The sequence below is a fragment of the Melanotaenia boesemani genome, chromosome 23, assembly GCF_017639745.1.
Source record: "Melanotaenia boesemani isolate fMelBoe1 chromosome 23, fMelBoe1.pri, whole genome shotgun sequence".
In the NCBI taxonomy this organism is placed as follows: Eukaryota; Metazoa; Chordata; class Actinopteri; order Atheriniformes; family Melanotaeniidae; genus Melanotaenia; species Melanotaenia boesemani.
In genome coordinates, this window is record NC_055704.1 from 177875 (window position 1) to 249963 (window position 72089).

General features: G+C 42.9%; 1 protein-coding gene across 2 annotated transcripts; it reads right to left on the reverse strand.

The window, feature by feature from the left end:
• Positions 1 to 21303: 21303 nt before the first annotated feature.
• Positions 21304 to 52363, reverse strand: syt10 (synaptotagmin X). 2 transcript variants are annotated; one of them, XM_041977893.1, is made up of 8 exons: positions 52213 to 52363; positions 51323 to 51719; positions 45792 to 46353; positions 30292 to 30412; positions 29903 to 30074; positions 27580 to 27709; positions 22813 to 22893; positions 21304 to 21337 (listed from the first exon to the last, which is right to left on the reverse strand). In XM_041977893.1, exons 1-7 carry the CDS (start codon positions 52343 to 52345, stop codon positions 22822 to 22824), a joined length of 1587 nt encoding a protein of 528 aa, XP_041833827.1. In that variant the 5' UTR covers positions 52346 to 52363; the 3' UTR covers positions 21304 to 21337; positions 22813 to 22821. The 2 variants fall into 2 exon arrangements, with proteins under 2 accessions (XP_041833827.1, XP_041833826.1); XM_041977892.1 differs by having other exon boundaries at positions 52198 to 52360.
• Between the last annotated feature and the right edge of the window lie 19726 nt (positions 52364 to 72089).

The following is a 72089-nucleotide window of genomic DNA, read 5'->3' on the forward strand; positions in this document are numbered from 1 at the left end:
GAAGCCTCTTCTACTACACTGTTAATGAGCTGATCCTTCACCCCCTGTATCCAATACATCTTTGAGTCTGCACTAGACAGCAGCAGAACTGTTGTGATATTTTCAGCAGGACAGAATAATTATTTTATCTGATGTAACAGTAAGAACAGAAAAATGGAAAACTGGAAGTATGCAGGTGCACTGTAAATGGGTGCGTCAACACAGAGAAGTGGCGTTAAATACCCAGCACAGATAACCATACAGGAAACAGCAGAGCTTTAATGATGTTGGGGGGGGCATTGCTGACTAAAGCTACAGAATAGCTCTGAAAGCTCTAAGTATCTAAGTATGGGTTTGGCATACAAAGAGTGTGCAGCTTTCATTGCCAAGGAAACTAATGCAGTCTCCCCCTTTTGTCTGTTAGTCCAGCACCGTGGATCAAAAGGAAGATGTGCTGCATGTCATGCTTTACCAGAGATCAAAATGTTCTTTTAACAACATACCAAAAAAAAAGAAGCAGAATAAAGGGAATTATAGCTGATGTATATATCTTTTTAACCCTTTAGGCACCTGAGTTTTTAAAGTCTTAAGACATAACCATAAATGAGAATTTTGGCGGTACGACAGCGGCCCATCATAGACAGCAGATACACGTGGTAGTAGTGGTAGTAGTGGTAGCAGTGGTAGACGTGGTAGCAGTGGTAGCAGTGGTAGCAGTGGTAGTAATGGTAGTAGTGGTAGTAGTGGTAGTAGTGGTAGTAATGGTAGCAGTGGTAGTAGTGGTAGTAATGGTAGCAGTGGTAGCAGTGGTAGCAGTGGTAGTAGTGGTAGTAATGGTAGTAGTGGTAGTAGTGGTAGTAGTGGTAGTAATGGTAGCAGTGGTAGCAGTGGTAGTAATGGTAGCAGTGGTAGTAGTGGTAGTAATGGTAGCAGTGGTAGTAGTGGTAGTAGTGGTAGTAATGGTAGCAGTGGTAGCAGTGGTAGTAATGGTAGCAGTGGTAGTAGTGGTAGTAATGGTAGCAGTGGTAGTAGTGGTAGTAATGGTAGTAGTGGTAGTAGTGGTAGTAATGTTAGCAGTGGTAGCAGTGGTAGCAGTGGTAGTAGTGGTAGTAGTGGTAGCAGCGGTAGCAGCGGTAGCAGCGGTAGCAACGGTAGCAGCGGTAGCAGCGGTAGCAGCGGTAGCAGGGGTAGTAATGGTAGTAGTGGTAGCGGCGGTAGCAGTGGTAGTGGTGGTAGTAGTGGTAGTAGTGGTAATGGGTTTAAGCTGTCTTTCTGGAGACACGGCCTGGTGCTTGTTGCAATCTTGTAATTTGGGCACTTACAGGGTTAATCTTATTTTACAAGTCTTAAAAGCACAAATATTCAGCAGCTCAGTGGAGTGGTTTACCTAGCATATATTATTTACTGGCTTGGGTCAAGGACACTGCACGATGCCAACTCTCTTCAGAGACCACAGAAAAACAAGAGTACAGATAAGATAACCCAAACACACCAAGAAGAAACAAAACAACAAATTACTGATGCTAAAAGACATCCTCTTTAAAATACACTGCCAATGTTTCCAACCTTAAAATTCTGAGGTTCTGAAATGTTTGTATGGAACACCGAAATTCATTATGCAAATTCCTGGGACCAGTTTCACAAAAGTAGAATTCATCCAGGATCAAAGAAATAGCTGGCTTGGCCAAGGCTTGTCTGAGCATCCTGGTTTAGTTGGTTTCACATAGACCAACCCAAGCTGGGGAGGAGCAAATAAATCAGTTCAGGAATCTGTAAACTGAAGTGTGTATTCATGACTGTCTTCTACAGACCGTTAGGTGGATCACAGATTAACTGGTGCTGACATGGAAAAGTTGCCGCTCCTACATCACTTCAAGCTAGCATCAACTAATAACGGAAGCTAACAAAGAGCGGATCAACTGAATAGACTAAAATAAGTTACATTTATTAAACCCTTAAAACTCCACTTGACCTCCAGCACCCCCAGAGTGTAACTCTGTTGGCAAAGTGTGACGGATAGCTTACCCTTAAGGTGATCTACAGAAGTCTATCAAAACGACAATAGGCAAGATATCTGTAACAACTTCAAACAATGGCCGCAATTGTTACAGAGATTTATAATTAGTGTGTATCACACCTTTTTAATGTGGACTGCCTGCTAGGTTGGCTCTGTAGTTCAATTGTCTTTTTTTTTTCAAATAAATGTTTGAAAGTGTCTGCAGAACTGACTGCATCTATTTATGAAAACAAAAGCAAAGCAAGATTTCACAACATGTTTTATTTTAGGACTAGGACATGAAACACAACATACCAGTGTTTTCCTCTCAGCTGTAAAGGACCACAGTCAGCTCTGCATATTTGGCAAGCATTCTGCAGAGAGTAGACATTTAGGCCAACAGGCTCCCCAGGATGTTCGACTATACAAGACTGGTCTTCATCGACCTCCTGTAGCCGTCTAGTGATCCACAGTGAACGACAAACAGAAAATGTTACTGGAATTTGTAAAGCAACCAGTAGCCTAATTTGACTAATTACTTTTCTGCTCAGCAGTGACATTGCTACCTGTGATATCGCCTAGAAGCAAATACACTCAGTTCCTGTGGGCATGGTTTCTACGGAAGAGCAGTTTCCAAAAAACAGTGAAAGTGTAAACATTACATAAAAAAAGATATAAACTAAGATAGTGTATGGTTCCGTAAGAGTTACCTTACAGGTAGCAGAAACTAGCATTAGCTACATGGTAGTAACTATTAGAACACACACAAACTAAGCAACATATTCAGACTAATTCTCAATCACCTCAGTTCTATACTTCAAACACTGTTTAAGGTACGCTGAAATTTCAGCAAAAGCTCACTGAAAGTACCCTGATGCTGCCCTAAACTCGGCCAAAAATCTAGTGCGAAATGATGGACACTACACATGCTAAACAGACGCTATGTTGCTGACGTAGCGGAAGGGGCGGGACTTTCAACGTGTTTTCCAGAGCTGAATAATGGCGGCCACTGACTCAGCGGTACCGATGCAGGCAGAGGCCATTTTGTATAGATGTATGAGGTATGAAGTTATTCGATCAGAATTCTAATATAAACTATCTCTTCTATCCCTGACAGCAGTGATGGATCTGATCATTTGTTGGAGGCTGCAGTTTTACCAACCAGTAGAGTTAGCACATGATGGGCTAACTACTGATGAATGCTAGAGGTTCCGTATGTTTATTCATGATTGTTGAACCTCCAGATTAAGCATTATGGTGTCTGCGGTGTAAATCGAAATGGTCCTTGACCTGAAAACTGTTAAGGAAACAGTTAGAGAACCGGTCCGTTTCCATGGTAACGCGGACTAAGCCATAGCTGATTGTACATCACTTTAGATAAGCGTCTGCAAAATACCCATAGAGTACATATAAACATAAACAATGATTGCTTTCATATGAACTTCCATTGTGTGTTCAGTGTGGCATCAAACCACCGAGCCAGCAGTGGCACTGAGGCATTTACCACCTGTGGGCCAGGACGCTGCTGTGGAGAAGAGGAGGCGGCAAGAGAGAAATGATTTAATAAAAAGTTTAAATAAAATGTTTTCTGCATCCCTGTTTTAGCGTCTTCATTACTGCATTTCATATTTTAAATGATGGTTTCTAGTAGAATCGGTTTCCTGTTGCAGACGTGAACGTATCAGTGTAAACACCAATAAAACACATGTATAATGTAACGTACTTTAATTCAGTTAAGATATCTTTGCTTATTTAAAAGCTGTTTTATTAGTGTTTTACACTTTATACTAACAGGTATGGGGGAGACATGCAAAGACACATGAGCGTGTGCTGATGGTTTCTATTGTTATCTACTGAGATAGATTAATACAGTGGAGGCCACTTTGTCATACAAATGAGAATTTTTAAAGCATAAATATGACGACGCGTGTTACAGGTATGTGCATGCTTTTATGTGTGCGCCTGTGCCTCGCCCTTCCCACCAGGTGATAAACAGCAGATGAGACTCACCTGGGCGGAGAGACAAGAGGAGAGAGAGACTGGCTCGTGGTTGGTGTGGCGTTTTCTTTGGGTGGATGTAGGTGACGGGGCAAACGGTGCGACAGACGACGGTCCGAGGGACTGCAAGCGAGACTGGACGAAACAAGAGGAAGAGGCTGTGGATGAACAACAGCAGAAACATGGAGCAGCCCCCTAGAGGGTGGGGAGCGGCGATGGGTAGAACCGGTGGAGGTGGGACGAGGCAGCAGCAGGGAGAAAACCGTACCAGGGAGGATATGAGCGAGGACGTTCGACTGGATGTATGGATACAGCTAATACCCTCTCTCTCTTACCTATACCATTACTCGATCTTCACACGACTATTTTCCTTTGCTTTCGGATTTTGTTTGGTTTTTACTTTTCCAGTTTGGATTTGTTGCTAGTTTTTTTTTTTTTTTTTTGTGCTTGTAGTGGATTGTGACCGGGGCAACAGGAGCCATTGGTCGTGAGGAGGACTGACTACTTCACCACCGCCAAGAATGATTGTCATGTCCATCACGCGAAAGCTCACAGATAAACTCGCGGAATCTGCCGTCATTGTGTTACAGCTCAGAATAGAGCCGGGTTTCTTCTTTGTGGGTTGGGTTACATATATTCCAGACCTGCGTAGTGTTGGATTTATTCATGCTTTTATGAAACCGGTTAGCCACCGCTGAACTTCTCCCGGCCAGAGCAGGTCACGTGACACAGACCTGGAACTGTAGAGATGTGACGTTCATGAACAAATCGATTCTTTTGAACGACTCTTTTAAATGAAAGATGGGAACCAATTCACAGCTGTGAGCCGTTCATTTGTGAGCCATTCTTTTTATATACAAATTTTTTGACACTGCCTTCATCAAATCAAATCAAATAAAACTTTATTTATAAAGCGCTTTTCATGCCATAGGCAACAAAAAGTTCTTTACATGATTAAAAACATTTATGCATATCTCAGTTCATGCATATGAAAAAACAAACAAAAAAACAAGCTTTTACATACATCAAAGTAGAATTACATTAGAATAAAAACATTTAATGAAATCTTTCACATAGTCTCACACACACACAAAGCCCCCCCCCCACCCCCAGCTAAAAATGACTGAATGAATAAATAAATGAATGAATAAGTAAATAAGAAGTAGTACAGGTGAGTAACATGAAAATAAAATAAATAACATTTGTGACATCATAGCAGGGCCGGAGACCTGGGCTGAAATCCTGGCTAGGAAGCAACTCCCTGAAAATTGCTGGCAGCCTGCCTCTTCATCGAGATCCTCCCTTCCATCATCATCACCTGCATCCTCCTCTTCCTCCACTAGAGCCTCCAACATGTCCTCTGCTGCCACACAGATGTTATGTAAAATGCAACAGGCTCCTACATCTTTTGGAGCAAAGAGGGGCCTGAAAGTTGGCCGAGCGGAGTTAGTTGTACAGAGCAATGTGAATCACAGTAATTAATAAAACAGTAACTAGTGAGTAACTGTAGGTAAGATGACCACTAACTAGCAACAGGCTGAGGGAACGGGGTGAATACACAGACAGGATGCTGCAGCAGAAAGAACCCAGATGGAGGATAACGGGCTGCTTGTTCCTGGACGATCATTGTAGGACAAGCGCGTCCTCACTGAGCCTGGGTTGCCAAAGAACTGTGGAAGAAATTTAGCTGCATTAGGTAATCACTCATATATGTATACACATATAATAATCACATGTATATTCAGTTTTCTTTATTAATTTAATATTGTTAATCCATTCACTGTTACATTTTCATATTGTGTGTTCTCATTCTACAGAATACTGTAGTTACAGTTTTCATTGTGTGTGTGTGTGTGTGTGTGTGTGTGTGTGAGGTCAGACTGACCACTTTCTTGTTTCCAGAGCTCTGATATGGCAGAGTTGAGACTGACCAAAAACAGCAGAGAGTGGTTGGGTTAAGCAACAAAAGGGAATTTAATAGAGTCTCTTGAACAGTATCCAAAGCGCAGTATAAGCCACAGGCAGGATCCAGGAATCACGATGGTTCACGGGAGGCAGAGTGAATGACAGGCTGAGCGCTTGTGTGGAGCTGGCTTGAGCTGGGGATGGATGAGAATCAATGCAACAGGAAAGCAATCCAGGAGGGAGGCGTAGCAGGCAGGGCTGACAGAATCCAACGAACCAGGAACCTGAACACAAGACAGCGTTAGAAGACACGAGTTGGGATTTTAAGCAGAGATCTAGAGAGGCCACGATATACCAGGAAGTAACTGGACGATCCGGCAAGGAATGAGGAAAGATCCGGTGTTTAAGTATGCAGTGGTTGATGGGATGAATGAGGTCCTGGTGTGAAGATCAGCCCAGGTGAGGCGATTGCTGCTGCTGACACTCTCCTGGCTGGGGACAGACATGACGCACAAGACAGACAGAGGGAGCCAGACGCACACACTAGGGCAATCCAGAAACATAAACACACATAGGGGGGACAGACAGGGACCCTAACTGTACCCCCCCCTCAACGGTCACCCCCTGGTGACCCACCGGGCTTCCCAGGGTGGTCCTGATGAAACCGGGAGACCATATCGCGGTCCAGAATGAGCCGCCGAGCAATCCAGGACCGCTCCTCCGGACCGTACCCCTCCCAATCCACCAGGTACTGGAGGCCCCGACCCCGACGCCGGACATCCAGGAGGCGACGAACCGTAAAGGCAGGAAGATCGTCAATGACCCCGGCGGGTGGAGGGGGTCCGGCCGGAGGGCACAAAGGACTGGAAGCAACAGGTTTCAGCTGGGAAACATGGAAAGTGGGGTGGACCCTCATGGAAGGAGGCAGTTTGAGGCGGACAGCCGAGGGATTAATTATCCGCTCGATGACAAAAGGACCCAGAAAACGGGGAGACAGCTTGCGGGATTCACATTTCAAAGGGATGTTCTTAGCAGACAACCAGACCGACTGACCTGGAGAGTACAGGGGAGCAGGTGACCGGTGCTTGTCCGCCGAGCGTCGGTTCCTTTGAGAAGTGCCCTCCAGAGCCGCCCGGGTACGCCGCCACACGGCCTTGCAGCGCTGCAGGTGATGCTGGATGGAGGGGACCGCCAATTCCCGTTCCTGACTGGGAAAAAGCGCGGGCTGATAGCCCAGGGAGGCCTCAAAAGGAGAGAGTCCAGTGGCTGAGCTGACCAGGGAATTGAGAGAGAACTCCACCCACGGCAGATACGTACTCCAGGAGGAGGGGTTGGCTGCAGTGACGCACCGCAGAGCTGACTCCAGATCTTGATTGGTCTTCTCCGCCTGTCCGTTCGTCTGTGGATGAAAGCCAGAGGAGAGACTTACAGACGCCCCCAACCCCTTACAGAAAGACCTCCAAACCTGGGAGATGAACTGTGGACCCCGGTCCGAGACAAAATCCACAGGGATCCCATGGAGGCGGACAACATGGGACGTGACCAGATCAGCTGTCTCTCTGGCAGAAGGCAATTTAGTGAGCGCAACAAAGTGCGCTGCCTTGGAGAAGCGGTCCACGATGGTGAGGATGACGGTGTTGCCATCGGATGGAGGAAGACCAGTAACGAAATCCAGAGCCACGTGGGACCAGGGCCTCCCAGGCACCGGAAGGGGCTGAAGAAGACCGGCTGGAGGTTTGTGGGAGCTCTTCCCTCGAGCACACACAACGCAGGCCCGGACGAAGTCCCTGACGTCCTCGTCCAGGGAGGGCCACCAGAAGTGACGCTTAATCAGGCTCATTGTGCGGTTGATACCGGGATGACAGGCGAACTTGGAGGCGTGGACCCACTGCAGGACCTGGGACCGAACCGAGTTCGGGACGTACAAGCAACCAGGAGGTCCACCACCAGGATCAGGGTCATGTTGCTGAGCCTGTCGGACCGTAGACTCAATCTCCCAGGTGAGCGCAGCAATGACCTTGGAAGACGGAAGGATGCACTCGTTCCCCTGTGGCTTATCCTCGACACAGAACTGTCTAGACAGGGCGTCGGGCTTGATGTTGCGGGAACCAGGGCGGTAGGTGAGGGTGAAATCAAAACGATCAAAGAACAGAGACCACCTGGCCTGTCTGGAGTTTAATCGTTTTGCTGTCTGGATGTAGGCCAGGTTCTTGTGGTCGGTCCATACCACAAAGGGCTGGGATGCGCCCTCTAGCCAGTGACGCCATTCCTCCAGAGCCATCTTTACCGCCAACAGCTCACGATTGCCGACATCGTAGTTGGCTTCGGCCGGCGAGAGTCGGCAGGAGAAGAAGGCGCAGGGGTGCAGCTTGGCGTCCGGACCCTGCCTCTGGGAAAGAACGGCTCCTACCCCCACATCTGAAGCATCCACCTCCACCACAAACTGCAGCCTGGGATCAGGCTGAACCAGAATCGGAGCCGAGGTGAACAGCGTCTTGAGTCGTCCAAAAGCCCCCTCAGCCTCCTCGGTCCAGAGGAACGGACGGGACGGAGATGTAAGCGCCGTCAGTGGTGCCGCCACCTGGCTGTAGTTGCGGATGAAACGACGGTAGAAGTTGGCAAAGCCAAGGAAACGCTGCAGTTGTTTCCTATTGGCTGGGGTGGGCCAGTCCACCACCGCCGTAATCTTCCGGGGGTCTGCTTGAAATTCACCACTTCTCAGAACGAACCCGAGGAACCCGACCTGCGAGGCATGGAACTCACATTTTTCCTTCTTGACATATAACCGATTCTCCAACAGCCTCTGCAGTACCTGGCGGACGTGGACCTGATGATCGGCCAGAGTCTTGGAGTAGATTAAGATGTCGTCTAGATAGACAAAGACAAACCGGTTAAGGAAGTCGCGTAACACATCATTAATCAATGCCTGGAAGACTGCGGGAGCGTTCGTCAGCCCGAAAGGCATCACCAGATACTCGAAGTGGCCCAAGTGAGTGTTGAATGCCGTCTTCCATTCGTCGCCCCCTCGGATCCGCACCAAGTGATAGGCATTGCGGAGGTCCAGCTTGGTAAAGATGGTGGCACCCTGTAGGGGGGTAAAAGCAGAGTCTAGCAACGGCAGGGGATACTTGTTTCTGACTGTTACCTTGTTGAGCCCCCGGTAGTCTATACAGGGCCTGAGAGAGGAGTCCTTCTTCTTAACAAAGAAAAACCCTGCTCCGACGGGGGACTTGGAGGGACGAATGACCTCAGCAGCCAAGGAGTCTTTGATGTATTTCTCCATCGCCTCCTGCTCGGGTTTGGTCAGGTTGTACAGACGACCAGAAGGAAGACAGGCCTCAGGAAGCAGGTCAATAGCACAATCATAGGGGCGATGTGGTGGTAGGGAGAGTGCTTTGTCCTTATTAAAAACCTCCTTTAAGTCGTGGTAGGCTGCAGGAATGTCAGACAGGTCTACTGGCTCCGCAGGAGGGCTCGAGGGCAGCGAGACCCCTTCCATGGGTGACAGTGCAGACCGCAGACAGTGTTCATGACAAAATAAACTCCAGTTAAGAACCTTGCCTGGAGACCAGTCTATCTGAGGGTTATGTTTAGCTAGCCAAGGATAGCCCATGATAAGAGGTGTATTGGGAGTAGGAATTACCAGAAATTGAATTGTTTCCACATGGTTACCGGAAAGGATGAGGGTTACTGGAACCGTGCGATGGGTGACCTGGGCTAACATACGCCCATCCACAGCGAGAGCGGTGCGGGGCTTATCCAGGGCTTCGAAGGGGATACCGATTCTTTCTGCCACCTGATCGTCCATAAAATTCCCCTCTGCTCCGGAGTCAATGAGGGCCTGGAGGGGAAACTGCTGCAGCTGAAAACAAACAGTGGCAGGAATCTGAAGGCGAGGCTGAGTTGTACTGGGATTCTGTATTTGGCTCGCCAGAAGCCCCAGTTTTATTGGCAACGGGGGCGGTTCGGCGCTCGCGCTGGCGAGTTTGCAGCCGGGAGTCAATGCTACAGGTCAACGTAATTAATTCCTCGAGACCCGCAGGCTCCTCTCGGTAAGCCAACTCGTCCTTCAGATACCCCCTCAGGCCATGGTAGAAGGCAGCAGACAAAGAATCCTCAGTCCAGTCGACCTCGGCTGCCAGAGTCCGAAACTCCAAAACATACTCCTCCACTGAGCGCCGGCCCTGAGTGATGGCGAAAAGGCGAGTGGATGCACAAAAGGGAACAGCTGGAGCAGCGAAAACCCGGCGGAACTCCTGGAGGAAAGCAGAAAAAGAGAGAACCGAAAAATTTCGTCCAGCGAACCTCGCCTCTGCCCAGGCGAGAGCTTTTCCTCGAAGGAGTCCTAACATAAAATGAATCTTAGAAACATCACTGGAGAAGGACACAGGTTTAAGTTGAAAGAATAATTCACACTGAAAGATAAATCCTCTGCACTGAGACAACAAACCTGAAAACGGTTCAGGAGTGACCGCCTGGAGATCCTGAGGTTGAGTGGTTCTGGAACCGGGCTGATTTGGCTGAGCGAGCGGAGCCGCTGCACCCTGTAATGAGGCCAGCTGAGCCGTGAGTGAGGAGACCTGCTGGGTGAGCGTCTGATTAGCGGAGATTAGTGTTCGGATGTTGGAGTCATGTTGGCCCAGCAGAATCCCTTGCTGAGAGACTGCTTGCTGAACTGAGGCGGTTCTGGAATCCAGGTCTGCGGGGTCCATGTTGGCCGGATCGTAATGTTACGGTGTGTCAGGCAGGAATGCTTTCTGGACCCCCAAGAGGCAGATGCTGAGAAACCAAAAACAGCAGAGAGTGGTTGGGTTAAGCAACAAAAGGGAATTTAATAGAGTCTCTTGAACAGTATCCAAAGCGCAGTATAAGCCACAGGCAGGATCCAGGAATCACGATGGTTCACGGGAGGCAGAGTGAATGACAGGCTGAGCGCTTGTGTGGAGCTGGCTTGAGCTGGGGATGGATGAGAATCAATGCAACAGGAAAGCAATCCAGGAGGGAGGCGTAGCAGGCAGGGCTGACAGAATCCAACGAACCAGGAACCTGAACACAAGACAGCGTTAGAAGACACGAGTTGGGATTTTAAGCAGAGATCTAGAGAGGCCACGATATACCAGGAAGTAACTGGACAATCCGGCAAGGAATGAGGAAAGATCTGGTGTTTAAGTATGCAGTGGTTGATGGGATGAATGAGGTCCTGGTGTGAAGATCAGCCCAGGTGAGGCGATTGCTGCTGCTGACACTCTCCTGGCTGGGGACAGACATGACGCACAAGACAGACAGAGGGAGCCAGACGCACACACTAGGGCAATCCAGAAACATAAACACACATAGGGGGGACAGACAGGGACCCTAACAGTATCATCTTGGAGACTGACCTTCAGCCGGGGACCAGCTCAATAAAACCGTTCTTCTAGTCAGGACGACCACTCTCTTTACTGCAAGTAATTCTTGAAGTTTTAAAATATTATTTGTTGGCTTTAAAAGATTTGTTCATCACCTGTAAATAAATCATCAGAAGGAAGAGTGTTCAAAAATCCACATTTTTAAAAGAAGGCAAAAACACCAGAGTTTGACTAGAATTGACAATTCTTTGTTAAGCCAGTAAGGTAAGAAAATAATCCATATCTCTGTCAGAGGAGGCCTGTTAGCTCAGCGTCTGGTCCACTAATACATGAAGTGTCGGGACCCTTCGGTTCAGCCAAAAGACCCGCCTACCTAAGTTGTCCTCCTCATTTATAGTGATACAAAGCATTGTGGCTATGTGTGTGCATGTAGTGCGCATTCATGTGAATGTGTATTTTGCAAGGTGGTCCTTCCTTCTTCCGGGAATTTTGATTCCTCCAGGTCCTTCGTCTGAGGTGCGTCAGAGCTGAAAGGAAAAAGATACTATGCTCTGCTTCACTATCTTTTTCTGCCTTTCTACTGACTCCCTTATACTTTTTCTCACAGTTTCACACAAAGGCTGCTCTTTTAATAATTTCTCTGAGTTACTGTGAATTCCGTTCTGCTTGAAGGGAATAGATAAGTAAGGAGATACAACAATATTTACAACCACTCCCTACTGGACATCCAGAACATTTTCATGGTCCCTGTTATTTTCTCAGTATTGAACTCAGTAACCCTGTATGAGTTTGTGTCCTGTTTGTGAATGCATTATCTGTAAGCTGCGAAGGAATAATAATAATTAAGCTGTTTTCACCTCAGCACCACTATATAATGTAGCTCTATTAATTAAAATCAGAGCCTAATGCATGTTACTAAAATCTAAGGATAATATGTAAATGAGTAAATGAATAATAATGTTTAAAAATATTTGCAACATTCTGTATTCAGTACTTCTGTAAATAAACCTTCTATACTTTTACTCGTTCCAGACTCTTGGTCATTTTTCTACAACAGTACACATCCAGGAAGGATCACACGCCCTCTGTTTTGATCGAGGGTAACATTTTTCTGTTGATGTAACTTTTCTTTTGTGGCTCTGCAGGAGGAGGAATTCGGATGTGACATCAAGCACGGCGGATCCCCTCATGGCCAGCAAGCCTGCAGATCCTGCTCCCACCTCCTCCAGCTCTGCTGCCTGGGACGATGAAGGACTCTGTGGAGGATGGTCATCATTTCTGGAACTCGGCTGTAGGAGAGATACTTAAACCAACTGTTGCTCAAGGTGAACTTTCCACTTTCCACTGCAGCAACGACAGTTATGTGATAAATTATATCCCAAATATTAAAGTGCAGAAGTTTGCACTTTATTTTCTTCAGATAATCAGTCCTCACTATTTCTATTTCTACAACTTTTCCTCCCCTACGCTGATTAATACACGAGGATCTGAATGATTTTAACTGGTCCCAGTTAGATCTCTTCGTGTTACACCATCCCAGACAAAGAAAAGCAGGCTGTAAATCTTCTTTATTTTTCTTTTATTTCTGTTGTTAAAATACATATGAAACAATTACAATAAATTATATCCCAAAGTTTACTTTAAATAGTTACAAAAGTTATCACAAACTGTACACATAAAGACGGCATAGATGCAGTTGTTGCTGATTTTAACCAAAAGGACGACAGGCTTAACGCTACACATGAAAGAATAGGCTTTGCCGGGTTTCCACTTTTACTAATTGTTCACAACTATTACAGAACGTGTATAAAGGTCACAAGTCTGAGCTTTCAGTGTCACCAAACAATAGAAATATATTGTGATGTCTATTTTTCCATAAAATCACACCAACGTCTTTGTACTTTTCAGTATTTACAGGATGCCACTGACACAGACAACCATGTTTCTAGAAGAGTCGGGCCGTGTGTGAAACACTTTGTACGTGCAAATTAAGAAAGAACATGTTTCTGTTCTAATAACTGCAGAGCAGAAAAACTATGATAAAATCAGACTGTACTACCTTGGAAATTATAACTAAGAAGTGAATATTTTGGGTTTGAGCCTCTAAATAGGAACCAGGTTCACCCTGTATCCTGATTTAATGTCTACTAAATCTTTCTTTTACATGATGTGAGCATTTTAAATCTTTGTCATTTAAAAGTCTGACTGAAATCAGAAGAAATTTACATTTGGATATTTTAATTGCTTTTTGTGAATTGATATGAAAGGAAGTAATTGTGTTAAATTAGCACGAGAAATAGTCTTGTATCAAACTTGGTATGAAGGGCAAACGTGACACTGACCAATACTGAATCCTCATCCACTAAATTAGGTCAGTCATGAATGAACTTGTACTAACCTCCTACTACCTGGTTTCCTCTTACATGGTGAAGCTTAAATCACCTTTTTGGGTGTCTGCACCATCATACTTAAATCAGAGGAAATGGAAATAAACTTTAAGCATCCTTAAACGCTTGATTATCTGTCATTAAGTGCAACTGACTGCACTGTTTTGCACAAAATTCTATATAAAATTTTATAGTAGTGTACTGTAAACTTTTATTAAAAATGTGACTATATGACCAGTGTTCAGGATTTATTAATCACCAGGCATGAAGACAGCAGGAGCAATTTCAAACTGTCCAGCAGTCCGAAATCAGGTGATATAATAATATAAGAGACAGAAGACGGTAAGAAATCAAGGCCACAGTCAGCTTTAGGCCTGGTACAAACACGTGAAGATCAAAACCAGGCATCTAACAGTGTTGATGGTACAGTGTGTGGTGGCTCCGATAATCTCATCGCAGAACAACACACACATAACGATGCTGTCCCGCAATCGATCTAGAACCTAGTCCTGCAAGCCGGACATCTCACATGACCAAATGTGATCTAACATAGAAGAAGATCCATGGCAACAACCGGAACACCCAGCAGTGAAGAGGACACACCAGACGAGGGAATGATGGTGCTGTCGGGACTAATGTTAACAGAAAAAGTGAAAGAATAACAAACTGGGGACGGCGTGAACAACGACTTTATTTACTTCCTTGTTCCCCAGTCAGCTTGCTCTCTGATTGGCTACATTTCGTACCACGTCACCATCCACACATTTGCCGGCGTTCCTCACACGTGAAGAACTTTGGTCGTAAGTATTGAATGATTATCACTGCAAAGGTGAAGCTAGTCCGAATCTAAAACTGCTGCTGGCTGAATGCAGGTTTTTCCAGCACCAGCTGCTGGTATGCTAAAAACATTTCATTCAAACCTTGGCTCAGTGTTGCCAGCTTAGCAACTTTCTCACTATTTTAGCGAGTTTTTAGATGCCTCTAGCAACTTTTATTTTTTACAAAAAACGACAAATCTGGCCACTTTTAGCACAGCCAATAGCTACTTTTCTTACTGAGGAGTTGGCGACAGTGCGCCAGCTAGAAGCCGCTCACTAAACAAGCCTGGACGTTGTGACTCGACACCGGGTGATGCCCCAGAGTGTTTACAAGCGATTAAAATTGATTCATTTGAAGAATTATGTGATGAACTCAAGCACAACGTTGAAACACCACTTGAAGTTTTTTGTGTGTGTTTTCTACCGTCTCAGCAAAGAGCACGTTGTTTAATCGTCTAACATTTGGGGAAGTGTTTTTTGTTTTTACATGATTTCATTCTTTTCTTCTACATGACAATCTGCTGCTCTGAAAGCCGTTTTATGTTTTATGATAATGTGTTGAGCAACACAGAGGTGAGTGTTTTATAAAATCTTCCCTCTAAATGGTGTCTTTTTCTTTGTGTCCTTACAGGGTGGTTCTGTGGAGAGAGGGAGGAAAGGAGACTGCTATTTATTTATTTATTTGAGTTCTTTACTGGTGAACCTCAAAGATGAGAAGGAGGCTCTCTTTAAAAAGCACTCGCTTAAAATCAGATGCACTGTTTTGTGGTTCACACTTTATTTTAAGAAGTAGTTGAAAACTGTTTTATTGGCACTTTGATAACCGCTGTGGAAAATGAGTGGCGGACTGGGAGGCGGAAGGGAATCAGTTTTACTCGGAATTTGTTGACCTAATAGACTAGTGATAGTATTTCAGTATGGAATTAAAAACGGTACTGTCCCAGAAAGTATACAATCTGTGGAAATTACCTGGTACATAAAAAAGGCATGTACAGCAGTGTGGATGTTATCACCCTGTGTTTGATAAACGTGATGCTAAAATATTAGCCAAGATATTAGCTACAAGGCTAGAAGCACACCTGCCCAGTCTTGTTCATCCAGATCTTGCTGGATTTTTAAAGGACAGTTTTCTGCATATAATGGCTACTCCATTTAATTTAGCAGAGAAATAGCCCTAAACCAGTTGTCACGTTCTCTCTTGATAGTGAAAAAGCATTTAATATGGTTGAGTAGGTACCCAGTAGGTAGTATATATATATATATATATATATATATAAATAACCCTGAAGAGAGTTACAGAATCTAGTGCAGAGCAACCAGGGGTCAGGCTCAGGGCATCTAAATACTCCGGTTTGATGCAGGCTGCTCTTTCAGACGGATCAAATGACCAGATATTCACACACATCCATTTTCTACACCATGATGAGTGATAAACCAGTGTGTTCTATCATGTTGTCCGCAGGACTTTTTGGTTCTAAATCGACAATAAAAAGGCAGAAAATGCAGAAAAAAATATCTTCATCAGAGCTTCACTGATGTAGCGAGGTACATGGTCCACTATGGAAGATTTGCTCTCTAATGAGGTTTTTTTTTTTGCATGTCATCAGATCATTTTGAATGAAATCTGACTTCTGACTCTTGAATAGTTTCATTTACATGATTAAAAAATAATTTTATTCTCATATTATCAATTCACCTCTAATATGGGTAACAAGAAGTATAGCAGGAGGCTGAACAACCAACTTGCTTTGAATGGGCTCCTGATTGACTTTCTCACTCGACTGAATCAGCATCATCAGTGGTCATCAGCCCATTCGTTTGGGGCAGTGAGCCGTTCTCATTTATCCACATCGCTGCTCAGCAGCTTTGAAACAGGAAGACTCCTGATCCTGTCCGACAGGAAGTCTGCTGCTTTTTCAGGAAAAACCTGAAACAAGAACATTTAAACAACAATGAAGAGGCTGCTTCTCATTTAAAAAGGACCATTAACTAAGCAGATTACTGAATAGAAAAGCTAAACAGTCTTTCTCAAAGATTTTCTAAGGTCTGGTGAGACTGTTGTTAAAGCGGAACTAAGAGTTACAGGCTGTGTCTACACCTAATTTCATGTATATTTCAGGAATATATCAACAGATTCTTTTTTTACAGATTGCAACCACATCCAGTAAAGCACTTGAATATTTGGGTCTGGTTTTTATGTCCTGACGTTAAGCTGAAATGACTCATACCCACAGCAACAGTTTAAAAACCATGTGTTTGCAGATAAAAACATGGGGATTACACAGGTAATCCCTCATTTAAACTCTGTTTTACTTTTGTTTATTTATTCAAACCAGACTTAGAGCATTGCTATAAAACCCCAGCGGAGCGTCAAACCATTACTTTCGCAAAAGCAAATACTGAAGTAGATGGAACTTAACACGAGCCATTTCATAAGCCTAACTGGTTTTCATAAAGAATTTATCTGAGTAACGGGGGACCTGTGCCCCAGGGGAGCCCTATGTTCAGCAACACCCCTGCTTTAAAGTAGATTTTTAACTACAACATGTCTGTAGCTCATTTAAAAGATATTTTTCCTTTCCATCCATATTTTTATGGTAGTTTTGGAAGGTTTCTATCTTGTTGCACTTCTTTCTTGAAGCGGTGGGAAATGGCAACAGACCTGCTCCTGCTGGGCGACTCCCACCCAGATGAACAGCAATCCCCTCAAATTAAACTTTTCTAACTAACATTGTTTCTCCACACATCTGCTGGCTTTTCTAGAAAGAGTCAGAAGCACTTGAACGGTAGATCCTGGGATAGATGGAGTATATTAGGGCACCAACCTGGAATCCGGATCAGTCGCCCACTGAGAATATTTAGAGCATTATTAAACAAAAAGTGTGAGAATAGTAATTCACAGCATTATATATATATATATATATATATATATATATATATATATATATATATATATATATATATATATATGAGATCACATCACCATCACTTCAGTTCACAAAGAGAAACATATTATTTAACAATTTTATACCTGAGCTCAATCAGACAATGAAAAACAATTTGTAAATGGTCCGTATTTATATAGCGCTTTACTGTACCTGGGATGATACCCAAAGCGCTTTACATTATACATCACATTCACCCATTCACACACTGATGGCGGAAGCTGCCATGCAAGGCACTCGACCACGACCCATCAGGAGCAATTAGGGGTTCGGTGTCTTGCCCAAGGACACCTCGACATGAACACGACTTGGACGAGGACCGAAGCGGCAACCCTCGGGTTACAAGACGACCGCTCTACCTTGCTGAGCCACGCCGCCCCAGTAGCTTTATAATTTTCACATGAAGTAAAATAAAATGGAAAGAACATTAAACTTCTATTTGTCCTCATTAAAGCAGATGTTTTGTAAACCTTAATCAGTAACCAGGGTAGTAAAGTCTTTTATCATAGTTAAAAAAGGAAAGGTAGAGGTACCAACTTCAATTGTGCCTGTAGGAGCCAAATTAGTTTAATGCTGCATAAGACAGGAAACGATGTGTGTAAGACAGGAAACGATGTGTGTAAGACAGGAAACGATGTGTGTAAGACAGGAAACGATGTGTTTGACAGGAAACGACGTGTGTAAGACAGGCAACGATGTGTGTAAGACAGGAAACGATGTGTAAGACAGGAAACGATGTGTAAGACAGGAAACGATGTGTGTAAGACAGGAAACGACGTGTGTAAGACAGGAAACGATGTGTGTAAGACAGGAAACGATGTGTGTAAGACAGGAAACGATGTGTAAGACAGGAAACGATGTGTGTAAGACAGGAAACGATGTGTAAGACAGGAAACGATATGTTTGACAGGAAACGACGTGTGTTTGACAGGAAACGATGTGTGTAAGACAGGCAACGACGTGTGTAAGACAGGAAACGATGTGTTTGACAGGAAACGACGTGTGTAAGACAGGAAACGACGCGTGTAAGACAGGAAACGACGCGTGTAAGACAGGAAACGACGAGTGTAAGACAGGAAACGACGCGTGTAAGACAGGAAACGACGCGTGTAAGACAGGAAACGACGCGTGTAAGACAGCAAACGACGTGTGTAAGACAGGAAACGACTTGTGTAAGACAGGAAACGATGCGTGTAAAACAGGAAACGATGTGTGTAAGACAGGAAACGACGTGTGTAAGACAGGAAACGACACGTGTAAGACAGGAAACGACGAGTGTAAGACAGGAAACGACGAGTGTAAGACAGGAAACGACGCGTGTAAGACAGGAAACGACGAGTGTAAGACAGGAAACGACGCGTGTAAGACGGGAAACGACACGTGTAAGACAGGAAACGACGTGTGTAAGACAGGAAACGACGCGTGTAAGACAGGAAACGACGCGTGTAAGACAGGAAACGACGCGTGTAAGACAGCAAACGACGTGTGTAAGACAGGAAACGACTTGTGTAAGACAGGAAACGACTTGTGTAAGACAGGAAACGACGCGTGTAAGACAGGAAACGATGTGTTTGACAGGAAACGACGTGTGTAAGACAGGAAACGATGTGTGTAAGACAGGAAACGACGTGTGTAAGACAGGAAACGATGTGTTTGACAGGAAACGATGTGTGTAAGACAGGAAACGACGCGTGTAAGACAGGAAACGACGAGTGTAAGACAGGAAACGACGCGTGTAAGACAGGAAACGACGCGTGTAAGACAGGAAACGATGTGTTTGACAGGAAACGACGTGTGTAAGACAGGAAACGACGTGTGTAAGACAGGAAACGATGTGTTTGACAGGAAACGACGTGTGTAAGACAGGAAACGATGTGTGTAAGACAGGAAACGACGTGTGTAAGACAGGAAACGATGTGTTTGACAGGAAACGATGTGTTTGACAGGAAACGACTTGTGTAAGACAGGAAACGATGTGTGTAAGACAGGAAACGACGCGTGTAAGACAGGAAACGACGCGTGTAAGACAGGAAACGATGTGTTTGACAGGAAACGATGCGTGTAAGACAGGAAACGATGTGTGTAAGACAGGAAACGACGCGTGTAAGACAGGAAACGACGTGTGTAAGACAGGAAACGACGTGTGTAAGACAGGAAACGATGTGTTTGACAGGAAACGACGTGTGTAAGACAGGAAACGACGCGTGTAAGACAGGAAACGACGCGTGTAAGACAGGAAACGACGTGTGTAAGACAGGAAACGATGTGTGTAAGACAGGAAACGACGTGTGTAAGACAGGAAACGACTTGTGTATGACAGGAAACGATGCGTTTGACAGGAAACGACGCGTGTAAGACAGGAAATGACGCGTGAAAGACAGGAAACGATGCGTGTAAGACAGGAAACGACGCGTGTAAGACAGGAAACGACTTGTGTATGACATGAAACGACGCGTGTAAGACAGGAAACGATGCGTGTAAGACAGGAAACGACGAGTGTAAGACAGGAAACGATGTGTGTAAGACAGGAAACGACGTGTGTAAGACAGGAAACAACGTGTGTAAGACAGGAAACGACGTGTGTAAGACAGGAAACTACGTGTGTAAGACAGGAAACGATGTGTTTGACAGGAAACGACGTGTGTATGACAGGAAACGACGCGTGTAAGACAGGAAACGACGCGTGTAAGACAGGAAACGACGCGTGTAAGACAGGAAACGACGCGTGTAAGACAGGAAACGACGTGTGTAAGACAGGAAACGACTTGTGTAAGACAGGAAACGACGTGTGTAAGACAGGAAAGGACGTGTGTAAGACAGGAAACGACTTGTGTAAGACAGGAAACGACGTGTGTAAGACAGGAAACGACGCGTGTAAGACAGGAAACGATGTGATTACAGGAAACGATGTGTGTATGGGTGTGTGTTAGACTGGAAAGGGAAATGGGTCTCGAACGCTTTGCCAGGAACAGGCTGTCATTGTGTAGCATGCGATTGAAAAGAAAGGAAAAGTAAAATAAATGGGCCTCTGGACATTTCTTCACACCATCTACACCAGAATCCCACATCTAAACATTCGCTTTAAGTTGCTTTAAGCAACGGCTCCGCCCAGTCTGTGCTTATAATAAATCAATAAAGTTTTCATTTTCAATATTTCATAATAACAACTCATCCATTTTGAGCAATCTTTATACAATTTTCTATTAAATAATAGTTTAAATTATTTCAAAATGTGGGTTTTATGTTTTAATTTTCACACACAGACCCAACTTTAACGAACCAGGGTTGCATATACAGGAATATACACAACTGTAAACACAAAGTACAAACTTTCAAATACTTAGATACAGAAGTTTTCCTTCAACAAGTCCTTTTTTAAATGGTGAGAGGCATAGTTTTTTTCTATAAAGAGCAGAAGAGAGGGAATGCATCTTTTACTGCATGTGCTAGTGTGATAACAGTACACAGCCTTCCTCTATTTGCTATGTGGGTTTCTTATTAGAGTTATTACTAACATGTGGAGAAGCTGAGGTAAGGAGCTGTTTGATGAACAAATTTTATTTCACATGACTTTATGTAAACTTGTTTAAATAAAAATGAGTGTGTGTAGAGTATTTGGATTTTAATTCCCTGAATAAAAATGTGGCGTATTTAAACTGAGATTCTGTTACAGTAGATACACCCACTGTCCACTTTATCAGGTCCAGCTTCTAGTACTGTGTTAGACGCCTTTCTCCCCCAGACCTGCTTTAATCCTGGTGTGATAGATGAAGCAGGTGGTGGAAACCTTCCTTAGAGGTTTTCTCCATATTGACATGACAGCATCACACAGTTGCTGCAGGTTTGTTGGCTGCATCCATGATGAGAATCTCCCGTTCCACCACATCCCAAAGCTGCTCTACTGGACTGAGATCTGGTGGCTGTGGAGGCCGTTGGAGTCCAGTGAACTCATCGTCATGTTCTAGAAAGCAGGTGGAGATGATCTGAGCTTTGTGACATGGTGCATTATCCTGCTGGAAGTAGCACCAGAAGCAGCTACTCGGGTAGGCTGCTGGTACTGACGTTATATTGAATATTTTCTCACCTTCTCTTTTCTTCCTTCCTCTGATAAAGTGGACGCTACTTTTTTTTTCTTTTGCAAACAAAACTATTTTGTGGCATACTCCTTTTCTGTTTTTATTTTACAATGTGCAAGACAAACTTGAAAAGACGGCTAAATCTGCTGATTTCGGTTAATTATTTCAAAAGTAGCTGTAAATTAATTAAGTGTGTCAATATCCTCTAATGAATGTAATAATATAGTTCAAATGTCTCACCACAACACTGACCAACAATAATTAGCATAATGTCGATAGCTCATTTTAAAATGAGTGACAGCTTTTATGTTTGTTCAGTTTGCATCTTATGTGTACAAAAATATAAACATGAAGTTTTTAAAATCATGTAAAGGCCCATTTATGCTGGATGCAGAAAATGGATTCAGTTCGTCCATCTTCTGCATCGGCTACACTCGTAATTTGGTCCGTTTGCAGGGAGCTTAGCGATGCATCGCTTGAAGACGGGGGCAGTGCTGAGAAGAACAGCCAACCAGTGAAAGAAACAGACCAGAGAAGAAAAGGATCAGGAAGAGAACAAAACAGGAGAAGAAGAATGAAGACGAGGACAACTGTAGAAATTGTGCAAGCTTTTGAAGAAAAACTGCATGTGAGTGTTTAGGCTGGGCGGGTGGAAACAACTTTATAGCAAAGCATTACTGCTGCTAAATGGTGTATGACACTGACGTCCACTCAGGAGAGCTGCACTGACCACTAGTAGAGGAACTGACTTCATAATCATGGCAACGAAAAACACACATGGACGTACGAGGACGGTGACGTAAGATGTTTGAAATGGAAGTCACTATTTACTTACGGAGCATAAATGGACCTTAAAGGTCCACCAGGCTCTTAAAAAAAGCACAAATCATCTCTTTACATTTGTTTGCTACATGTGTGGCCTGTTTGTCACCCTGGTGACAGAACTGATGGGTTTTCTGGGATTTGCTCAGCCCTTGTTGATGCTCAGCTACCTGCAGCCTTTAACCCGAAGTTAGATTTTGATTATTTGGATTTGTTTACTGGTAAATGTTTTCATGATGCTGAGCACAGTAGCCCTTTAACTTTGTGCCACATTAAAGTGAAACGATTGAATATTAAAGAGCTTTAGGGACAAAAAATAATCCTAAAAATATTGAAGATGTTAAAAGATGTAAAAAGATGTAAGAAGATGTTAAATTGTAAGTGAATGGTGAAGGACTCACATTCATGTGGTCTGCGTAAATGTCTGGTGAATAAAACCTTGTAACAGTCTGTGTGTGCAGTGCAATGACATCTTATAACAACCACAGAAGAAACACACTGATCTGGTTTCTCAGCGCAGGCCACATCTGGACTCTACCTGTGGTCGTCATGGTGTCTGGGGAGGTTTGGGCGAAGGACACGAACCTTGACTCTCAAAGCTTGCAGCTCTGCCAGGCCACTGCAAGGCAAAACATCAGAAAATGCACAACTTTACTGAGGCATGCCATCTGGCTTTAGAAGAAGGTAATTTCTCTAGTCCTGAGGGCACACTGTGATCATAGGCAAATGTAGCCTTGAAGTGACAGTTTGCTATAGAAACGGTTGTGTTTACACAGGTCTGTGGTCTTTCTGTCATAAAAAGGGAATTGTATTCATTTTTTGTTGCCCAAACAACAACAATCCTGAGTGATTCCAAGATGTATATTAATGTACCTATTTACATTTTATAGAATAACAAAACACTCAAAAAGAATTTATAATATATAATTTCCATGAACATACATATAAAGATAGAAAAGTTAAGTTTGTTTTGCAAGTCTAGCAACAACACAGAGGTACAGCTATGATGCTTCATAGTATGTCCACCCATCACAGTACGACACCTAAAACTGTCTTTTTAAAGGCAGAATGCCACAACAGTGTAAATGAATGTTTCTATTATTAGGCTTTATAATAATGAAAAAGTCTTTAAATATAGGCCTACAATTTCTATGAAAATAAATAGTGTTCTTAGTTTATTTCATAAGGTAAGCTGACCAAAGTCTCTCAACACAGAGTTGTTGTCTGTTGTCTGCAGGACTTTTCTGGTTCTAAAGCAAAAAACCAAAAAGGCAGAAATGCAGAAAAAATGTTTTTAATATCTTCATCATAATGTCACTGATTTAAGTAGATCTATAGAGCACTAAGTTTTGCTCTCTAATGTCTTTTTGTTAATATCATCAGATCATTTTCAATGTTTGACCACCAACTTCTGGATTGTTTCATTTATGTGATTGAAAAGATCATTTTATCCTCAAAACCCGGTTGTTTAAATATATATAAATAAATATATATGTATGTATATATTTATGTAAATATGTATATAGTAGGATATTGAACAACCAATGACTTAATTCCAGATTCAGAAACACTGATACAGGAAGACTCTAACCCAAGAATCGTACCAGGTTTCATTCAAAATGATCTGGTTAGGCTATGAAAACACGCACACACACACACACACACACAGGATCTATATCAAGATTTTCAAATTTATTGAGACTTTTTCACACGTGTTGTAGAATGAGGGGCTATCGTTTATATCGAGCTAGCTTGTTTTGAGTTAAAATTGCCGGTGTTTTCCTTGTAACTCCTTCTGCCTCTTACAAAACTTCATCCCTCCCACTCCGGCCTCCACCACCTGACGCTGCCACAGACACACATTAAAACATTAAAGCCCTGTTTCCTCCAACACGGTGGGTTGGGACGCATTGTTTTGTGTTACTACATGTAAAAACTGGGAACTTAATCCGACCTGACCTACTTTGTTGGGATCCTTCCATTGGGGTACCAATCTAATCCACTCGACCCAAAACAGTGGTGCTTGACACACTGCAATTTGTTGATTGGTTGAGAGAAAATTCACTTCCCATGCAACCTGGCTAAAAACAAAGCAGGAACAGCTCCTTGTTTAGAGCAACAGATTTCTTCTTCTTTTTGTTTAATCAGCAATAAGAAATCTCTGTTTAAAATGTCGTTACAAAGCACCACTAAGAAGAAAGAAACGGGCAAACTGGTGGATGACCTCCATCCTCCTCCTTTGTTTCCGAGTTGTGTTTTGATTCTACTTTAAGGTAGGCGCTGCGCTGTGATGGCGTCATGCTGTTACGTAACTGAGGCATCTATCTCTATCTGGCAGATACTCATAAACCAGATTACAGTTTACAAACCAGATCCGCACCCTAACCGTCCTGACCCGACCCGTTGGTGGAAACAAGGCCTTAAACCGCACAGAAAGACTCAGGCTCTGTTCACACTGCAGCTCACTTCTGAGTTTTTTGCCCTGGATATGTTGATCCATTGCAGTCCATCGCAGGACCAACCCGGAGAGAAAAAAACCCGCTCACACTCACTTCTAGGGAAAATTTAGAGAAACCAATTAACCTAACATCATGTCTTTGGACGGTGGAAGAAGCTGGAGAAACTGGAGAGAACCCACCCATATGTGGGAAGGACATGTAAACTCCACACAGAAAGGCCACTATTAAAGCCTCCCCCCAGCTGAGGCTCGAACCAGTGACCTTCTGGCTGTGAGGCTGCAGTGCTAACCGCCTCCATGCAGCCGTAACACCATAAAATCTGAAACTTAAAGAAAAGAACATCTCAGACATGTTACATTATAATACTGAAAATTTATAATTCTGGTTTAATTTAGAAAAATACATAAAAAAAAAAAAAAATCCCAATAAAATTCAAATTAATATAAACATTTGATACATTTTGTTTTATTGTGAATCTAATTATTTCTTTTTCAAAGTTCACATTAAAGACAGCTTACATTTTTTAATTTTCAAATATTTCTTTAAAATGAAAAAAAAAATTATGGCGCTGTTTAGCTCCATAAAGCTTGCCTGTTACTAAGCAGCAACCACTGTTGGTAAAATGTAAAGCCTATGTGGCGGTGCAAAAACCTGCAGTTCCCCCCTCGTCCACTAGGGGCTCCAAAACAGAGCAAATCCCCATAGACTCCCATGTTAAAAAGACCAACTTCACAGCAGAAATAAACATGTTTAAAGCCTGGTACAAAAATACATTTTAGGATTAAAATGTCAAATTTACCTTCATGACAACTGTGAGGGGGGTGAATTTTTTATTCAACTCATCCGTTTGGATGTTATTTAATCTTGAAATTCAGCATAATTAGGGGCGTGTCCTTTTGATTGACAGGTATCCAATATCTGCAGCAAGAAGGGAGAGTGCAGCACAGCCGTGGTTTTTAGCCAGCTAACAGTGTGCCTTAGCTTTTGCCCGCCTACCTCCGTTAGCTGGTTAGCTACTGTTGCTCGGGGTTAGCTCGGTTAGCTCTTTGCTACATGCAGCTCACAGTTTAATGGGTGTCAATCATTCACCCCCACCTTCACAGTCCCCCCTCTCAGCTCCTCTTTGACGATTTTTGGATTTTCCAGGAATGGCAACATGTGTGACGCTTCCAAGATGGCGATGGTGGGAACCGCCCAATGGGCTTCAGTTCAGCTCTTCAGAAACCTACGGATGACATCACGGAGGCTCCGCCCATCTTTTATATACAGTCTATGCCTGTTACTTTTGCTCCGAATCTTTCCTTGACGCATTTTACACAACTGCTTTTTTCTTATGGTAAAAGTATTTGTCATTCATTTTGTTTAAGGAGCATTTTAATTTAATATACAGCTACTTTAACTGCTGTATACATTGATCGTTAATAAAAGTGCATTTAGTACTCAAAGCTGTCTCTATGGTTACTTGACTAAAACAAATTTTATCGAGATATATAACGTTATTCAGGTAAAAACATATGGAGATATGAATTTTGGTTAATATCAGCCTACCTATACACACTAAAAATTACGGTGTTAGAGAGCAAATCTTTCAACGTGTACCACAGCTGATTTAGCGAAATTACAATAAAGACATTAAAAGCATTTTTTTACTGCATTAGAAAACTTAACTTGTGCTTTTATTTTGTTGTTCCAGAAACAGAAAAGTTGTGCAGACATCACGACAAAGCACCACTGACTGATTTCCGTGGTCACAGCGCGTCATTTTGGACAATTATCTGCTGTAAACTAGTGTTGAAATAACCTTGTGGTTAATTTACATATTTCAGTGAGATCAGGTTGATCTTTCATTTTCTTTTATCAGACATGAAAACAAATCTAAAAAACCAGCTGAAATACATGTTAATACTGTTGATGTGCTCTAAAAAATCCTATTTTGTAAAACATATGATCACTAATGTTTATCTGCACAGAAAATAGCCATCAAGCTAAATATTGCGTTTTAAGGCAAATCTGTCAATTTTCTGTATTTGTTATGGAAAGTAATGCTTACATGATGTTAGGTATCGGTTTTTTCTTTTTGCCTATGATCACAGTTTTTAAAAGAAACACTGAAAATAAGAAATCACCTGCATTTTCCTATTCATCAGATGGAGAGTTGGTGGTGCAAAAGAGGAAAAAATTGATAACATGTAAAATTGAATTACAGTAAACTTCATTAAAACAAATGGCCTCTAAGAAAATTAAAAGCCAACTACTATTTCAAACATGTTGTAGTCATGAAAGTCGCCTGGTTCTGTTTAAAGCAACAAGTTAACTGGAGTTAAATACAAGGAAAAAATGGAGGCCACTGGTCAAAGATGAAATCATTCTCCCTTTGATATCTATGTTTTCTTCTTTGTCTTTTTTAGACTCTTACAGAAAAGAAATATCCTAATATTTATTTAAGGAAAAATGTGTAATCATCCATCCCACGTTTATGTTTTCCCATGCATCAGCAAACGAAGGAAAACAGCAGCTCCTTCTGTACTTCTGGATGACTTTTTACCTCAAACTTTTAAATAATAAAAATATATGTTATACATGCAATGAACTATTTTAACAACCTATTTATTTGTTTACATGTACTTCTAGAAGTAAGAGCTCAGTAAGACCAGCTCTTTCAGCTAAGGGCTCTTTGACAGCCAGCCGACTATCATCTATGAGCCTTTTGTACTTCCTGCATGTTTGCTCCATAATCTGACATCATGCTGGCGACATAAGAAGACCCAGCAGGGTCTCATCTGGGCTGGTTTGTATGAACAACAGGCCTAAAGGAAAACTAAAATAATAAAATTACATTTGTGTACCTCTCCCAGAGCATGCCAGTGGGTGATGGGTTTCCGTGGGTAAGCCAACATTTCGTTCCAGTGATCTCGTCCAAGACCCACAGCATCTGGACTGGCCCGACACACACCGATCACTTCGTTGTGTCCAACCCTATTTCAAGGACACATTCACATTAAAGACCTACAGAATGAAGACCCTGAGAAAGCTAGAACATAAATATGTTTTTAAAAATTGGAAAAACTATCAAAGGATTAAGTGAGTCAGAACTAATGACCCAAACTGACCTCACAGAATGGTTTAGATAGGCAGTCTGTCCAGTTTTAGATTTAAAGACTCAGTACAATCCTTGGGGGGTTTTTTGACCGAGCTGGGTCCAGTGCTGGTTCGGGGCCTGAGCCTGCCTAAGCACTGGGTCTCTGACTTTCCACCACCCAAGCACCAGCTCCAGGCTCTCAAAACTAGTTCTAAGCTGGCACCAACTCCTTGCTGGGCCAGATCTAAGAACCGGTTCCTGTAGGTAACGTCAACAGTTGGGGGGCAGGATTACCTGGCCAAACACTGAACCACAGTGGGTTTATCTAAGTTTGGGTTAGATTGGGTCAAATGAGTAATTAGGTTGGTTTTAACTGAGCACCCAATGCAGTGCAATAGCCATTAAGAATCTCTTCTGGAACTAGCAGATCTGTGTGATGTTTATAGCTGAAGCTGGTAGCAAAATATTCACAGCTAAACAGGAAGTTTCTCCCAGTGACTTCCTCTGACACCCAGCCTCCGACGTTCCCCACTTCCCTCCTGACAGCTCATTTAACACAGCGCTATAAACACCACTGTGTCGCTGCACAAGTGAGACAAAACTCTTACGATCTGTGTTTGTTTTTTGCTTTTATAATTAATGTAATCTGGCGGGTCTGCTGTTAACTGATGCAGCATAATGCTGATGCCATGCAAGCTACAGTCAATTCAGGCAATATGATGTTTTCATAGAATATCCATCCATCCACCCATCCACCCATCCACCCATCCACCCATCCATCCACCCATCCACCCATCCATCCATCCATACATCCATCCATCCATCCATCCACCTATCCATACATCCATCCATCCATCCATCCATCCATCCATCCATCCATCCATCCATCCATCCACCCACCATCCATCCATCCATCAACCCACCCATCCACCCATCCACCCATCCATACATCCATCCATCCATCCACCCATCCACCCATCCACCCATCCATCCATCCATCCATCCACCCATCCACCCATCCATTCATCCACCCATCCACCCACCCATCCACCCATCCATCCATCCACACATCCACACATCCACCCATCCACCCATCCACCCACCCATCCACCCATCCATCCATCCACCCATCCACCCATCCATCCATCCATCCATCCACCCATCCACCCATCCATCCATCCACCCATCCTTACATCCATCCATCCACCCATCCACCCATCCATCCACCCATCCATCCATCCATCCATCCATCCACCCATCCACCCATCCACCCATCCATCCATCCATCCACCCATCCACCCACCCATCCACCCATCCACCCATCCATCCATCCATACATCCATCCATCCATCCACCTATCCATACATCCATCCACCCATCCACCCATCCACCCATCCATCCATCCATCCACCCATCCACCCACCCATCCACCCATCCACCCATCCATCCACCCATACATCCATCCATCCACCTATCCATCCATCCACCCATCCACCCATCCATCCACCCATCCACCCATCCACCCATCCATCCACCCATCCACCCACCCATCCACCCATCCACCCATCCATACATCCATCCATCCATCCATCCATCCACCTATCCATACATCCATCCATCCATCCACCCATCCATCCATCCATCCATCCACCCATCCATCCACCCACCCATCCACCCATCCATCCATCCACCTATCCATACATCCATCCATCCATCCATCCATCCATCCATTCACCCACCCACCCACCCATCCATCCATCCATCCATCCATCCACCCACCCATCCATCCATCCATCCATCCATCCAGGGCAGGGTGAGTGCAGGTTAGGCTGGGGTTCATCCCAGCGGCTGCTAGGTACAAGTCACCAGCTACTTGAAAACACCTGATTCTTATTTCATATTCAGATTTACTGCTATTCCAAAGTATGTATGCTTTAGAAACTCACAAATATTTCATCACTGCATCTAGTACATGGGCAAGCCTAATATTTCTTTATTTTTTAATTAAACAATTTCTTACAGAATTTGTGAAGTTTTTGCCAGCTTTCAGACATTGTTGTTGTACAGTGTGACGTTAGCATTTAACTTACCGATCATAATCCATCACCATGATGGACAGACTGACTTGTTCCACGTTTTCTGGAGGAATGTCAAAAATAATGGCCTCGTTGTACACAGGATTAAGTGTGCTTTTCTTGGTGGTCGTTTTTCGCTTTTTTAACCTCCGCCCATCACACACTAGGTACACCTTCACATATGGATCTAGGAGAGAAAAATTCACTGTTTCAATGTACTGAATCGGATTAAGTTAGCAAAAACAACAAAAAAACAATGGCTATTTCTTTTGTTGCCACAGTTCAAAGAGCAGCTAAGCTATCACCCGCCCTTCTATAAGGCTTCTAATTTCTATTCTGCCTCATTTCAGCTGAGTTTAATTTATGATTTGCTTTAGATGCAGCCTTATCTATTATGCGGTCACCTGAAGAGCCTGTGATGTCCATGGCTTTGAGGTTTCTGCATTTGATGACTGTCAGGGTCATTCTCCCCGCTGTGGGGAGGTAGCACAACGAGTACATAATCTCACCCAAGTCAATACTCTCCTGCAAGGACAAAGGAAATGCAACAGAATGCTTTTAACTCGTTTTCAAATGCTTCAGCCACAATATGTGAGCCAAAATGTCAAAGCAAAAGAATAAACATCAGTTATCCAGTGCAACATCTTACCATCTATTGGTCTTGTTTGTCACTGTTAATAATACAAAGAATTTGGTTTTTAGCCTTGATAATCTTTCAGTTGGTCTACAGTTTTGATTAAAAAAAACATCTCTCCAGCCAATCCTTCCTTCCTCAGATAAGCGTGCAGCTTGACTCCATCACGCTTGTGCCTACGTCTTCTACCAGGAATCTTGGTGTCATGGTAGACAACCAGCTGACCTTTAAGGACCATGTTGCCTCGGTTGCTCGATCTTGCCGATTTGCTCTCTACAACATCAGGAGGATCAGATCCTACCTGACTGAACACACGGCCCAGCTCCTGGTCCAGGGTCTGGTCATTTCACACACTGACTACTGCAACTCCTTACTGGCTGGCCTGCCTGCATGCTCAAACCTTTGCAGATGATCCAGAACGCAGCAGCACGTCTGGTCTTCAACCAGCCCAAAAGAGCTCATGTCACTCCGCTGCTAATCGCTCTCCACTGGCTTCCAGTTGCAGCGCATCAGATTCAAAGCTCTGCTTCTGGCTTACAAAACAATAACCCAAACGGCTCCGGTCTACCTCCACTCCTTAATCCAGAGCTACACTCCCTCTCCACAGTTATGCTCTGCCAGTGAAAGACGCCTAGTGCTCCCACCACAAGGTGGCGCCACATCAGTAGCTAGACTCTTCTCCTCTGTTGTTCCCCGGTGGTGGAACGATCTGCCAAACTCTGTCCGATCCACAGAGTCCTTATCCACTTTTAAAAACAAGCTAAAGACTCAGTTGTTTAAGGAGCATTTCTACACTTAGCTTCACTCTTCTACTCAGAATGAGGTAGAAAGATTTGTCCAGCTCTTTGGCTCAACCAAGTACTGAAGAAGCTGTGTGCACTTATGTCCAAGATGATATGTATGATGAATTCGTGATATTTGTATTTAAACAAAATAACTTAAAAAACTACAAAAAACTTAAAAAAAAAAAACTTAAAAAAAAAAAGAAAGATAAGCACTGCCTCTAGCACTACATGCAGCACCTGGTCCACCTGGACTCCAGCAGTCTGACTACCACTTAACTATGACGTCCATCTTGTTTGAATTCATGCTTGTGTTGTTTTTACTCTCAAATGTAAGTTGCTTTGGATAAAAGCGTCTGCTAAATGACTGTAGAATAGAATAGAATAGAATAGAATAGAATCTCAGCAACATTAAAATGGTTTACCATTGTCACCATATAGTGAATCGTTAAAATACTCCTGGATATATCTTCAGCATCGCAAGTCCACAAGAAACTCCACACGTGTGGTTTGAACCTCCCCCAGCCGGGAATCAAACCAGCGAGCTTCTTGCTGTGAGGCTGCGGTGCTGAGCACCACACCAACAAGTTATGTCAGTGACTTTTGTGGGTCTTTCTTTCATTAAGAGAGGGATGCTAACAATTTTGTCCATGTCTGTATACTACATTAAAAAAATACAGTTAACACAGAAATATAGGAAAAATATAAATAAAACAGAATAAACCTGAGCGACATCAGTGCAAATGTTAGTAAGCTTTGTGGATGGACTCACAGAATTTATCTCAATAATACACAACAATAGCTTCTGCCCATAGATGCATTCACGTAACTTAAGTGTGTTGGACAGGAGACTCCCATGAGAGCAGTACACATCACATGAAAGCAGCGTGGACAGTTTTATATTAAAAAGAATGCAAACGGCTTGCAACTCTGACTTGGTTCTTATTGTTAATTTAAACAGCAGTTCAAATGAATCAGTTCGTTTAGAACATCATATCTCGTCCCGGTGCTGATCTGGTCCGCCTGCAGTCCAGATCTTTAACCAATAGAAAGTATTTGGAGCATCATGAAAGTAGAAATCCAAGGGTTGAGTCCATTAGTTTTTTTTAAATACTGACACAAATAACATCTTAAATTCTCGCAGTAGCAGGGTCTTACAGAGACCTACCTGTAGGGCTGCAACTAATGACTATTCTGATAGTCGACTAGTCATCGACTATTAAAACGACCAATCAACTAATCTGATTATGTATCTTATAATTATTCAATGGCTCTTATTTCACTTTCAGCTTTTAAATCTTGCATGAGGTTGTTTAAAAATGTGCTAATTAAAAAGACGAGATGAACACTTCATTCAAAAATACATTTTTTTGAACTTATTAACCTAGTACTGATACCTTTGCTGCTGTAGTTTCCCCACTGTGGGACATATAAAAGGATTATCTTAACAGAAGAGGTAAATACAAACCAAATATCAATTTTAAAAAAAGATTACGCAAACTAGCAGCAAAAAAACAGCAAATAAGCTTGAAGTTTTATTTTTAAAAAAGGGCATTTGGTGCAGAACATTGACTGGTATATATGGTGCCTGTTAAAAGTAACTACAAGATGATATGTCAATCAGACAGTTCTTTCATTAAGGAATGTCAGCATCTCCACGTGGTCTTGGGTCAGCTCTCGACTTAGAGCAGATATTCCCGGCTGCAGAGTAGATTCGCTCAGATGGGGTAGACGTTGCAGGGATACACAGAAGAGATCTTGCCAGCTTTGGCAGTGTGGGCTCATTTTCCTTCCACCATTTTAGAGGGTCTTCCTTTTTGGATATTGCTGGCTCTGTGCAGAACATCTGAATTTCCCTTCTCTTCCTCACTCAGACTGTCCGTGTCAGACTTGAGCAGGTTATTCAGCGCTGAGGTTTCAGCTGGAACATTCACCTCTTCTCCTGCAGCTCAGGATTGCAGCCATCATGCATTCCAGTCTCCTGCTTTTGCTTCTTTGATAACAAGAACTTCAGCTGTTCCTTTCAACCTTGTGCCATCTTCAGCTGACATATAAACTTCAGCTTTCTGAATCTTGGGTCTACGGCAGCTGCCAGAACAAGTGGTCTGTCTGCTGAGAGGGTGTTCAGATCCCCCCCCATCTCTCCTTTACTCCTTTTCCTGCACCAGACAGAAAGGCTTTTTCTGGGCTCGTTTCTAAATGGATTTGCTCCATGGGCCGTTGCAGCCCTTTGACCAGATGTGGAAGACATGAAGCAGTAGCGTACTCCTGTCCTCTGAGGTAAATGGTAGCACATTCAAATGGATGCAATCCTTGCACCAGCTCCTCAAGCAGCTCCCACTGATCTGGCTTCAAGTCAAAGTAGTGCTTGCCTCTGTGAGTTACCTCAGGATCCGATAAAGTTGCAGTGATTGGCCAGTGCCGTTCCAGGAGCCTCGTTACCATGTAGTAGCTTCTGTTCCATCTTGTATTGACGTCCTGGATCAGCTTGTGCTCTGGAGTGTTCATTTGTTGTTGTTTCTTCTTTAATTTAGTATAAGCCAACTCACTTCTGAAGTGTTCCACAAGGTTTAAGCACTAACTGCTTTGCTGGTGATGGGATCTTTGACGGCACGATTACTATGAGCTGGAGGATGTGTCCAGTGCAGCGGATCGAAGCCCAACCATGTTTTTCTTCCAGCATTCGCATTGCTGCCACCATGTTGGACCCGTTGTCATGAACAACTGCTTTAATTTTGTTTCGTAATATGTCAAACTTCCCCATCACCTCCTCCATCCATGTCATGATGTTGGCAGCAGTATGCCTCTCCTCCAGAGGCGTGGTGAGGCTGAAAGTCTTCATTGGCCAATCTTTGGTGATGAAATGGCAGGACACTCGAGATAGGACTCTGTGGCATTGCTGGTCCACACATCAGCCAAGTCAATGTGAGGGAGCTGTCAAAAAACTCCTTTACCTGGAAAGACAAAGTGCACTTTTGTAAATAGTTTTTAGTAGTAAAAAGTTTTAGTAGAAACATTTATGTGTAGCTCTTTGAGTTTAATTAAATAATAATAATAATAATAATAATAATAATAAAAGCTTATATGAAATACAGTATGATTGGTGTGTCTGCACACTAAACATTTACCTTCAGGAGTATTTTTTTCTCCATCAGTTGGGTGAAATGGGTTCTGGATGGCAGAATGTGCTCCGAGTTGAACTGGCGAATCATTTCTTGGCACCCTTCACCATCAACCATGGAGATTGGCCTCATGTCATTAATGAGCATGTTTAGGACTGGGTTGGTGAGGGCAGTCGCCTGCTGCAGAGTGAGCGTCTGTTTCTTTTGCAGAAAGCCATCTATGGTACTTCGGCTTTTCTTTGGCCTGTATAAATTTGATTAAAGATGCTTTCGTCACACACAGGGTTAAACTTTCATCTTTTAAGCTAAAATATGACTTAACAATGTTCATGCATGCCAGTTTTTGTTATTCTAAAATCATGCATGGAGAGTACACTACCGTTCAAAAGTTTGGGGTCACTTTGCCATGGGATTCAATAGGGAAGTGACCCCAAACTTTTGAACACTAGTGTAGTTCCTGTCTGCTACAACCGATACTAGCTTACAAGTTAATATCTGACTGAAGTGAGTCCTCAAGTCCAACGTGCCTCCTCTTCAAGTGTTCATGCATTGCAGACGTAGTTCTGTGGTACGCAAGGTCAGTTTTACAAATCTTACATGTACATGATTTATTTTGTATGTTTAGTATGAAGTGGTTCCAAACTTTCAAGGTCGTCTGTTGCTGCGTTATTGCCTGGTCTTCGTCATATTTTTCCACTGGCGGACTTTCTTGTGCATGTGAATCTCTCAGCAGAAAAATGAGACAATGTTTGTTTGTTTGTTTGTTTGTTTTTTTGTTTTGTTTTGGTTTTTTTTCCGACAATAGTCGACAGGTAAATTAGTTGTAGACTATTTTTATTGTCGACTATAGTCGACAACGTCGACTAACCGTTGCAGCCCTACCTACCTGTGGCTAATCGGCTAATCTTTTGACAAATTCTTACCTGGAACCTCCGGCTCGCTTGTTTTCCTACCAGAAGCGATGTGGATTCTCCAGACCAAATGCTGGCTTGCAGTCAGCTGGCTTCTTGTGTCTCTTGTCCACCTGCAAGCAGGTACACTCCACCAGTATTCTGCTGCTAAACTATTAAAACTTCGGCGCCACATCTGCACTACACAGCCACCACCTGGTCTTGACATCCACCTGAACATCGCCTTTCAGCCCCGTCAGAGATACATTCACTATGGATCACACGGTAAGCTCCAGTACAATGACTCTTACTCCATAAAATCAACTTGGTCCACTATACACCATCATCCCCATAATGCTGGTTAATCACAGTGTCCTGGCCAGCCTACCTAGGTTGGCTAACTTTGCGGCCGAGAACAATTCCACCACTGTCAGCTTCGGCCTCCTTAACATCTGCTCTCTCAGTAGCAAAGGGCATCTGATCCAAAGTGTTCTTGTGGATGGAAAGCTAGACTTCTTGTGCCTAACTGAAACTTGGCAGCAGCCAAATAACTTCCATGCTCAATAGTCCGCTCTGCCGGGTTTGTTTACATCTGCCTGCCTTGGCGTGCAGCCGGGCGGTGGGCTTGCCACGTTGGAAAGTCGTACCTGCTGCTCTGCTCCCGTGTTCTCCTCCTTCCAGTACTCACTCTCACTCACTGCTGCAGGGCCTAACACAGAGCCCTGAGGGACACCACAGGTGACATTATGAGTATGAGACTTTGAATTTCCCAGGGCGACATGCTCAGTTCTGTTTGTGAGGTATAATATGAACCAGTTGAGGACATTTTCTGACAGACCAATAGTGTGTTGCAGACAGTGGAGGAGGATGTTGTGGTCAACTGTATCAAATGCAGCTGTTAGGTTCAGGAGGATGAGTAGGGATGGGGAGCCATTATCTGCTGCCATCAAGAGGTCATTGGTGACCCTGACCAATGCTGTTTCTGTGCTGTGGCCAGACTGAAACTTTTCAAACAGGTTATTGTGTTTGAGGTGAGCGACAAGCTGTGCTGCAACCATTTTTTTTAGAACTTTTGACAGAAATGGAAGATTAGAGACGGGCCTGTAGTTGGAGAGAACTTCTGGATCCAGAGTTGTTTTCTCAGTAGAGGTCTGATGACCACAGTTTTTAATACAGATGGGATATGGCCAGTCAAGTGGGAGTGGTTTATGATTTTGGTGATGAGTGGAGAAATGGCAGAAATGTTTGCAGTCAGCAAGGCTGAGGGGAACAGGTCCAGGGCACAGGTAGATGGCTTCATTTTCCTGATAATGTCCTTCACCTCATCCTGTGTGGCAACAGAGAATGAGGAAAAAGCCTGGTCAATGCCAGATGTTGGGTCAGCAGTATGGGGGGACAGAACAGCCGTGGTGGAGAGGTGTGAGAGGACTTCTATATGGTAGCATTAGCAAACAGCAGAGCACCTATCCTGGTGCACACATTTGGAGCTGTTCATGCTCCCTGCATACGCTCTCCTCAGGAAAGCTGCTCCCACCACCACAAAGACTGTTAAAACCTGGCCTGATGGTGCCTCCCAGCAGCTGCAGGACTGTTTCCAGGACAAAATGGGAAGTGTTTGAACATCAGGACCTGGATGTGTTTGCAGACGTGTACTGGGTTATATAAAACACTGCACTGACACAGTCACGGAGGATAACCAGGGTTTCCAAATCGGAAACCCCGGGAGGTCCAGCGGCTGCTCAGAGAAAGAGACATCGCCTTCAGGTCTGGTGATCGGGCTCGCTACAGCATGGCCCGAGTCAACCTGAGGAGAGGCATCAGGAAGGCCAAACAGGACTATAAGAGGAGGATCGAGGACCACCTGGACAACAAGGACAGCAGGCAGGCCAGCAGCTCACTAACTACAGGACCAGCACTGGCGCTGCTGAAGGAGATGCCACACTGGCAGAGGAGCACAACCACTTCTTTGCCCGTTTTGAGGTGAAGTCACCAGAGGCAGCCACACCACACCTCACAGCCCACAGCAGCTTAAGCCTCATTGTTGAAGAACGTGAGGTTAGGCGTACACTGAGGGCTGTCAACCCGAGGAAGACCACAGGACCTGACGATGTCCCGGGACGGGTGCTAAAGGACTGTGCAGATCAACTGGCTGGAATCTTCACCGGGATTTTCAACCAGTCCCTGGCCCAGGCCACAGTCCCTTCATGTTTGAAATCCTCCACGATAGTCTCCCTGCCAAAGAAACCTCACACTTCTAGCCCGAGTGACTACCGGCCAGTAGCACTCACACCAGTGGTGATGAAGTGTTTTGAGAAACTGGTTCGTAGTCGCATCACATCACTCCTGCCTCCAGACTTCGACTCCCACCAGTTTGCCTGCAGGGGGAACAGATCCACAGAGGACGCCGTGGCCACAGCCCTGCATGCCGCTCTGTCCCATCTGGAGCAGAAGGGGAGATATGTCCGGATGCTCTGTGTGGATTATAGTTCAGCGTTTAACACCATCCTCCCCTGCAGACTGGTGGACAAACTCTGGTACTTGGGGCTTCCGGACTCCACCTGTAGGTGTATAAACAGCTTTCTCCAAGGTCGCAGCCAGAGGGTCAGACTGGGTTGACACACATCTACAGCCTTCAGTCTTAGTACCGGCTCCCCACAGGGCTGTGTGCTGAGCCCCCTACTCTACACCCTCTACACCTATGACTGCACCCCCTCTCACCACCACAACACCATAGTGAAGTTTGCAGATGACACCGTAGTGGTGGGGCTTATCTCTGGAGGGGATGAGTTGTTGTAAAGGTGGAGCAGCTGTTGGTGTGGTGTAAGGAGAATAACCTGCTCCTTAACACCACAAAGACCAAGGAACTGGTTATTGACTACAGGAGGAATAAAACGGACATTTTACCACTTCACATTGGGGGGGACTGTGTAGAGAAGGTAGAGGACTTCCGGTTCCTGGGGGTCCACACTGAGGAGGCCCTGATCTGGAGCACGAACGCCCATGAGCTGCAGAAGACAGCTCAGAGGACTCTACTTCCTCTGGGCACTGAGGAAAAACAATGTCAACCAGAGTGTGCTGCTGTGGTTCTACTGGTGCACCATAGAAAGCATCTTAACATACTGCATGGGTGTTTGGTTCTTCAGCTGCACTGTGGCTCAGAGGACAGCGTTCCAGAGGGTCATAAACACGGCCCAGAAGATCATTGGATGCCCTCTCCCCACATTGGAAGAGCTACACAGTTCCCGCTGCATCAGGAAAGCACAGCATATCCTAAAAGACACATCACACCCTGGACACTCCCTGTTTGAACTGTTACCAACAGAAAGAAGGTACAGATCTATCAGAGCGAGAACAAACAGACTGAAAAAGAGTTTTTATCCTGTGGCCGTAACCACACTAAACAACCTCAAATAGTTTGCCATCTACTACCTCTGTTTTACCTACAATATGTGCAATATAAAAGAGTATAAGGTCGACTGCGTGGAAGACTTTTTAATTTTTTAACTGCTTTTATTCAGGTTCTTATGGTTCAATGTTAAATGTATGTGGCTGTTTGCACTTTGACTGTTGGCCACTTTTTAATTTCGTTGTATATGTCACATGTTACAATGACAATAAACATCTCTTCTATTCTATTCTATATGCTTTTGGTGTTCACTGTACACCTGTTTGTGCACAGTCAGTCAAGAGGCTTTGTGCCATCATTCAAGGACAAGCCCAGCCGTCTTCATTTTTCGCAGCTCACAGGTGTACCAGGGTGCTGAGAGCGTAAATGAGACAGATCTGGATGTTAGGGGGGCATGACAGTCCAGAAGACTGCTCAAGGACCGGTTGCAAAAATCCACAGTCAGCAACAGAGAGGGAGTCGGTAGGGTCAGAGGAGAGAAGTTGAAGATCCAGAGCTAGTGCATCTGAATTCTTCAGATTTCTGAAATGGATCTGTCGCTTTAATTTGATATGGGGGGGAAGGAAAAGGCAGCTCCATCGCCACTACCCTGTGATCTGAAACACCAAGATCATAAACCTGTAGATTGCTGATGGGGGTGGAGTTAGAGATGACCAAATTAAGCATGTGTCCCCTGGAATGTGTTGGGACATCAACACGTTGCTTTAAGTTGAGGGATTCAAGCAGCTGAAGGAAATCAGCAGGATAACAAGAGGGGGTGTCAACGTGAATATATCTCCTAGGATTATGATACTGGCAGAGGTAGTACAGAGTGTTGTGAGGAGATCAGAAAATTCTGAGATGAAAGCAGAATTGGATTTGGGGGTCGATAGATAAGGAGAACAGTCACTGGAAAAGGGGGCTTACATTTAAATGCAAGGCACTCGCAGCCAGATGTTGTAGGCAAGGAGATGGGCGACAACCCCAGATCCTGTCGGTAGATGACAGCTAAGCCACCACCACGGCTGGCACTGCGAGCTGCCTCCAGGTAACTGTAGTCGGGTGGACAGGCTTCATTGAGGGCAGTGTTTACCTCTGGCTGGTGCCAGGTTTCTGTCAAACACATGAGGTCAAGTCCCTTCTCTCTGATGTGTTCTTCAATCAGTGTAGACTTATTGCTGATAAACTGAGTGTTAAAAAGGTCTAAGTTCACCAATGACTGTGGGGTAAATCTCTGTACAGGTCGTAGAACAGTAAGATCCACTCCATGTGGTCTGGAATCCACTCCACAAAATATATCCACCCCAAAGTGTGGGGATCTCGCAATATTTCCCAGAGTCGAGTGTAGAGATCTTGTGATACTTCCAGTGTTGATGGTTGCTGGCGCAACAGTGCTCTGACGACACATCAGACGTGCGCCGGATGAACAGAGAGATGGGATGACGGTAGCAGAGCAGCTTGACTGATTGTGGAGGCTGAACTTTCGACCAGAGTCTCTGTGAATGTGGCGAGGGCGGCGAAGAAGCCCAAGTTCTTTAATAATGGAGATGTCAATTCCAGAAGTGGTTATGTGAGTCATTCAGCGGAGTTGTGAGCTGGAATAGCTGAACGCCATGCTAACCAGAAAGGGATGCTAGCCAGGCAGCAGTGGCGCCGACCAGAAACGGTGGTGTAGATGACTCGTTATCTGTCAGGATGATATGTTGGTCGGATCCGAGGAGCCCTTTTTCCAGTGAGACAAAGTTGACAGAATAGAAGAATAGAATAGAATAGCCTTTATTGTCATTGTACCAGTCGATGCGAGATTGAGTGCACATCTCTCTTGTCAAAAATAAAATAAGCAATAAACATACACATGTTAAAAAAAATGTCTATAAGATAAAGTTAAAAATATAAAGGAAGGCAATCGGTACGTAATGTTATTGCACTGGGGTTATATTGCACAGATAAAAACAAAGTGACTGAAGTGTAAAGTGCAGAGTGAAGTGGGTTTGTTATCCGGGTTTATTTTTCGTTCAGTGCTGCGACAGCTCTTGGATAGAAGCTGTCGAGTAGTCTGTTTGTCCTAGCTTTCAGTGACCTGTAGTGCCTCCCAGAAGGCAACAGATTGAAGAGGTGGAGGCCAGGGTGAGAAGTGTCAGCTGGAAGTCGTCTAGCAGGTAGGTGACTAGCTACCTAGCATCACCACTGGTGTAGTCTGGCCAGGAACCGAAGTCAAGAAAGACTAGAGCACAAGGCTCTTAAAAGTAACACAAGCGCAAATATCTAAAAAAAAAAAAACGCAAAAATAAGAATAAAAAGTAATCATACAAATAATAATAATAATAAAAGCACAAATAGCTGTCACCTATAAATGCGCATAAAAACATGGGCAGAGAAGCGGAGAACAAGCAACGCCAGCATCCTCTCTGTCCAGAATGTTCCGTTGATGAGTCATTAATCCGGCAAAACTGAATCTTTCTAACTTTACTAAAGTTACAACCGGTGGTTTAATGTTACTTTATAAACAACCACCACCAAACTTTTTGTTAACTTACCACGATGTCTTTGTGGTGAACCGTGACGTGTCTCTTCAGGTTTGTTGTGTTTTTTTCCAGCCACATTTCAAGACCACATTCCTTCCCTTCGACTAAAATCAAGCATAAGGTTTTTTCTCCACTTCAGTGTAGTGAAAATGGGTCCATATATCACGTCTTCTCTTTTCTTTGGGCCCAGTGCAAAGCATGGTCATTAATGTTTTACTTTCAACTTTCATCGTGAATCCACCTGCTGTCTGTCCCGTGTTTTTGTTCACCTGCCCCCTGCAGGTCTGAGAGGGTGTGTGAGTGAGTGGCGGAAGAGCCGAGGAAGAGGAGGAGGAGGAGGAGGAGACAGGATTTGACAAAATCATAAAATTATATAATATAATATAAATAATATAATTTTTGTTTCATCTTTGTTTGTCCATGAACATGCATTCTAATTTAGTTCCATTCATTGTTTATTAATGGGGCTTTTAGTCTCGTCTAGTCTAGTTTTCGTCCAGTGAAAAATGTGTGTTGACGAAAATATTTTTGCTTAGTTTTCATTAACAAAATTAACACTACCTCCTTAAACTTTTCTCATCTCTGTCTTCAAATGCAATTATTCTCATTGACTTTAATATTCATATTGACAGTAACAGTAATGACCTAACCAAAGACTTCTCATCTTGTTAGAAAGTTTTGGTCTGCAACAACACATTAATTTCCCAGCTCACTGTAAAGGTCATATCTTGGATTTAGTCTGCTGTTCTGGTATCATCCCTTCGACTGTAAGCCTCATACGCTCCCATACACCGACCATAGACTCATTACTTTCAATGTCAACCTCCTTCTGTCCAGAATCATTCTCCCCCGGACCATCTCATTCCGTAGTGTTAAGGACGTCAATACTGAGACTTTTTCTTCTGAAATCATCAATTTTCCCAGTCCACATGCCAACTGCTCACCTGATGACCTGGTTTCCCACTATAACAACAATCTTCATACTCTTCTGAATACTTGTGCTCCACTGAAAACCAGATCCGTCTCTTTCACCTGCTCTGCACCCTGGTTCACTCCTGCCCTCCGTCGGCTCAAATCTGAAGGACGACAACTGGAACAACTCCATAACAAAACTGGACTCACTATACACAAAGAAATGTACAATAATCATGTAATGCTATACAAGGACAGTCTCTCCTTAACTAAATCTGCTTAATACTCTGGTGTCATTCAGTCCAATCAACAACTGCAAAACTCTCTTCTCTCTCCTCACTAATATTACAAAGCCGCCTGACTCTCTTCCCCACCACATGCAATCCACTGACTTCTGTAACTCACTAATGTCTTTGTCTCCCAAATCTCTGACATTCACCAACACCTGGCCTCGTGGGGAGCTGCAGTCTCTGGACTTCACTGCCCCCTACTCATCTCCAGTTTTATTCTCCCTCCGTCCAAGCCATCTCTGAATCTATCCTCAAATCCAAACCCTCTACCTGTCAGCTCGATTCAATCCCTACAGTTCTTGTTAAAACCTGCCTCTCCCCTCTTGCTCCCCTCATCACCAACATCATTCACTCCTCCCTAATCTCTGGAACCCTCTTAAAACCGCTACAGTCACACCTATCTTGAAAAAACCTGGCTTGGACCCCGCTAATTTCAATAACCTTTGTCCAATTTACAATTTACCCTTCATTTCCAAAATCCTCGAAAAGTCTGTTGCTTCTCAACCTTATAACCATCTTTTCACCAACAATATTTATGAGCAGTTTCAATCTGGTTTCCGTCCCCTTCACAGTACTGAAACAGCACTCCTCAAAATCTCCAACGACCTTCTCATAGCTTCAGATTCAGGTTTACTATCCATTCTCATTCTTCTTGACCTCACAGCAGCATTCAACACCATCTCTCACATTCTCCTTGACAGACTATCATCCATCGGCATCACTCACATCCCCCTCACCTGGTTAAATTCTTACCTTTCTAGCTGCACACAATTCATTCAACTAAAATCCCATGAATCAAACTCTTTCCTGTCTCTGCTGGTGAGCCCCGGGGCTCAGTTCTGGGACCCCTCATTTTCATTATCTACATTCTTCCACTTGGTTACTTTTTTCACAGACACAATATTAATTTTCATTGCTACATGGTTTTCATCCAACTTCCTCAAACTCAACAGTTCTAAAACAGAAGTCCTCCAGGTAGGCACGCCCCCCCACTCTCTGCAAATCTAACAGTTTTCCCATTTCCATAAACAACTCACCTGTCCTTCCCTCCCCTCAGGTAAAGAGTCTGGGTGTCGTCCTCAACAGCACTCTTTCATTTCACTCCCACATCAACAGTATCACCTGGTCTGCATATTTTCATTTCAGAAACATTTCTTACCTCCGCCCCTCTCTCACCCCCCACACCACTGCCATCCTCGTCCACAGTCTTGTTACCTCCCGGATTGACTACTGCAACTCACTCACAAAATCTAAATAGTGTTAACATTCAAAATAAAACTTTTTATGTATTCTGCTGTTAACTTGTAGAGCTAATGTTCTGTGAGCACTAAAATCAAGCAGAATTGTAAATCTAGCAGAAATTCCACAAGATCACATGTAGAGCTCGCAAGTTAGCTTTTAGAGCAAGCAGAAAACTAGCAGAAAAAACAAGTTAACTCTACAAGTTAGCTTTTAGAGCAAGTAGAAAACTAGCAGAAAAAACAAGTTAACTCTACAAGTTAGTTTGTAGAGCAAGTAAAAAACTGTCAGAATACAAGTTAACTCTCCAAGTTAGCTTGTAGAGCAAGTAGAAAACTAGCAGAATACAAGTTAACTCTACAAGTTAGCTTGTAGAGCAAGTAAAAAACTAGCAGAATACAAGTTAACTCTACAAGTTAGCTTGTAGAGCAAGTAGAAAACTAGCAGAATACAAGTTAACTCTACAAGTTAGTTTGTAGAGCAAGTAAAAAACTAGCAGAAAAACAAGTTAACTCTACAAGTTAGCTTGTAGAGCAAGTAGAAAACTAGCAGAATACAAGTTAACTCTACGAGTTAGTTTGTAGAGCAAGTAAAAAACTGTCAGAATACAAGTTAACTCTCCAAGTTAGCTTGTAGAGCAAGTAAAAAACTAGCAGAATACAAGTTAACTCTACAAGTTAGCTTGTAGAGCAAGTAGAAAACTAGCAGAATACAAGTTAACTCTACAAGTTAGCTTGTAGAGCAAGTAGAAAACTAGCAGAATACAAGTTAACTCTCCAAGTTAGCTTGTAGAGCAAGTAAAAAACTAGCAGAATACAAGTTAACTCTACAAGTTAGCTTGTAGAGCAAGTAAAAAACTAGCAGAACACAAGTTAACTCTACAAGTTAGCTTGTAGAGCAAGTAAAAAACTAGCAGAATACAAGTTAACTCTACAAGTTAGCTTGTAGAGCAAGTAGAAAACTAGCAGAATACAAGTTAACTCTCCAAGTTAGCTTGTAGAGCAAGTAAAAAACTAGCAGAATACAAGTTAACTCTACAAGTTAGCTTGTAGAGCAAGTAAAAAACTAGCAGAATACAAGTTAACTCTACAAGTAAACTTGTAGAGGCGATGGCACTGATGCAGTAAGTTGGCTCAGCAGTTTCTTCAATCACTGATCGACTGAAACAAATTTTCCACAAAATAGTACCTAATTTTGTTTACATCCTACAATTTCAGTAACTGTATCCAATCTGAGTTCTCCAATGTGCCCCCTAGTGGGATGTTCTGGTAACAAACATAGTATGCATGCAAGTATATGAAAAACAAGTATTTTCTCTCCCCTAATCTTAATCTGTTCACAAACTAAAACTACCCACAGTTTTGTCAACTCTGGGGATAAAACATCCAACTAACAAACAAGGGCACCACATTATGCAGCAATGCAGTGATTAAAAGCAGAAATGCTAAAAAAAAAAAAAAAAAAAAAAGTGCACTGTTGCACTGCGTACAGCATTTAAACTGTTCTTTTCAGGGCTAAACTGTAGAGAGAAAATCCACTTGATTTACTCCTTTGCAAAACTAAATCTCAAAGCTTTTCTCTTGCTTATAATTTAAAATGAAGTATAAAGTGGAAATATTTATTATGTGTTTATTAGAATGAATGCTTCTTTTATTAAAGCAGTGATAAGTGTTATTGTGGGGTAAATGATGGGTTCTTCTCAGAAAAGAGCCCTTGATGATGATGATTTACTAGCTGCAGCACGGTTTAAGTTTAGCTGTCTATATACTGCATCTGCTGATGGATCATTTTACTCCCTGTTGCTATATTTATGTAAAACAATATCCAGCAGTTTCTGGAAAATGCGTGTGGGTGTTTGGCTGATTAAATGCATTTCCCAAGTGTCTGAATTATGCACTGTGTTCCACCTGACACTTATGTGGAGCAGTGCTGATAAAATAGAGGCTCTCAAGTGAATCCATGCATTTTTTTTTTCCTCATCACACCTTTCTAAAATCAGCATTAATACTCATTCACAGCTTGCTCTCCCTCTGTGACAGCAGAGAAGCCTGGTGCTACATTTCCTGTAAAACAAAACCAACATATGTGAGGATATGGCAGTACCTTAGTGTGAACACCAACTCACCATAGTTGCTGCGTGAATATCCTTCCACACTACTGCCTCCCTGGAAAGATCAGAGAGTTCAAACAGGTTGTCCACCACCACCTCACCGATCATGTCATGGCTCGTGAATCGGTCGAAGTCGTAGACGCTGAAATGCAGTTTGCGGTTGCACAGCTCATCGTATGCTACAGGGAAACAGAAGATCTCATCGAAAATGGGGTTCAGATTCTTGCGATGCACACGTGTCTGGAACTTCTTCTTCCTTTCGGGGAGCAGGTAGATCTTCACATACGGGTCAGAGGTGCCCATGAAGTCTTTGGCAGGCAGGTCTAAGGCCTTTAATATTCTCACGACTAAAGCCTGCTCCTCGTAGTCATAGCGCAGTGAGAAGCTGAGCTTTCCACAAGTCTCAATGGGCTCTTTGGCCTCACCCTCAGAGTCCACAGACTTCTGCTTGTAGAGTTCAGGTTTTATTCTTCCAATGCTCACTACAGAAGACTGGCGGAGAGGCACTGTGTCCATGCTGAAATCAACACTGGTGACGTTCATCTGACGAGGAAGGTGGCGCCGGAACGAATTATGCCTGTTGAAAAGGTTTAAAAAAAAAAAAAAAAAAAAGAGTCTGGTAAATATATCAAATGTGTTTAGACCAACTGAAAATGAGCAGGACTTTCTCACACAGTACTTAACTGATTTCATTCCTATTTACTATTCCTATTATTACTTTGTAACTACAGGTAACTATAAACCTGAGCAAACAAAAATAACCTGTGGAGTTACCCGAGGATCCATCTACCTGACAGGTAGACCACAGTTTGTCCTTATGGCCAGGGCTCTGTCTGTCAGGGCGGTGTGTGATATTGGAGCTCCACACTTATTTTTTCTGTTCACCTTCTACAACACAGACTTCCAGTACAACGCTTGTGCAGAAGTTTTGTTACTACTGCGGTGGGGTGTATACGTGGTGGACAGGAGTGGGCTGGTGAAAATCACCTGATGCTGAATGTGGATTAGAACAGAGAGATGGAGCTTGACTTCAGGAGAATGAAGACAGTTCCACACCTACTTGCATCCTGGGGAGGAACATCAACACAGTGGAGAACTACAACTACATGGGTGTGAACATGGACAGCAGACTGAACTGGAAGACCAACAGCCTGGCTGCACACAAGAAGAAGAAGAAGAAGAAACATACTGTTCTCTGTGATGGATAACCCAGACCACCCTCTCCACCACACTCAGACAGCAGAGCTTCTTCTCCAGGAGACTCAACCTGCTCCGCTGTCATAAAGAAGGTAACCAGAGATCTTTCCTGCCTCAGGTCATAGCACTTTATACCAGTTCTGTCATTTTTTTACCTGGATATATATGTGCAGCTCAGCATATAGTTGTTGAGTTGCAACTATCTGGTGTACTAATTGTACTAATTAAAAATATTGAAAATTTGTACATTTTTCTTTTAAAATAACATTGTCATATTATGTGATTAAGAACACATATAACAGCTTGACACTTTGGAAGTACAATTGGACACATTTTTATGGACTTTTTATCTCATCACATGTTGTGGACTCGAATGGCACCTGTTTCATAGAATGACCCAGCTGTTCTTCAGGTCAAGATATACAGATCTTCCACAGAAACAAAAAGCATTTGTTATGACTCACCTGAGATCCAGGAGTGCTGAAGAAATACATAATGTGGAAGCTTTTCCCACTTAGACCAGTCCAACATGTGACTCTACTTGATGAGCCAAACCAAATATTTTACTTTTCAGGCTTGTTTACTACAACTTACAGCTCAAATGACCCTACAGTAAATGTACTGGTAGGTTTCATTCAGCAAAATATTACCTCAAACAGAATTTTACCTTCACCCTCTTTTGTTTTAGGAAACAAAGATTTCCAGTATTTTTTTTGGCATTTACCTAAATCTAATGAATTTCCATTAGGTTGACATCTACTGACAACTGTTTGACTTGCCAATCTTGTTGCCTAGCAACTGGCCCGCCTCCTTTTTGAAAGGAAGACAATCACAGTGCCACAAATAATATGACACAAGAAGCATTGCAGTGGATTGAAAACAACAAGCAGCTGGACTGCACCTGCAAAAACCTCAAGAACAAAACATTCAAAAGGAAAAAAGAAAATGAAGTGAATGCTGAGTTGATTGGAGCTCCTAATGAGTTTTGATTGTACTGCAGTTCCTTACATCCATACGCTTGTCCCATGTGGGGGTTCACAAGATTATCCAATCAAAAGGCAAAGTAAGACAAAGAAGATGAAGAGGTGCCCAGAACTTTGTCCACTGGGTGGAGACATGCCCCCCTTCGGAAAGGCTCTTTGTCTATCTTATCTGATAACAGTCAGGACCTGTCCCCCTACCCGAAGGTGGAGTGAGGCTACCCTTTCGTCCACCGGGGTAAACCCCAACTTACAGGCGCCAAGTCGGGGGGCAATGAGCATGCCCACACCTGCTCGCCACCTCTCACTGGGAGCAATTCCAGAATGGAAGAGGGTCCAGCCCCTCTTGAGGACAGTGGTTCCAGAGCCCAAGCCGTGCGTTGAGTTGAGTCCAACTATATCTAGCCAGAACCGCTCAACCTAGCGCACCAGCTCAGGCTCCTTCCCCGTCAGAGAGGTGACATTCCACGTCCCTAGAGCTAGCTTCTGCAGCCGAGGATCAGACCGCCAGGGTCCCCGCCTCTGGCAGCCGCCCAGCTCACACTGTACCCGACCCCTATGGCCCCTCCTGCAGGTGGTGAAACTATGGGAGGAGAGGCCCATGCCACCCTTTTAGGCTGAGCCCGACCGGGTCCCATGGGCAAAGGCCTGGTCACCAAGCGCTTGCCTCCATGCCCCAACTCCAGGGCTGGCTCCAGGGGGGGGGTTAAGGGAAACCTGAGTCCATGATTTGTCGTCATCATAGGGGTGATTTGAGTAGCGTTTCGTCTGGTCCCTCCCCTACACACCTGTTTGCCATGGGTGACCCTACCAACTAAAACAACTCAAAGTTTTTTTTAGTTGTTTATAAATGTCTTAATGGTTTTGGGTCATTTTATTTATCAGACCTTGTTTTAAATTATGAACCCTAGCAGTCCCTGAGATCCTCTGGTACCAGCCCTTTAGTTGTTCTCAAAGTCAGAGCCAAGACTTTTGGCGAAACCTCGTTCCACCACCACGGGCCTCGACTGAGCAGAAGCCTGCCAGAGAACCTCAGGGCTGCAGAGACTGTTGATGTTTTTATAAACCGGCTCAAGACGTTCTTTTCAGTTTAGCCTATAGCTTGAATTTTATTTGAGTTTTTTTTTTTTTTTTTTTTTTTTTTTTGAGTTTCACTTATTTAATCATATTTTTTTTTCTCTTATTTTTACCACCTATTTATATGGCTTTCTGTTTCATTGTTTTAGGCCCAATCCCATTTATCTTTTTTTACCCCATCCCCTACCCCTTGCCACTTGCCACTTAAAAACAGAGTGGACTCGGACTCGGAGCGGACTCAGAACAGAATATGTCATCAGTAGTCACTAAAGAACATTTTACACTGGAACTAGGAGAAATTTTAAATAACAAAACAACAATAAATAGAATGGACTCTCAGTCTCATTAATAAAGAATGAAAGCCAAACACAGCCAAAAAAATAAGTCTGATAGATAATAAAGTCTCTGTTCTATAAACAAAATTGGCTTTCAAAAACTGGCAAAACTGCCTGTTGTATTAAAAAAAAAAAATAATAAAAAAAACTAGAAAAATATACTGTGCATCATTGCTGTTTGTGTAGTTGAGATATCTCCCCTCAACCTTTCATTTGCTAAGCAATTAGTCAATGATGAAAGCAGCTTCCCAACTCTGCTTTTATCACACCACCGGTTTAATTTAAAAATAAAATGATTATCCTCCCCGGTCATTATTTGCTATTAAACTATTTCTCTGTTTCCTTCGGTTTTTTCGAATTTTTCCAAGCTGTGAGATTTTTTGCGTTCTTTAGAGCGAAATCACTGTCAGTGAAGTGGTAGAAAGGACTGAGAACATGAGCATTATCATCTTTAACCTGGCCTTTCAGTCTGGCTGGTGGGTGCATAATTCATGAAGACCTCGGTGGCAACATAATTGAATTAATGAGCCTAATGACAACCCACAGAAAGTGTCAATAACATCTTCCTCTGAGAAACTGATCACAGCTGCCCGGCTCATGTCACAAGGAACTGGCCCTTCCATCCTGACAGCTCCCCCTGCAGCAATGCTAATTATGGCTGCTCTACTTTAAACGCAGTCCTGGAAAACAAAGACAATCCAGAGCTGACTGTTTAATAACTGGGGTTGCTTCCTGCTGTTACCATGGCAGCTTGACTCACATGCACATGTGATTGTAGGATTCAAATTGCAGTGAGATTATGTGTCAGATATGTACAGAGACAGCCCTTTTTCTTTTGGTTTTCTAACTGCGGCGGCGTTTCAAGGTTACCAGCCAGTCACTGATAATCTGCATGACATGTGGCAAACTACCTCGAGGACAGTGGCAGCATGGTCACGATCTGTCAGGACATTTCCTGCATTAAGGGAACATCAGCTTTGTGTTTCTTGCTGCTGCTGGGCTGAAGAAAGAAACCAAAGTTGGTTTAACCCTTAAAACTCCGCCAGATCAACCCCCAAGCGCTATGGCTTATATTATCAGGAACAGTAGTGTGTAGCTTTGTAGGGTAAATTGTGATGGATAGCTACCCTTTAGTTGATCTACCAAAGTTTTCCAGGGATTTAGATCTCATTCACGAGGTTTAAAATCTAGCCAAAAAATGTAGTTTTATTCAGAGACACCATTATTTATCACATTTTCACAATAAAACAAATTGCTATCACTACTATGTTGCTAAGAGACCTCTATTTAGACCTGGACATGAAGATGAAGCCACTTCCTGTCAGACTTTCCACCAATCAGAGAGCTTAGATTGACGGTAACGTCCAATCAGGAGCAGCCAAAGATCAACCAGTGAGCAGAAAGTTCTATGTGTGTGTGAAAAGAAGAAAAATAATGCTCCTCTATGGCTGGAATAAAGCCAAGAAGACGTTTCTGATGCACGGTGGCGCCACAAAGCAGCTGAGCTGGAGTTGGTTTAGTGAGGATAGCAGGTAAATAGTAGCAGGAATAACTGGAAATGAGGAAAAAGTGGAAACATGGAAATAGTTTCTGTTGTGTGTTTGTTTCAATAACAATATTTTTTCTCCTGAAAGCCAAGACTTGAGAGAACGATGAGATGAGAAAAGGTTTGGTCACTGTTGGTCTGTGTGTTATTTCTACAAAGTTCTGTTAGTAATAAATTCTGCTTTCTTCTTCTGGTCGACCTTTATGCTGCTAAATCTATTCATACATTCATTTTACATCATTTTACCTCCCAATCTGACAGCTGAGAAACATCATGATGTTGACTGAGATTAAAAAAAGCAGTTTAAATTGTAAAATATAAAATGGCTTGGAGTTTTAGGGGTTAAACATACGTTTATCACTATGTGTTCTCAGTGCTTGGACAGACTTGGAGGGGGTCACATGAATGTACCTGGAAGAGGAGGTCGGCTCTGTGGTCTGCCTTTGGATTTTTGAAGGCTGCTGCTTGATTTTCTCCCGCAGGGCTGATTGCACCTCAGCAGGGATGTCTGGTGATGTCTGACTGATCTTCATGGCCGCCTCCAGGAGCTTCACAGAGCTCCGTCCGTTCACCTTTATCTCTGGAGGGTACTTCTTCTCCACCTCTACCACTTTACAGCCAGTGACAGGAGGGGAGTTGGGAGAAGAAGCCTCTGGGAAACCCACATGGAGGCCATTTTCAGCATGTGCTGACAGAGGCTTGCTCCTCCAAACGGGCCAACACAGTTTCCAAAAGACAAAGAGAGAGACTACCAACAGGGCTAGACCACAGAAACCCACCACGACAGCAAGAAGACTGATAGAGATGTCTGATTAACCCACAGGAGGGGGGGGGGTGGAAGGTGAAGGACAAACGACAGACATGTGAGGACAAAAAAAGAAGAGAAAGTAAACTGCATGTCATCATTTACAGACATAAATAAATTATTTAGAACTCCCATCTGAAACAGCTGATAATCAATAATCAGCACTGGTTGCATGAAGGATCTATAAAGCTCACATATGCACCTTTTACACCCGAGTTTATCCCAAAATCTGCCTAAGAAGGGAGAAACAATATCACTCGTGTTTTTCTCTCTTTCACCTGTTGCTGTTTCATCATTGTGGCCAGAGCTGCTGCAAGATGCGCAACAGGTGGACACACAAGACAAGACAACACAAGAAATAAAGCGGCGCAGTCAAGTTTGGTCTGATGATTTTCTCTTAACTCCTTATTCCAAACAAACAGAGGGAAATGAAAAGCTTTGCTGAATTAAAGAGCATTATTAAGAAGTTTGGTGCATTTACCTGCGTATCCTTTACCTGGTATATTGTTCTCTAAAGGGAAAATATCCGCACATTTCTCCCGGTCTACGTGTCCCGTGAGACAAAGTTCCGTAACGATTTGGAGAGCCCTTTGGCACAGAGTGATGCTGTCCTCCGTGCGGACACTCATGTCTCTCCTATTAAGCCATTGCACGCCGGAAGGACGGAGGTTCATCTGGGCACCTTTTATTCTTTATGCACCGCAAATCGTCGCGTGTCCACTGGAGACAGCAGAAAGGATCGCTGCGTCCTGATCCATAGCGAGCGCGCGCAGAGGAGCGACTGGCTGCACGCCTTCCCAGCCGTTCCAATACCAGCCTTGGAGTGGGTGGAGGTGTTTGTGTGTGTGTCTGTGTGTATGTGTGTGTGGGAAGGGGGCGTGGCGCGTCGTTTTGGTTGTGAATCCCGTTGGTTAGTATTTGTAACGAGATTACTTTTTCTCGATGTGACCGGAGTGTTCCCGTGAGCGACGTGCGACCCCCTGTGCCCCGCCTGCTGTCTAATACATGCTGGTTCACGAGCTCCGGTCCTACAAACTAACGGGTTTTGTCCCCCAGTAAACATGCAAATGAGTAAAGAATCCATCTTTTCAGCCTATAAATCAGGTGAAGCGGATTTTACGTCCGTTAAAGGACGCCTCGCTGAATGTTCCCCTCTGGATAGATGGATGTATTTCCCTTCCCCTCAAACCACTGCAGCTCATCACTACGACTGCAAGTTATTGTTTTGGCAAAACCATTTACCATCCACGTCATCAGGTCCACCTGTTCTCACTTATTAACACAAATATAATCAGCCAATCACAGCCACAACTCATAGATTTAATCAACCAAAAACTAATACTAGCATTTACTTTTTACACTCAAAAAAAGGAAGTGAAACCAGTAGTAATAGTAAAAGGTAAGAGAAAACCACATGACAGCCATCCGTTATACACAACCAGGGCTCAGTGGGTAGAGCAGTCATCTTGTAGCCTGAGGGTTGCCGGTTTGATCCTCGGCCTGTCGAGCTCGTGTCGATGTGTCCCTGAGGATGGGTCGTGGTTAGCGCCTTGCACGGCAGCTTCCGCTATCAGTGTGTGAATGAATGGGTGAATGTGACGTATGATGTAAAGTGCTTTGGGTATCATTCCAGGTCCAGTCAAACAAAAACTAAACTGAGGTGATGGTTTTTGGAGCCAAAGAGAAACGGTTAAAGGTCACCACAGAGCTTCAGTCTATACACCTAAAAACCACCAACCAGGCCAGAAATCTGGGTGTACTGATGGGCTCAGACCTAAACTTTGAGAACCACATGAAGGGAACCACAAAGTCAGCCTACTATCACCTTAAGAAGATATCAAGGGTAAAAGATCTGATGTCTCAGCAGGACCTGGAAAAACTAGTCCAGCTTCCATCTTTAGTCGGCTTGATTATTGTAACAGTATTTTTACAGGTTCTACCTAAAAAATCAATTAGACACCTGCAGCTGATCCAGAACTCTGTTGCTCCAGTCCTCACTAAGACTAAGAGAGTGGACCACATCAGTCCAGCTCTGTATTACTTTCTGCACTCTGCTGTAATGTTTTATGTAAAGCACTTTGAATTGTCTTGTACATGAAAGAAAAACTGAACTCATTTTTAATTCATCAGCAAATTAGACAGCTGTTATTATAAGACTGGACCCAGGCCATCCCTCAGACTGATGACCAGCTTGGAAAAACAACTCAAGTTATTTATTTTAATAAAATTAGCTTTGCTATCACTTATTAGACTTTCTTAGTGTAAACATGCTTTTTTATGGAAATATCAACACATTACAGTAATGCATTACCTAAACCTCTGGGTGAACACCACTACATCTAACAAGTCCTCTGCTTAAATAAATATTTTATGAAATGTCATCTATGATGTACAGAGGCATTTTTTTCTACAATGGCTTGATGTGTACAATGGCTCCAGGAACACTGTTTGCAACACCTCAAAACTATATTGAAGATTCTTGGAGTATTTCAGATCCAAAACATAGACTAGTCCCAGCAGATAGGATCAGGCTCTACTGAGAACCCCAAGATTTCTGAGGACAGCGATTCCCTCATTAATCCCTACATCAGTAGGTTAGACTAACCCGTCATGGCTCTGCAGCAGATAAACCTTTATCACTTCCTTAGCCAAAGTCTCTCTAAACAAAGACGGCGTCCACCTGTAGACAAAGATAACTGCTTTAAGCTCACTTTTATTCTACATAGTTCAAGACGCTGACACACACACACACACACACACACACACAGAGAGAGAAAGGAAAATGTTTTCACATGAAATCTGGAGATAGACAGAATATTTGGACATATTTGGATTTCTAAATCTCATCAACGCATATTTGATTCCCAGTAGACCATAAATGATATTAGATATAAAAACTGAGACATTTTACCATTTCATGGAAAACATGAACTCATTTTGATGGCAGCAAAGCATCTTTAAAAAGTAGTTCCAGGGTGATGTTCAGCACGGTGTAAAAAGTAGTTCCAGGGTGATGTTCAGCACGTTGTAAAGAGTAGTTCCAGGGTGATGTTCAGCACGTTGTAAAAAGTAGTTCCAGGGTGATGTTCAGCACGTTGTAAAAAGTAGTTCCAGGGTGATGTTCAGCACGGTGTAAAAAGTAGTTCCAGGGTGGTGTTCAGCATGGTGTAAAAAGTAGTTCCAGGGTGATGTTCAGCACGTTGTAAAAAGTAGTTCCAGGGTGATGTTCAGCATGGTGTAAAAAGTAGTTCCAGGGTGGTGTTCAGCATGGTGTAAAAAGTAGTTCCAGGGTGATGTTCAGAACGTTGTAAAGAGTAGTTCCAGGGTGATGTTCAGCATGGTGTAAAAAGTAGTTCCAGGGTGATGTTCAGCATGGTGTAAAAAGTAGTTCCAGGGTGGTGTTCGGCATGGTGTAAAAAGTAGTTCCAGGGTGATGTTCAGCACGTTGTAAAGAGTAGTTCCAGGGTGATGTTCAGCATGGTGTAAAAAGTAGTTCCAGGGTGATGTTCAGCACGGTGTAAAAAGTAGTTCCAGGGTGGTGTTCAGCATGGTGTAAAAAGTAGTTCCAGGGTGATGTTCAGCATGGTGTAAAAAGTAGTTCCAGGGTGGTGTTCAGCATGGTGTAAAAAGTAGTTCCAGGGTGATGTTCAGCACGGTGTAAAAAGTAGTTCCAGGGTGGTGTTCAGCATGGTGTAAAAAGTAGTTCCAGGGTGATGTTCAGCATGGTGTAAAAAGTAGTTCCAGGGTGATGTTCAGCATGGTGTAAAAAGTAGTTCCAGGGTGATGTTCAGCACGTTGTAAAGAGTAGTTCCAGGGTGGTGTTCGGCATGGTGTAAAAAGTAGTTCCAGGGTGGTGTTCAGCATGGTGTAAAAAGTAGTTCCAGGGTGGTGTTCAGCATGGTGTAGCATCTCTTCTTCTAACATGTCTGGAAACGTCTGGGAAGTGAAGAGACCAGTTGCTGGAGTTTTAGAAGAGGAATGTTGTCCCATTCTGGTCTGATGCAGGATTCTAGCTGCTCTACAGTCCTGGACCTTGGTTGCTGGATTTCTGCTTCCATGATGCTCCAGATGTTGTGTACTGGTGAAGGTTCTGGACTGCAGGCAGGCCAGTTCAGCAGCCGGACTCTTCTCCTGTGAAGCCATGCTGCTGTGATGGAAGCAGGATGTGGTTCAGCATCATCTTGCTGAAATCTGCAAGGTCTTCCCTGAAAGAGACGTTGTCTGGATGGGAGCAGATGTTGCTCTAAAACCTGTTTGTTTGTTGTCTAAAAACTGTCTACTGGTTTTTCATATTTCAGACTGGAACCCACATCAGATCCAGTTTCATTTTATCGTTCCTAAGATAAGACACGCTATTCATCCCCAACAAGGAAGATTCAGGTGTTCAGCAGCATACAGTGTTTGCCATAATCAAGCACTCTCACTAGCCTACAAAACCACAACATGACAACAGTAAATAAAATAAAAAAACTACTATAAATAGTTTAAAAAAGCACACATTAACATGATTTATTGTTGAGTCTTTTAGTGGCAGAGATAAATGAGCTCCTGAGACTCTCAGTCCTGCAGCATATGGAGAGGAGTCGGTCACTGTGGCTGCGTCTCTGGGCGACTACATTGTGATACAGGGGGTGACTACTTTTCCTGAGAATGGCCTGCAACTTGCTCCTGATGCTCACCTCATCCACAGCGAGAAAAAAAGATGGATTTTGAAGAATGTAGGGAAAATAAAATGGCTTTTATGGCAGACCTAGTAGAGTCAGTCATTAAGGTGCTGTTATAAACAGCTACAGAATTGTAGCAGACCTTGAAACTTCAGTCATGACAACCTGGCAAAAAGTAGCGGTCATTCAAAGTGGGAGCAAGAAGAGAGGTTAGATGGGCTTGACCTTCAGAAATATGAATCGATCTCTAGGCTTTAACTAAACTCAGCTTGATGGGGTTGCTAATACATTTCTTGACTGCAATGATGTCTGTGATAAACAACAGATTGAACAGGGGATATTTGGACTGAGAAGATTCAATATTGGTCTAAACTGAAGTAGGATCATATCTGTGCCAATCTGCTATCACTTGAAGATGCACTGCAAGTTGGTACAGCTGTTAATGAGGTAAATCTAAGCCTCCAACCAGACTGGTCATCTGAAGGTTTGCCATCTTGAGTCTGCTCCTTTTGCTCCATATACAGGCACTCAGATAACAAAATAAAATAAAATAATAAAAAAAACATCATTTGTAAAGAATATAACAGTCGGGCACAATATTTATTGGCCAATTAAAAGCCATACAGATTTTGCTGCTGTAAATGAATGTTTGCGTAGCCGATCAGGCTTAGATCTGCTTCTCAGTGAACTTCTCAAAATATTCACTCCATCAACTTCCACATCTCTCTGGGAGTTAAGTCCAGTTGAGCAGTTACAGCCTTCCCTTCTGTACCATTTGCAGGAATATTTCCTTCACTGTTTGACATATCCTCTGCAGTGACCTCAGGTTCACTTGCAGGTGAATCAGCATTTGTTACTGAATCTTCAGCATTCAGGTCATCATTTGAACTTGACTGTACAGTTTCTGAAGCAGACAAATCAAATCATTTGTCGTAGGAATGTTATAAACTCTGGTAAATCTGAACTGTTCCATAGGGAGATGCGCTTGGGAACACAAACTCTCACTCTCACTTCCAGAATCTTCTCTCTCCTCAGCCACCGAGGCAGTTGCAGTGTCACAGGTCACGGTAATCCCCATGCACACATGTGCATGTGCGCCGTGTTCCGGCTGCACCACCGTTTTGTTCCGACCTCCGTGGCAATGTGCTGGAAAAAATCTTCGTGGGGAGAATCAAAAATGATGCCGAGTCAAACTGTCTTTTACAAGTTTATTATAGCAAAGAGAAATATATCAAAAAAATCATGCAGTCAAGCATGCAGAGAGATCTCTCTGAGCAAACAAGGAAGTGTCACAAAGTTATATAGATTTCTGATCACGCCTTTACCAACTGTCATCATCATCATCATGACTTGATGGTGATCTCTATTAATAGCTGTTGCTAGGGGCAACATAGAGAGAGTTCTTCGTAAAGCGGAACTATTTGGAGAGAGTTTTACATAAAACGAAACTAGACAAACTTTGAGACAGTTCATGATCTTTTGCCTTTTACTTCACCCTGCTAGTAGACAGAAAAAGGAGAAGCTACAAGAGAATCTGGCCAGCGTCTGTAAGTTTCGTTTTTAGTGTGAAAAGGCCACATGACAATTTGTAAGTGTAACAGTAATGCTTCATCTTATGACAGCTTTAATAAAGTTTAGGCCAGCTCACACAATAATTTCTATCACAGCGAGTCAGTCCACACTGGGAGTGTGCCACTAGCGGAGTCCACCTAGCTGGATCCGCGAGATCACGAAATGAAAGGAGAACTTCTAGGATCGCTCATCATCCATGATAAAAGAAAAAATAAATAAAAAAACCCTGAGCAATTAAAGACATAATGTTTACATGGTTCAAGACCACCATCATTACTTATTAGATTCCAGCTGGTCTGTGGGACAGCATCGTTGTGTGTGTGTTGTTCTGTGCTGAACACACTGTGCTGTGTGGGGTCTCCAACAGATAAAAAATCTCTTCAGATGTAGAAAATCCTTGTGTGTGTACCAGCCTGAAGTAACAACAGCTCTTTGGTTTTGTGGAAAACTAAGAAACAACCAAGTTCTAGCTCTAGCCTCTACGATGCAAGAGTGTTTATATTTAGAGCAATTATCATTGCAGTTTATAGCATTGCTACACGCAAAATGTACTTTTCGTTTAAAATCAGGCCTACTGCTACATGAAAAAAACACTAAACCAGGGGTCTCCAGCCTGCCGCTCTGCAGCAGCAAGGGGCTCTCTGGACCTTCCATAATGGCTCCTAATACATGGCTAAAACTGTTAAAGAGCTAAGTCATCTTTTAAATATAGATATAATAACAAATGCAGAATTTGAGCAATTTTTCTGTTTTTTTTTTTTCATGGAATAATTGCATTGGAAAAACACTAAAAGTACCACTAAACTCTGTTTTGATCTGCTTTTCTTGTCATTATGTTGGAAACTGGGCTTTCTTTGGTTTTTCATCATTTTTTTTTTATAAATATCTACATCCCACGTCATAGACCCTCATGTACAAATAGATTCACCTATAATAAATACACTTGATGACAGTTAATAGATTAAAACCGAAGAGGTAACGTATTCCTCCACCTAGCTCCGACCCCTTCACCCCCTGTAACTGCAGGTGCATAAATCAGAGGAAACGCAGACAAACTGGACAAGTGGCTATGGGGTGAAACAAAAATTTTAACTTAAAAACACAAACAAACAAAAGAATAAATAAATAAAGTTTCCAATTAGAATTTACCCATGACACTAGCAAGATGCTGTACACCTGACCGAGGATGGTTTTAGTAAGTGTTCTGTTGATTTGACCTCATTTTCAGACGTATCTCTGACATGTTTACAAGCCAGTTAAACGCTGTGCTCTGTTGGTAAACTGGGGAAACCTGAATTATTTGAGTGAATAACTGTGTTTTGACCAAGTAAAACACTTTTACATTTTCGCAACACACATTTACGTTATAGAAACCATGTTTACATTTACAAAAGTACAACGCTGAAACATTTTTACCAAAGGCTACACTGCTTTACATTTCAGAAAAAAGAAAGTGGAACACTTTTAAAATCCTTGATGCAAACTTGTGTTTGCCGCTGCAAAACATTTTCACAGATATGAATACATTGCCCAAACTCTTAACTGTTATGGTCGTCTCAGGAAGACCCGGAAATTCAGTCCACACACGATAAGTTTGAACAGTTTTGTTTTGTTTTTTTTTATGTCCTGTCCAGCATCAAAACAAGCAAAATGATAATCTGGTTGCTGTATCATGCTTGAACAGTTTACTTTTAGCGCTGGGAAGAGTGGAGACAGGAAGGTAGCAGCTTGATGGCAGGAGTGGCAACCGGGTCCAGGCAGTGGGGCTAGGGATCAGAGGTCGGTCCAAAAAAGGGGTCAAAATCCAGATAGGCAGAAATCAGGGAAGTCCAACAGGGGATCAGGCAACGGGGAGTCCAAGAGTCGCAGCAAGGTCAGCAACAGGGATCTAGAACAAGACAAGAATGAATGCAGGATATCACACAAGGATAGTTGATGACTATCTGGCTGGGAAGCAGAAACTTAGGAGAGATTAAATAGGGTGATGAACAGGTGGAGAGTGAGCACTCATGAGGCAAAGGTGGAGCAGATGAGCCTGATTGCATGAGCTCCAGGTGATGCAGACCAGCCCTCAAGACATTTAACAATGACAAAGCAACTTTAAATTGATGCAAAACACTTTTACAAGCTCAGGAAACACAATTACAAAGATATGAGCCGGAAGTCTTGAGGAGCTACGTTTAGAACAGGAAACCGCTGGAATGGCAGTAATCAGCAGGATCAGTTCTTTGAAGAGGACTGCTCCTTTTAGTGAGTTTTGTGGACGGTCTTGACGTTGACGTGGAGACGGCTGTACCAGTCGGGGTGCATCTTTCCCATGACCCTGGGTTTGTGTGTGGATTAAGTTTTGTGTGGTTCTTTTATAAATATCCAGTTAATCGTAGGACCTGTAGGGTTCATTTCAATTTGAAAAGCTGTGCTCAGGGCCGGACGCGCTTTTATCCAAAGCGCTTTACATCATGCATCACATTCACACACTGATGTCAGAAGCTGCCATGCAAGGCGTCAACCACAAGAAGCCAAGAATGGAACCGGCAACCCTCAGGCTACAAGACCACTGCTCTACCCACTGAGCCACGCCGCCATGACGGTTTGACATTAACTTAAACCAGTGTCATTTAATACGAGAGTTACGACACTCCTTGAGCTTTTTTTTACAATCAAATCTTTTTTACCAAATGAAATCCACATTTATCCAGCAGGACCAGGCTGTCTCCTCATTAATGCTGCTGCTTCTCAGGCATTGTCTGTTAAAGGACGTACAGCTCCAACTAAAGTAACTGGATTAATCTCACATAAGAAAAGCTAAATATGGATTTAATATTCTGATTGACATGGTTTACTTCCAGGAATTAAAATAAGGTGCATTGGTACAGTCATCACCAAGGGACAAATCTAATAATAAGCAAATATCTTTGTATTGGAACAAAAAACTGCAAATAACAGCAAAAACGTATTGATAAATACCGAGTCTAGCTCACATTAGCTAACCACAGTTAAACTACCACTAGCTTGTTAATTACACAACTAATTAATTAAAACTGGCCACATGAAATAACACAGTTCACTTATCTGAGTATTCTGCAGCAAGTTAATGCCTCATAATGCCAAAAATGTATTAATTTCATTCATTTTCCAGAGAAAATGCTTTGGAAACATGAGGATGCGCAGAGGACGGTGGTGGAACTATTGGTGTTTGGAACCATCTGCAGCTCCACACCCCGCCTGACTTCCACCTTCCTTTCTTTCTAGAGACGTCTATGGGAGTGTCGCCACTCTCATTGACACCCCAACAAAAACATCAGACATCAGCATTTAACCAACAAGTATAAAAAGCTGCCATCCCATCATTTACAACCAGATAAACACAGTGATTGAGTTAAAAGAGTTGGACAAGGACAGATGTGGACAGCACATAATATTATATACCAGACCAGATACCCTGAAATCACAGATAAACTAATATTTTGTCTTTGATATGAGGAACTCCCGTATAGGACCTACTTTATATCCAGGGTGGAATAACCAGTAGCTTCACGTTTCAGCTGAGAGGAGATAAAACTGCAAACACCACAGCAACGATATCATGAAGCTCTGACAGTAAGAAGTAGAAGGATCATTATTACAGCTACTTAAAACGGTCATGAAGACTCTCAGCTATCAGCTATCATCATGTTCAGACATAAATCTGCAGCGTCAGGGGTCTCAAACATGCTGCCAGCTTCAAACATTAGCATGACTGACAGAGCTGCAGCTTGGTGGAGGAAAGCAAGAATGTGTCTTGTAATCAAACCAAAGGTGGTGCGGTGAAATCTTGCATGCGCTGATTCTTTGGTCGAGCAGTATGTTCTTAGTGTGTTTCAGGCATGTTTTTAATGTCTTTTCAGATCATATCTGACTCCGAGGATCAGGATTTCTCTGAAAAAAAAAAATGCTCCCAGTTCCTGTTACTGGTGATTAAATAAATGACAGTTAAACGTAATTAACCGAGTATGCAATGGATTTTTCTGATAAAAATTAAACGTTTCTTCTCATACCTCTAAATGTTTAACCCGTTTGAAGTGGAAATTTCCAGGGTCATCACACAGAACTGTATGCACCATACGTTGAGGAAGAGGAAGAGCTAGTTACAGGAAATCAGAATGACCTTCAGCATGTTTATTTTCCTGCTTTTCATAATCTCAGAATAACTCATTTTGTTCAACAAACTGTGCTCTTTGTGAATTAATCACTAATTATAACTTACTGTCGTTGTAGCAAAGAGACGGACCCTCCACTGCCTGACGTTATTGCCGGTTTGCATGTGTTACTGATCATACACAGATTAGCAGATTTAACAAGATGTAATGTTTGGGATGGTGCAGTCAGAGGGTTCAGACGTCCAACTTTTTCTGGAGCCTCTGACATGCTGGTGAAAGTCAGTGATGATGCTGGAATTTTTGAAGGGGTTTGGACACAGGGGGTCCAAGAAGAGAGTTTTTGTCACTACTAATGAAGTGCCTGAAAGACCGGCCTGTTTTTGATGGACCAGACAACCATCGCTTCTTGGTTTACAATACAAAAGGTATGCAACAGGTCTGGATATTGTCTCTACTACTTTCCAAATATCAGTGACTACTTAATTCAGATTGCATCCACCTTTGCTTGTAGTTGTTTTCCAATGTTTTGTATTTTGGTACCATTAGCCAATTATCAGTAGTACTATATGAATAGTAATTCTAAATAGTTTCTTTGATTATCATTTTCCTTGTCAGTGTTTTGCATTTTGTCAACTCACTATGAATCCACAGCTGTGAAGAAGGATGAATACCACTTGGCAGGAAAAGTGATTACCGTATCACTTGTACATGGAGGTCCAGGGCTCCATTTGCTTTCCAAAGATCTTTTTAACCGTCTTGCAGGCCAGGAATCATTCAAGGAAACACCTGATTTAGTGACAGGTAGGGAAAGCTTTGCATGAGGTGAGAATAGTGAATCTTTGGTGCTGCCGAGCTGGATTTAGGTGCAGTTCCTGCAGTCTTATGAAATCAACTGTTTATGACCTTGAAGCATTTCTGTCTTGGTCCTGTCCTGTGTGTAACCTAGCCTGTAATTAGCCAATGGATATTTCCTAGTTTTGGTCCAGGCCTCCTTCAGTTCTAAAACCCTTTTCTCTCTACTGCACAACATTTTTCAACCCCCCCACTTTCTGCTGCCCCATCTCTACTCCACTGACACTTGCAATTCTCTGTTGTTATTCTTCACCCAGAAAATCTCCAACGTCCACCAACACCTCTGCTCTGACTCTATGTCTCCTCACACACCTGACCCCGTCATGCAGACTGCACCTTTTTCTCATTTTCAGCTCCCTGATCCATCTGAGATTACCGGCCTCACCCAGAAATCAAAGCCCTCTACAGGCCACTTTGATCCCATGCCCACACTTCTTGTCAAATCCTCACTCCCCTCTCTGCTTCCCCTCATAACTGCCATTATTCACTCCTCACTTTCTACTGGTGTTGTTCCATCTTCCTTCAAAACTGCTTCAATCACTCCCATTCTGAAAAAATCTGGGTCAGATCCCAATGACTTCAATAACCTCCGTCCTATCTCCAATCTGCCCTTTCTGTCTAAGATCCTGGAAAAAACAGTCGCTTCTCAACTTCATTCCCATTTATCCAACAATAATCTCTACGAGCCTTTTCAATCTGGTTTTCGCCCCCATCACAGCACTGAAACAGCCCTTATTAAAATTACCAATGACCTTCTCCTTGCAGCTGACTCTGGTTTTCTCTCCATTCTCATCCTTCTTGACTTAAGTGCTGCTTTCGACACCATATCCCATTCCATCCTCCTCAGCAGACTCTCCTCACTTGGTGTCACCTATACTCCCCTTCTCTGGCTCCAGTCTTATCTCAATGGTCGCTCTCAGTTCATCAAACTCAAATCTTTCACTTCCGATCCCTCCCCAGTCTCCACAGGTGTGCCCCAAGGTTCTGTCCTGGGGCCCCTTCTATTCATCACCTATCTCTTCCCCCTTGGTCTCATCTTCCGTAAATTCAACATCTGTTTCCACTGTTACGCGGATGATACCCAGCTCTACCTGTCCTGTAAACCAAATTCCATGCTCCCACCTACCTCCCTCTCTGCCTGTCTCCTGGAAATAAAATCCTGGTTCACCACCAACTTCCTAAAACTGAACAGTAATAAAACTGAAATTCTCCTCATTGGCACCTTTCCAAAGTTAATAGTTTCTCCCTCACCATCAACAGTGCCTCAGTTTCCCCCTCCCCTCAGGTCAGGAGTCTGGGTGTCATCCTCGACAGCACTTTATCATTCACCTCACACATCAATAACATCACCCACTCAGCTTATTTCCATCTGCGCAATATCAACCGTCTTCGCCCCTCCCTCACCCCCCACACCACCTATTTCCTGGTGCACAGCCTTGTCACCTCCTGCCTGGATTACTGCAACGCTCTCCTCTTTGGCCTCCCACAAAAATCCCTTCAGAAACTCCAAATGGTTCAGAACTCTGCTGCCCGCATCATCACCCGAACTCCTTCCTTTCATCACATCACTCCCATCCTGCAAGAACTCCACTGGCTTCCCATCAAGTACAGGATAGAATACAAGATCCTCCTCCATACATAAAAATCCATACATAAACTCTCACTCCCTTACCTCTCAGATCTTCTCCACATAGTCACCCCTTCCAGATGTCTTCGCTCCTCCTCTTCTATCCATCTCTCTGTCTCTCCTGCCCGTCTCAGCACCAGCTCTGGAACGCACTTCCTCCTGACCTCCACAATACCGACTCTCTCCTCACCTTCATCTCCAAACTCATCTTTTCAGAACAGCATACTCTCTTTAACATTATTTTCAATCACATCCTCGCCACTCTGCCCTTTATGTTTAGGTTTTTAGATTGTGTTGTATATGTGTGCCTTTCCTGTATTTTTAATGTTTTATTATTTGTTTGTACAGCGTCCTTGGGTGCTCTGAAAGGCGCTTTAAATAAAATGTATTATTATTTATTTATTAGACCTTTTGTTGTTGTTGTTGTTTTTGTTTAATTAAAATTGACTTTTCTAAAGTCCACTCTTCATTTGGGTCCAATTTACCCTCAACCATGTCAAATTTTCTTATATTTATTGCATTTGTGTGCAAGTATTTACATTCAGTTACTCACAAGGGGTTTTGTGTCTTTGTAATATCTCTCAGATTCAAAATGCTGCTATGCTGGATACCCTGTGAGAATGCACCATGCAGGTTGTCTGAGACATGACACTACCATCATGGACAAGACAGAAATTGTGTCTGACTACCTCTCACAGTATACTATTTACCGCAGCTCCTCTATTATTGACAAGTAACAGAAATATGAAGTATTTTCAGTGGTTGCTTTTCTATGTACATACATGTAAGCAATTTCTATGGTATCCTGACACTCATTCAACCATTCAACATATTGGTTAGAAATTATGTTTTATATTTCTGTTAATAAACATGTTTGAACCTAATGAAGACGTCCCAGATGGAACTACTGAAGACGTCCCGGATGGAACTACTAAAGATGTCCCGAATGGAACTACTGAAGACATCCCAGATGGAACTACTGAAGACGTCCCGGATGGAACTACTGAAGACGTCCCAGATGGAACTACTGAAGACGTCCCAGATGGAACTATTGAAGACGTCCCGGATGGAACTACTGAAGACGTCCCAGATGAAACTACTGAAGACATTCCAGATGGAACTACTAAAGACGTCCCAGATGGAACTACTGAAGACGTCCCAGATGGAACTACTGAAGACGTCCCGGATGGAACTACTGAAGACGTCCCGGATGGAACTACCGAAGACGTCCCTGATAGAACTACTGAAGACGTCACAGATGGAACTACTGAAGACGTCCCGGATGGAACTACTGAAGACATCCCAGATGGACATACTGAAGACGTCCCGGATGGAACTACTGAAGACATCCCAGATGGAACTACTGAAGACGTCCCAGATGGAACTATTGAAGACGTCCCAGATGGACCTACTGAAGATGTCCCAGATAGAACTACTGAAGACATCCCAGATGAAACTACTGAAGACATTCCAGATGGAACTACTGCAGACTTCCCAGATGGAACTACTGAAGACGTCCCAGATGGACCTACTGAAGATGTCCCAGATGGAACTACTGCAGACTTCCCAGATGGAACTACTGAAGACGTCCCAGATGGACCTACTGAAGATGTCCCAGATAGAACTACTGAAGACACCACATTGTGTGGTTGTTGAAAACAGCATAGGCAAGTTGATGATTTTTACTAAATAATGGCTAAACAGTCAACAGGCGTCCCCTGTCTTTTTCCACACAGTTTTGTACCGAGAGGGATAATTTGCTCACTCACACAGCGCATAACAGTTCACTGGCTTCATAAATTCTATGCTGTATGAACGTCAACTAAAAAACGAAGATGCCGAACATCTACAGCACTCAGCAGGCTTTGAACGTGATCCTGCACCAAGTCAACCCTTGCAACTCAGATGGAAAAGATACAGCCCTTCAGCCGAGTTCAGAATCAGCTCAATTTCTTCTAGTAAGATTTCCCAAACATCCTATTTTCCTTTCCTGATTTTGGCAGTTTCATTTTAGAAAAAGATTTAAAAAAAACCTAAATTAATACAGCTCACCCTACAGATAAGGAGCCTTCACCGCCACCAGAAAAGAGGTCGACTGGACACACACTGGGCCCACACAGAGGGCAAACAGCAGCACAGTGTGGCGTGAAGAACAGGTGGGGAGGCCTCTCCATCAGCATCAGCCCCATAGTATCATAAGCTGCAGATGGAGAGCCAACGGCTTTGATCAGAAGAACAGTGTCGAGTCACTTCCAGAGCTTCTTCTGTTTCATCACTCCTGACATGATTCGAACTATTCAGGGAGATTTTCACATCTTTTCCACAGTAATGGCAAAAGCTTTCCTTTCGTTTCCTTTTCCTTTCCCCCTCTGACATACTGCTTTTTAATGCAAAAAATAAGCAAATAAATAAATAAACAAATTAAAGAATAAAATGACTACAAACTTAGGCTATTACTTCTCTGCAGAAGAAATCATGAACCACTTTTTTAAAGGTCTGAGGAATATGATGTTTAATGGGAGGGAAGGGGGTGGTGTCACTTAGTACTTGAAACGATTGCAATGCTGTGACCAAAAAAGGACAAAAGAAGTTAAATATGTTAACTATACTGAGATGTATAAAGAGTGGTTTACTCAGTGGGGTCACTCTAAATATAACCTCATTCTTCATTATTATTTGTAATTGTTATCTTTTTCAAGCAATTCTGTATTTTAAAAACCTTTTTTGAACACTGAACAGTAAATCCAGTCCAGTTTATACATTATGTGTATGGAGAAATAAACAGAATGAAGAGGAAAAAATATAAAATTAAATATAAAATAAAATACAGTGTATATATACTAAAATGTAAATTAAGAAAAACTGGTGTGACAGACTTCATAATATTGAATATATAATGACAACAGTATTTGTGACAGTTTATTGGTTGAAAACCTTTGAATGAATGGCAGTTAGTGATATACATTTTTTTATTTTAAATAATTTTCTTTGGATTCAAAATTAGTAATGATGTCCTTCCCTTCTATGTTGATTTTACTAGTTGTTTTGCATAGTATATATTTCTCAAGTTCTTTCCAAAATGTAGAACTATGTGGGCCACAAAACAAGTGAGTTACACTTTCAGGTTCAGTTTTACAAAAGGTACATTTGTTATTAATGTCACGAAATCTTGAGATATATGTGTTAGATGGGTAAATGTTATGTAGAATTTTTAAGTGTAATTCTCTGATTTTGTTTGAGATACAGAAATTAAATGGAACAAGCCACTTTTAATGCCAATTTTTACAAAACCACCAGCCCAAAAGAATTTCCCTCTTGGTGTTATTTTCCTAGCATTGGGGTTTTCTCTCCAACACCAGGGCTGTGTCCGAATGTCTCCCTACTCCCTACATAGTGCCCTTTATAGGGGTCACGCTATTTTGTTGGAGTGTCCGAATGTCCAGAGAGAAAAAAGTAGGGCACTCAAAATTACCCACAATGCATCTTGAAAAGTAGTGAGCATCGATGGTCTCTAGACGGGTCAATATAGACCACAATGCATTGCGGGCAGAAGCTCAACACGGCTCATGGAGGCAAAAAAATTGAGCTGCCCGAAATGACCTATAAGCTAACCAACAAAAGAATAAAATACAACATGAGCAATAAAAATAAAAATATTTACACACAACTTTGGATTGAATTTGGAATGACATCTTGACACGGGTTGTGGTTGCCGTGGTGATGGTGGTAGTCATGTGGTTTGCGGCGAGGAAAAAATAGTCAGCATCGTGACCGAATCGCCAAGAGAATGAGTCACTATGTAGTGCAGCCCTATGTAGTGAACGGGGGGTTAGGGAGTAGGGTGGACATTTGGACACAGCCCATGACAACTAAGCTTGTAACCTATTTCCAAAGCACCAGTAAAGAGAACTGTGATTGGTTGCGTCATTGGCGCGCCACTGTTGCACACATCCATTGGCTGCCAAGTCACATGACCGGACTGTTTAAAAATAATGTTGGCAATAACCAGCGGCAGAAGAAGTCAAAAACGACAAATCTTTAAAAACGAAAACATTGAAAACACAACAGTAGACACGGAGAACTACGGTTGTGGTATGCAGACACCCTCCAACAATAAGCGAGGATGTCGCAGACTGCACGAAGACCAGACTTCTCTGTTCGGTTCCAGCAACTCTTCGAGGACACCGACGGTACGGGAGTTGGGAACGGTGACTCGAGCTGATATTTTGAGGTAAAACTATTGCTATATCACGCAGAGATGATAATTTGGGGATTATTTTCCAGGTAACTTAATTAAATGCTGTATTATTCACCACTTGTTATTGTGGTTACCAGTACCACAGGCTACTCATATTAGATTAGACCTAAATATTCTTCTTTATCTGGTGCAGTGTGTTGGCTTAGCAAATATAACAGGTTACAAAACACCAGACTCAAACATCCCCCTCAAACTTTCTGTATGTATTTGCGTTTGAGAGCAAGCAAAAAGCCCTATGTGTGGCGAAATATCATACCTAAAAATATTTCGAATAGTAAGGTATACTAACTTCAGATGACCTATCGGGCCGTTTGTTTAATACTTAGTTTGTCCTAATGGTTATTACATGGTTGTTGAAACTACAGCATAAAGATAATAATTATGTGCTGTTTACAGACCCAATTTATTGTAGACACAAGTTTATCACGTTTTATTTAATAACCGTGACAAATGGGTGTCTGTTTTATTTTGTTTAGTTTCATTCAGTTGCCTTCCTATTTAATCAATCTGTACTTTCCCTTTCTTTGTGTATTACAGTATAACTATTAGATTAAGAACTTCAGCAATAACATAGATGTTTTTTTTAGACTCTGGTCCATTAAAACATAAACATCTAGGAAAGCAGCTCCAGTGGAAGGTCTGGCCAAGTGACAAGTAGGTTTCTTTCTAATGTTTTTGGAAAGTCTACAGAACTATCAGCAACTTTTGTAACCAGCTTCTGTGGTTGCGTCTGTGCAACCACCATAGGCGTCTCCTTTTTCAGACCTGAATGTGTATGCAGAGGTACTCCCTTGTGATTGGTCAGTTTGGGATCACTTGTTGCCAGATTTCTGAATCTTCTCAATGAATGTGTGCGGTAACCACCTTCTTTAAAAACAACAACCTGTGGATCAAGTTGATGAAAGGCTGGTTGGATTATTTCTTCGTTATCATCCACAAGCTAATAAAGACACTGAACCATACTGGATGCCTTTGTTGTTTTAAAACAGAAAATATGTAACGAACTGAAGTTAATCATCAAAAGAACTCCAACCTGGTGGGTTTACCGGTTGATACCACCCCTGCTGCCACCTTCAGGTTAGGAAGAGAAACTGCAACACAACACCAAAACTAGGTGTACCCCTTAAGCTCGGGTGAGAGAGCAACCTCACCAGCGTCGGCTACACCGTAACCGACTGCACGCAGACGTCGCACAAACATAAATCCGGCTTTAGGTGCATGAAAATCCCGACCCTCGGTTTTGTGGCAACATTGCCCCGGGAAGGGATGCGCCTTAATGATCTCTGGTGTCCCTAAGTATGGGGAACCACAGTGGTAGCTGAGACATGATGTAACGTAAAGAATTTGAGTTTGCTTTCAGTTCACATAGCTTGTGTACAATAACGATGTTTTGTCTGCTACAGTCTCCTACATCGGACAAGTCTATACAGGTCTGCTCCACACTTGCCGTGCGTGCCAATAAGGTTTTGTGTGCCTCCGGGAGCTCAAATTAATCCAAGTGTTGCTCCAAACATGATAATCTTTCCTTTGATGTTGCCTCAGCCTTGGCAAAGTATTTCTCAAGTGCAGTTTTAATAAGTGAACCTGCCATGGACTGCAAGCCAATGTGGTCTCACTCTTTGTAGCAAGTGGTGGGTTTACTTTGGTTACACCTGGCATATATAATGTCCGAATCCACCCAAAGTAGTGAAAGTAGCTAGATGTTTTATGACATTATTCTAAAAATGAACTACTTGTTGTGCATTAGATCATGAAGGAGGAGAAGCAAACACAGCTACCCCTCAGCAGCCATGTTGTGGCTACAAAGACTAATCTAATCCAAGACTGATGATCTTTGCTAACAGCTGCATCCGTAGTTTTGTATGATCTAACACAAAGGCTCCCACTGCACCTGCTGCTTACTCTCTTCTGTAAGTACCACATGGAGTAAACACTCTGTACTCCTCCCCAGTAACATGGACACTGCTGTGTTACAGGCCTCTGCTGACATTTATCTTGACATTTGACATTCTCTCTGTCCTCCTGCAGCCCAACAAATAGAGCTCCACTAACTAAGTACTTCAGCAGTTCCAGACACTGCAGTTTTGTCTACCTGTAGCACTACTATGCTGAAGACTTTTAAAGACCTTTTCATGTTTTTGTTCTGACCAAACTGAAACTCTAAATTCATATTGTGATATATATATTCATGTCATGGCTCTCCTTGGTTCCGAAGCTTAGCTTGCGCCCAGTTTTGGTTATAGGTATCAATACTGTGAGGATTTGTAAAACCACATCTTTCTGAGCCCTGAACATTTACAGCCTTGCTTACAATGTGATGAGGTAGGTCAATGAAACACGACCTAACAGGACTGAAGATGCAACAAAAATACAAAACAAATAAAAAACTTCTTACATTTCTAAAGGATATGGATGTGGTGTAAATGCAGAATCAGTGCATCCATAACAGAAGCCAGTACTGGTTCGGTTGAATTTGCAACATGGTTTAAATAATTAAATTATCTTTAAATGATAAATAAATTAAAAAAATCCTTTTGTAGGATTTTTAGTGGCATAAAACTACCCAAAAGACATATTTCAACATATTTCAACTTCAACTGAACTTCCTCAAGTACCATTAAGTGTCACTGTTGACGAGAACTTAAGCTGGAGAGAAGATGTAGACTGGGTTAGTTCTAAGGTTAATTAGGTGGGATAACAAGGGAAGTCAGCCACCTGGTGACCACAAATTTTCTGAACACTCGTTATTATAGGTTGATGTATTCCTATCTTTCTTACTGTAATATAGTTTGAGCGAATACTTTTCCAACTACTCTTCAAAACATTTTGGTCCTATAGAAACTTTGCCTCATTCATTCCTTCAATTACTATGTAAAATATTAATACAGTTCAGATTTGTGTTTGTGTGAAAATAAAGGAATGACTTTTGGTCATTTTAACTCAAAGGTCCATTCACATGAAATTGGACAATCAGAAAATCTTCATCTTCCTCGGCTACTCACCCGATGCAGTCAATTAGTGATGTGCCATGGGCAAAATAGCCAGCTCTGAGAGCCGATGCTTTGTAGGGATCAGAAGAGCCGGCTCCCATTGAGTGAGAGCTGGCTCCCAGTTTTATTTTTCCTTTTACAAAAAAGCCATGGACCCCCTTCCCCAACCTGAGCTAAAACCATGCTTGATTTTATGCTTTCAAAAGTGAGATTTTTACCATAAATAATGTGTTCTGGCTGAGTCCTGTCCTTCCATAAAGCCTAAGAAGAA

Coding starts and splice junctions, on each gene's coding strand:
- syt10 (XM_041977892.1), bottom strand. CDS start 52,345: ATGAGTGTCCGCACGGAGGACAGCATCACTCTGTGCCAAAGGGCTCTC. Junction 30,413..45,791: donor ATATTCACGCAGCAACTATG/GTGAGTTGGTGT, acceptor TTGTCCTTGCAG/GAGAGTATTGACTTGGGTGA. Junction 30,075..30,291: donor GGACATCACAGGCTCTTCAG/GTGACCGCATAA, acceptor TTTCTCTCCTAG/ATCCATATGTGAAGGTGTAC.